Source organism: Lepisosteus platostomus, chromosome 5 (assembly GCF_059453375.1).
Source record: "Lepisosteus platostomus isolate fLepPlt1 chromosome 5, fLepPlt1.hap1, whole genome shotgun sequence".
Taxonomy (NCBI): Eukaryota; Metazoa; Chordata; class Actinopteri; order Semionotiformes; family Lepisosteidae; genus Lepisosteus; species Lepisosteus platostomus.
The window spans coordinates 49,669,880-49,741,489 of record NC_142615.1 but is presented as its reverse complement, the minus strand read 5'-3'; the positions used below and the strand labels follow the sequence as shown (position 1 = coordinate 49,741,489).

The 71,610-nt window shown below is 44.1% G+C and overlaps 1 protein-coding gene and 10 non-coding genes across 11 annotated transcripts; 2 read left to right on the top strand and 9 right to left on the bottom strand.

The window, feature by feature from the left end:
- Nucleotides 1-7,840: 7,840 nt before the first annotated feature.
- Nucleotides 7,841-7,912, bottom strand: trnaw-cca (transfer RNA tryptophan (anticodon CCA)). The gene has a single exon. It is a non-coding gene; the product is annotated as a tRNA-Trp (tRNA).
- Nucleotides 7,913-9,352: 1,440 nt separating this feature from the next.
- trnan-guu (transfer RNA asparagine (anticodon GUU)) lies at nucleotides 9,353-9,426 on the bottom strand. Its single transcript has one exon. It is a non-coding gene; the product is annotated as a tRNA-Asn (tRNA).
- A 1,609-nt stretch (nucleotides 9,427-11,035) lies between these two features.
- On the bottom strand, nucleotides 11,036-11,107 carry trnaw-cca (transfer RNA tryptophan (anticodon CCA)). Its single transcript has one exon. It is a non-coding gene; the product is annotated as a tRNA-Trp (tRNA).
- A 6,761-nt stretch (nucleotides 11,108-17,868) lies between these two features.
- On the top strand, nucleotides 17,869-17,940 carry trnaw-cca (transfer RNA tryptophan (anticodon CCA)). The gene has a single exon. It is a non-coding gene; the product is annotated as a tRNA-Trp (tRNA).
- Nucleotides 17,941-37,773: 19,833 nt separating this feature from the next.
- Nucleotides 37,774-37,847, bottom strand: trnan-guu (transfer RNA asparagine (anticodon GUU)). Its single transcript has one exon. It is a non-coding gene; the product is annotated as a tRNA-Asn (tRNA).
- A 6,067-nt stretch (nucleotides 37,848-43,914) lies between these two features.
- On the top strand, nucleotides 43,915-45,986 carry LOC148668450 (uncharacterized). The gene is made up of 2 exons (XM_088632519.1): nucleotides 43,915-44,019; nucleotides 44,147-45,986. Exon 2 carries the CDS (start codon nucleotides 44,155-44,157, stop codon nucleotides 45,124-45,126), a length of 972 nt encoding a protein of 323 aa, XP_088488645.1. The 5' UTR covers nucleotides 43,915-44,019; nucleotides 44,147-44,154; the 3' UTR covers nucleotides 45,127-45,986.
- Nucleotides 45,987-51,165: 5,179 nt separating this feature from the next.
- Nucleotides 51,166-51,223, bottom strand: LOC148668449 (U7 small nuclear RNA). Its single transcript, XR_015938910.1, has one exon. It is a non-coding gene; the product is annotated as a U7 small nuclear RNA (small nuclear RNA).
- Nucleotides 51,224-58,053: 6,830 nt separating this feature from the next.
- trnaf-gaa (transfer RNA phenylalanine (anticodon GAA)) lies at nucleotides 58,054-58,126 on the bottom strand. The gene has a single exon. It is a non-coding gene; the product is annotated as a tRNA-Phe (tRNA).
- A 1,727-nt stretch (nucleotides 58,127-59,853) lies between these two features.
- Nucleotides 59,854-59,926, bottom strand: trnav-cac (transfer RNA valine (anticodon CAC)). The gene has a single exon. It is a non-coding gene; the product is annotated as a tRNA-Val (tRNA).
- Nucleotides 59,927-60,373: 447 nt separating this feature from the next.
- On the bottom strand, nucleotides 60,374-60,445 carry trnae-uuc (transfer RNA glutamic acid (anticodon UUC)). The gene has a single exon. It is a non-coding gene; the product is annotated as a tRNA-Glu (tRNA).
- Nucleotides 60,446-61,308: 863 nt separating this feature from the next.
- trnaf-gaa (transfer RNA phenylalanine (anticodon GAA)) lies at nucleotides 61,309-61,381 on the bottom strand. The gene has a single exon. It is a non-coding gene; the product is annotated as a tRNA-Phe (tRNA).
- Between the last annotated feature and the right edge of the window lie 10,229 nt (nucleotides 61,382-71,610).

The following is a 71,610-nucleotide window of genomic DNA, read 5'->3' as shown; positions in this document are numbered from 1 at the left end:
TAGCTCAGCAGCTCATTACAAACCGGGTTTTTTTACACAGCAATACAGCTTTGCGTTGTGAATCTGTTTTTCCAAAGAAAGTGGAATACAGTGATACTACCTGCTATACAGATACATATGTTTAGATATTTAGACCCTTAAATTAATATCATTATTAATAATAATGATTATAATGATAATAATGATAATCGGCCAGTGAAAGCTCTCTTGTCCTTCACATCAATGCCTGAAACATTTTTTTCATAATGTCGACATACACAGTCGTGTAACTGACAGTTTGAGGTAGCCTATCGTGTAAATTTCGCTTTGTTGCTGATAGGTTAAGATTTCGAAACTCTGCCCCAAAGTCATGTGACTGATTTTTCGCCCTGTTTCGTTGGTCAAACGCAATGATCACAAGCACCACCATGGTAACTGGGATGTATAGTTTTTAATTCCGTTTGAATTATAACTGTACGTACTGTCTTCATATTTGGCCAGGGCTTTAAAGAGAAGGCGCGCCAAAAAATTTTGGTGCCGTCGTCTCCGCTTTAAAGGTACCCCCTTGCTGGAAGAATTTGACCTCGGAACGTTTGCCCAGCGTAGTTATAGTGGACATAAAAACAAGAGTTTGCTGGCATTATATAATTATGCGAATTACACAAATATAATTATATCTTATTAATTTCTTGAGATACGCGATTCTTTTAATACAGTCTTTGCTGTGCTCTAGAGGATCCTTGTGATAGTCGAGCTCTAGTTGAATGATAAGTGTCGCAGTTTAAATAAATTTTGTAGTTGGCAATTATGAAACACTCTGTTAAAACCAAGGGAGTTTTTATGTCCGTTGCAGTTCTTTTGAAACTGAACTTGTTTGAATTGACTGAGCTCCGTGCTGTACCACACAATGTCTGTTTTTTTTGTGCTGTCCTACTGTACTTCCTACTTTGAAAATACCTGTGAAACCGGTTTAATTCATCACAGCCAGCCCTCCCGCAGAGATGGGGGTTGTACTTGTTAATGTCTTAGCACAAAGCAGAAACTTCTTGGAAAGATTACAGATTTTAATCGTCTTTTTTCTGAACCAGGGAAAATCTGATCATGTTTCTCTATAACAATAATAAAAAACTTTATTTTACATATCACCTTTAAAAGTGGCATCTCAAAATAATACAGTAGATGTAAACCACAGATTACAAAGTAAATACCCAGACAAAAGCAAACACGTTTTTAATAAGATGCTTTTATTTGTTCATAATCCGACGATCTCAGGAAGACTAATGGGGGTCTGGCTTTTTTTCTGGAAAACCATAACTCTGGTCTTGTCCAGATTGACTGTCAGCGCCCAGGTCTGACAGTGCTGCTCCAGCCTCTGTTCTGTGGGCGACAGCAGGACCAGTTCCTCTGCAAAGAGGAGGAACTCGATTTCTGTAATTAATGCCGATCAGTAAATCAGGGGACGACAAAACAGTTATTGCGCCCGGCTCCTCAATGGGCTTTGACGTGCTAATGCGTTGGTTTAACAGTCCGGGTGTGGCAATGTTTTTTTATTATTGTTATAGAGAAACATGATCAGATTTTCCCCGGTTCAGAAAAAAAGATCTGAAGTACTGTACTGTATACTAGTTTGTCACTCTTCTCATCCCCTCTTTGCTAAATGGCTTTTGAATCGAGTCACATGAAGACAGAGGTGAAACAGCCCTGTCGCAGTACACAAATATAATTATATCTTATTAATTTCTTGAGATACGTGATTCTTTTGATACAGTCTTTGCTGTGCTCTAGAGGATCCTTGTGATATTTCGAGCTCTTGGTGAATGATAAGTGTCGCAGTTTAAATCATTTTCGTAATTAGAAATTATGGAACGCTCTGTTAAAAGCAAGGGAGTTTTTATGTCCGCTGCAGTTTTTTTGCAACATGAATATAATTATATCGTTATTAATTTCTTGAGATACGCGATTCCATATTATATTCCCTTTTAATCAAATTCTAAAAGTATGCTTGTTGTCTCCGGTATCACGTTAGTTAAAGTCTTCGATGCTTAAAATGTTTAGGGAGAAATGGAATACTGGTGTGTATGTCTTCTTTAAAGTACCGAGACCAGCCATATACTGTATGTTTAAGTTCCAAAATTAATATCGTTTATGGACTTCACACGCGTTGCAATATGCTCCTATTCTTTTTATGCTCAGGCACTAAGATTTCCCTTCAGAGGTAAAATTCCATATAAATATTAAATACTACAATGGACACAGTAAAGACGTTTACTGTAAATCTTTCTACGACAGACCAACGGACCACGAGTGCCCCTGTCAGTCAACCAATCACATACCGCGGTACCCCGCGTCATCTTGTGTCACGATGCGCGACGCCGTAGCCAATTACCTCCAGTACGTGTCTGTACCGCGCACTTTGAATGGCTGCATCTGTAGATGAATATTTTTGGCACAGCTGTTACAACAAACAGGCAAATAAACTTTTTTTATTATTCCATTCGAGCTGTAGTTTTGAAAATGTTTTTTTCCATTCATTAAATAATACAAAACACAAACCCACCATAAACGTCTGACCATTGTTATTCCTGAATTATAAGCTCGTACCCACGTACTGCGAAATTCGTGCAAGAGTCACAGCTGGTAGGCAGTTCAACGAATATGATGCTTTTCAGGGGCCGAGTATTAGACACGTGTTATCGTGCGGAGCTTAGTCTTCCTCTAACGCAGTCTTTGCCTCGGACCACCCCTCTTGGCACATTAGCCCTTTAATTTTCGATTTTCTGTATAGAACACCGAATATCTTGAGGAAGTCTGTCAAGCAATGACTGCTGGATAATTGAGGTGAAAACATTGGTTCAAAATCAACATCCTCTGCTATTGCCGTTGATTCTTTGAGAGTTTCTTCAAGTTCTTCATTTGACCTTCAATATTGAGGGATATTGAGCATAATACCGTACTATTTGTAGCTTTCTTTTGATCGCCCGTTTTATTAAAATGCCAGCCTCTTTTACAATTATTTAGATGTTTGGCAAGGTGTAATAGCCCCCCTCGCATCCTCAGCTAAAATATTTCAAAAGTACAACAAAATTACATTATATTGAACAGCATTTATGTTAACATTTATATTCAAATTAAAGTAAATATACGAAAATATTAAAATACAACTTCGGCGATCTGTCGTTTTTGCTTGTCAAGTTCTCAAACAATTTTGCGTTGTATTTTAAATTACTTTAGCTGAAGATGCAACGGGAGCATAAGTGAATTCTCCCGCCACCCACTGGAACATATAATTCCATGGGTGAATACTAACTTTCTCGCAAGTTGCCAATATCGGAAATTATTGGAAATTCCCGGTAATGTTGACTCTGGTACTCAATTGTTTACTACTACAAATATCAAAATAGTTCAGGTTTTGCGGAACAATTAAATTTTTGCGGTGATGATGTTTACTATAGGAAGAAGTGCGTCCCTGGGTGGGATCAAAAAACCCACCTTGGGGTTAATAGCTAAACACGCTAACCGATTGCACCACAGAAATGCTTACACCTTGATTTTTTTCATTTACATACTTTTGGTGAACAAAAAAATTCACTCGCATTTCATCTTTCGCAAGCTATATGATTTAAAAAAAACAAGTTGTTCTTCAAAGGAAATGAATAAACGCATTAAACCAAATCAAGACCTCTTTGAGTGTCCCAAATTACATGTTCTGTAAAACAAGACAGGAAAAAAAAGGTACCGCTGGAATTCGGATCCAGGATCTCCTCTTTATGAAATAGGTGTTTTAACCAGCTTTACCACAGCACCGGCAGAACACTATTCTTATACAGGTGGGTACCCACCCTCAAACCTTTGTTCTCCCGCTACTTTACCTTTGAATACTGCCCTGTCTCTCTCACACCTGAAGAAGGCTCCACGGCCGAAACGTTGTGTTCTCTTTCTTCTTTTTTTCAGCATGGAATAAACCTATTACCTATTCTTATACAGCCGCTTGGACACACCGCTCTGAGACATCTGAGGTCGATGTGCTGAGCCTGGTCGCCGAGCAAAATCATGCCCGGGGGGGGCAGCTTTCATGATGTGGTTGCCGAGTGGTTAAGGTGATGGACTGCTAATCCGTTGTGCTTTGTACGCGTGGGTTCGAATCCCATCCTTGTCGGTTTATGTCTTCGACTTGTGATCTGTTTCTAAGTTGTACTTGCTTTCTTTAGCTACTGTAGTAGAGCAGTAATATTTCTAGCATTGGCTGAACATGGCTTACAGCTGTTAGGAATCCCTGGTGGGAAGATACACGGATCCTGTGCAGACGCAGGCACGGGTGATAGATGAGGCAGGCGAACAAACCAAAACGAGAGGCAAGGTCGTAGTCAAAAGGCGAAAGGCAAGTCGTAATCCAGGAAGTTCTCCGGTAGCAGGCAGTCCGAGGCGAGAGGCGAGGTGCAAAGTCGAAAAGGCAGAAGGGGAATCCAAAATCCAGAATAAACGAGGTACGGGGAAAAACGCCAGGTAGAGCTCTCAAGGAGTAGACTCAATACCGAGCAGAGGGAAGCAGGTGAAGATGGTTTAAATAGCAGTGCGCACCGCACAGTGAGTGTGCGCAGGTGGTTTAACTCATACGGCGGTGTTTGTTAATAATCACCCGCTGCTGGGGCTGATTAGCTCGCTTACGCTTTGGTCTTGACTGCCTGGTGGTCGTGATAACAGCAGTAGCTGACAGATATAGTCTCTTAATATTTAGGTTAAATTTATGCTTTGTACTGCTTTCACCTGATATTAATAGTAGTCCTGATGAACGATTTAGGGACATGGCGCATCTTGAAAATGTTCTTGTTAATTTCAGTTTGGAAAAAATGCACTCACCAGAACCAGAAACTGGTCGTATCTGCAAAATGCGCAATGCAATAGCATGTCCTGTCTTGCTATGAGTCCTTATCTGTTACAGGAGGCGTTGTAGGACTTTTTAAGCTCAGAAAAAGCTATCAATTCATCTTACATTTCTACTCCATCAATATTAGCAATGTTATCTTTACTAAGCTCTAAATAAATGCAAATTTTAAAATACATTTTAAAATAAATGCTATTCCATATATTGTAACTTTTTGGTATTTAGAATTTTTATCTGAGGATGCAAGGGAAAGTATTATACAAATGTGAAAGAGGGTTGTATTTTAATACAATTTTCCATCAAAAGAAAACCAAAATCCGTATGATATTACCGTCAATATCCCTCGATACATTATTTTAAACCAGACATAATGAAAGACGTAGTAACTAGACACACCTACAAAACATGAATAGTAGCGGCTCTGAACTCAATGTGGTGCTGGATGGGAATGCAATACAAACGCCAATGGCACAATGGATAATGTGTCTGATTACGGATCAGAAGACTGTAGGTTTGTACTCCTTCCTGGTTCGTGAAAAAGCTTTTAAACCACACTACTCAACACTGACATCGTAGGGTGTGCGGTCCTACACAACCTTACTATCGACTGGATGAGTCTTCTGTTCAATCTCCGATTCTTTCCGCACATTCCTGCTATTTTACCACCGTTATTGTAGGACAACAGCCACAGACACGAGAAGATACACTATTCCGAACAAATGTCTTAAAAAATCACGTTGACAATACGTTTTTTGTTTCTTTAAGGTAACCTAACTTTTGCCTGTAAAGTTCACATTATTTTCTGTAGCCGCAAATCCCCAATATTTCTGCTGTCTCCTGAGAAACACAAGCATGGAGTCAAATCATATTAAATAACACAACACATCTATTAATTTAATACCCAGATGTGACAGAACACATGTAAGACTTACACACAGCCTTTATTTTGCGATAGTGAATTTGCAGGTATCCTGGGGAGGGAAGAGAACTGATATTAAGGAAATACATATTTAAAGGGGATATACGTCTTAAATGTGTTTTGTCACATCTGGGTGTTAACTGAATATTTTTTTAGCATTATTTGTTGTGTTTTGACTCTATACTTGTGTTTCTCAGGAGACAGCAGAAATATTGATGTTTACATTTATATTCACATTCCCGTTGATATTGACTTAGGTACTCAACTATTTACTTGTAGTTTGACTCGTGTCAAAAGTTGAAAATCTCTGCAAACATCAAGATGGCTAAGGACGTGCAAAGAAACTCAATCACATTTAGAGAAGGTAATGTTTAGATCGGATTAATTCGAAGTGTGTCTCTGGGTGCGTTTGATCTACGAACGATGTGTTTAACTGAAGCACACCCTGACTGAGTGTGCCATAGAAACTGACACATGTCGTATTTTTCTACATTCACAGATTTTTGGCTAAAGTAAAAAAAAATCGTTGTCATTTTCTTCCCAGCTGGCAGTAATTCTTTTGCACTGATAACAAAGATAAGCATTTTAGCTTTCGCAATGTGTGGAGTTCTTGAAAAACAAGTTGTGCCAAAAACGAAATAAACACCTCCATTAAACTTAATGCAGAAGCATGTTGTCTATAACAGTAAACGATGCAAGAAGACAGGAAGAAAGGCACCGCTGGGATTTAAACCCAGGATCTCGTGTTTATTAAAGAGGCGCTTTAACCATCTAAGCCACGACACCGGCAGAACTCTCTTCTTTTACTGCCACTTGGACACACCGCTCTGAGACACCTGCGTTTAGTAAGCACTGAGTCCGCCGGCTGAGCAAGCTGCCTCCTTTACACGGAACAGGAGCCCTGACCGTAAGAGAAATGAAGAGAAATGGCTTTTATCGGGCACTTTTCATGTCCAATGCACTTGACATCTCCCAAGGGGGACAGAGTTCATTAACGACACTTTTCCTTTCTTTCTTCTTTCTGTACACTTTGATGAAACAAAACGAGAAATCATGTAAGGGAAAATGTCTTTTTTCATGGAGAAAACATGCACCGGGAAATGTTGTGTTTAGAAGAAGTGAGTTAACATGAAAAGTGACCTAATTTACCAGAGCAAATGCTCACCAAGCAAGATCTGCTTTACTACTAGAGAGAAGTAGAGTGAAAGACGTGATCATTTCACGCCGCTGTGGAACGAAACGCTTTTGTCTTGGAATTCTAAATCAATTAGAAATTCAGAGCGACACATAAAGGCTTTGTCTGCTTAAAAGTGATGATTTTTTAAAACTAAAAAAAATGTAGAAAACACGTTTCTCACTTAGAAATTTAAGATGGGGGTGGGGTATTACTAGTAACGGCACTGAACTCACCATGGTGCAATTAATTTACGTGACGGGCTAGTGGTTTAATGGATAACGCGTCTGATTTCGGTTTATAAGATTGTCGATTCGACTTCTACCGGGGTTGTGTGATTCAAATCAGGCTCCTCAGAAATAGATGTCTGTTATGTAAATGAACCCCACCTGAAAGCAAACGTTGGGTCTGGGTTCCTTTCTTTCCTGCATGAAATAGCAAATCGTTACAAAAACAAAAACACCAACTAATGTCCAATAGTCCAATAGTTAGTCATTTAAGTAAACATGAATATACTGTAAGGTCTTGGTACATGGGAGTGGATTTCAACCACAATTAAAAAAGGGCAAATTATAATTACAGGCTTCAGACACTTTTTCATACAAAAGTGACCAAACACTCCCTAACTTTCAGGTTTGCTTGAACCTGTAACAGAAAAGCGGTTTGAAACTTCCATTCTCTGATGTCACTGTCTCTAAAGTCGGACGTGATGTTTCGCGGATGTGCAGTGTGCCTTTTCTCTTGTCGTGTTCAAGATGAAATGCTGCATAAGCTCCTGACTGGGTGTTCTGTACTGTTCAGATTACCTAGGTGGTGTACAGCTAAAACCCAACTGCATGGTGTGAATTCCAGGTTTGGCACCAGCAGCACCTGCAAACACATCAGCTGACCTCGACATGATTTGAACACGCGACCTTCTGATCTGGAGTCAGACGCGCTACCGTTGCGCCACGAGGTCACTTGCGACACGTGCTTTTAATTCACCCAAAGAGAAATATCAGCGTCCCTGAAAAAGATTGTTTTCATTCTCTCCTGTGAGGAGCGCCGCTCTTCCAACGAGGGTCTCTTCATCCCAGACCACAGATTATTCCTCCCGCCCGGCTCTCTCACGGAGAGCAGACACACTGTCTCCACTAATGTGTTTACTACATCTATAGATCTGACCCCCTACAGCCCCGATATTCCTGGACAGGATATTTACCACCAGCCTGGTGAACTTCTCATCTTGACCTCTCCCAGGAGGAGCACAATTAACACAGAATCCTCTCTCCATTTAGCAAATAACACAAAAAACTGTTTACCTGTCAAGACAGAAAACCAGGCTGCTCCAGGTGAGGCTTAAACTCACAACCTCGGCATGAGTCCACTGAATATGTCATTTTACATGGCCTGAACCAGGAAAGAGATTGGAAGTCAAGAAGTTATGGTTTTGTTTTAATACTTGCCTACTCTTTTAATTTTTCGGTCAAATCTTTTATTTGGGAGTACTTTAAATGGATGTTAATCTTTGTCCCAATGCACGATTCTGGGCCATGGTGTATCTTGAATAATGTTCTTATAGGCTTCAGTTTGGAAAAGTGCGGTCTTCAGAAGCTACTGAAACCGCTAATGGTTTCATAACACTTAATGCAAAAGCAACGTTCGGGTTTGAAAAATAATATTTCTTGCTATGAATACAAACACTGTTACAGGAGGCGTGTTAGGGCTATTTTAGCTTAGATCATCAATTCATCTTACATTTCTTCTCCATCTATATCAACAGCGTCATCGCTACTGAGCGCTAAAGGCAGGTCCTGGCAATACAATCTTCTTTAGAAAACATTTTTAAAACTATTTCCACTACCATACATAAAGTAAAAGATACCGATTGCACACAACTCATAAAATCTCTTTTCCAGGGACGTTGTAGCTAGATGCAAATTCCAATCGAAAATGTATCAGCTTTAAAATTTTCTTTTGGATCCACAGGACGATCAGCATGAGACTCAAAATATACCTGTGTTTGATTGTACAGCATAGATTGTACAGCATTTATGTTTACATTTATGTTACAATTAAGGTAAATATATCAAAATATCAACATCCAACTTCACAGTGCTAAGGTACTGTAACAGTGCTTGTCAAATTCTCAAACAAATCTGCGTTGTATTTCTAAACTCTTTTAGCAGAGGACGCAACAGGAGTATAAATGATATCTCCTGCAAGCCATTCAAAGATACTTTTCCAAGAGTGAATATGGATTTCTGGGGAGTTGCGGTGTTGATCACTATTGGACTTCCCCGGTCTCAAGTGTTGTTGTTGGACACGGGCAAAAGACTCGCATTTTCTGCAAATATAAAGAGGGTTAAGGTTTCAGCTTTAGCGGAGACAGTGTTTACATTGACAATAATAAGAAGATCGTCCCTGGGTGGGTTTAAACCACCAACCTTTCAGTTAACAGCCGAACGCGCTCGCCAATTGCGCCACAGAGACTGATGAGAGAAGCTTTTCTCCATTCGCACCTTTCCGGTCAAAAAATAAACATTGCTTGCATTTTCTTGCCAGTTGGCAATATTCCTACTGCTCTGATAGCAAAGAATTACATTTCATTTTTCACAAGCTGTATGAATTTCTTGAAAAACAAGTTGTTGCAGAAAGGAAATAAATTCATGCTTTAAACTAAATCAAGCCCTATGTGGTTGTCCAAGATGGTAGTTTCTGCACAAAAAGACAGGAAGAAAGGCACAGCTGGGATGTGGAGCTAGGATCTCCAGTCAACGAGACAGGTACTTAAACCAACTCAGCTACGGTGCCGGCAGAATTCTCCTCTTTTATAGCCGCTTGGACACACCGCTCTGAGCCATCTGCATTCAGTAAGCCCTGAGTCTGCTGGCTGAGCAAGCTGCCTCCTTTACACGGAACAGGAGTCCTGACCGTAAGAGAAATGAAGAGAAATGGCTTTTATTGGGCACTTTTCATGTCCAATGCGCTTGACATCTTCCAAGGAGGACAGAGTTCATTAACGACACTTTTCCTTTCTTTCTTCTTTCTGTACACTTTGATGAAACAAAACGAGAAATCATGTAAGGAAAAATGTCTTTTTTCATGGAGAAAACATGCACCGGGAAATGTTGTGTTTAGAAGAAGTGAGTTAACATGAAAAATGACCTAAGTTACTGGAGCAAATGCTCACCTAGCAAGATCTGCTTTACCACTAGAGAGAAGTAGAGTGAAAGACGTGATCATTTCATGCCGTTGTGGAACGAAACGCTTTTGTCTTGGAATTCTAAATCAATTAGAAATTCAGAGCGACACATAAAGGCTTTGTCTGCTTAAAAGTGATGATTTTTTAAAACTAAAAAAAAAATGTAGAAAACACGTTTCTCACTTAGAAATTTAAGATGGGGGTGGGGTATTACTAGTAGCGGAACTGAACTCACCATGGTGCAATTAATTTACGTGATGGGCTAGTGGTTTAATGGATAACGCGTCTGATTTCGGTTTATAAGATTGTCGATTCGACTTCTACCGTGGTTTTGTGATTCAAATCAGGCTCCTCAGAAATAGATGTACGTTATGTAAATGAACCGCACCTGAAAGCAAACGTTGGGTCTGGGTTCCTTTCTTTCCTGCATGAAATAGCAAATCGTTACAAAAAAAAAACACCAACTAATGTCCAATAGTCCAAAAGTTAGTCATTTAAGTAAACATGAATATACTGTAAGGTCTTGGTACATGGGAGTGGATTTCAACCACAATTAAAAAAGGGCAAATTATAATTACAGGCTTCAGACACTTTGTCATACAAAAGTGACCAAACACTCCCTAACTTTCAGGTTTGCTTGAACCTGTAACAAAAAAGCAGTCTGAAACTTCCATTCTCTGATGTTACTGTCTCTAAAGCCAGACGTGATGTTTCACAGATGTGCAGTGTACCTTTTCTCTTGTCGTGTTCAAGATGACCTGCTGCATAAGCTCCTATCTGGGTGTTCTGTACTGCACTGTTATTTCATTCAGATTACCTATGTGGTGTACAGAGAAAACCTGACTGCATGGTATAATTTCCAGGTTCAGCACCAGCAGCACCTGCAAACACACCAGCTGACCTCGATGTGATTTGAACACACAACCTTCTGATCTGGAGTCAGACGCGCTACCGTTGCGCCACGCGGTCACTCGTGACAAGTCCTTTTAATTCCCCCAAAGAGAATAACAGTAATGCTAGAATAACTAGTATTAAAACTAATAATACTACTGTTAATTCTCTAACAGTAACACTATAATTATAAATAATATTTACATGAATATTAACATTAAAACTAAAACTATCAGTAGCGCTATCATCATTAATACTCACATGAACACTAGCATTAAAACAACCAGTTGTACTCTCATTAATATTGATATGAATACACTAGTATTAGTATTTGTTGCTACCCATGACGTTACATCGCTCTTTGTGATGAACGAGATACACCTAGACGCGCACAGTGACGTGGCGCCTGTCCCCGTGGTTACCATACTTATGATTTATAAACACGGGAAAAAATACATGTAAACTGTTACTTACAGTGCCTTGCGAAAGTATTCGGCCCTCTTGAACTTTTTAACCTTTTGCCACATTTCAGGCTTCAAACATAAAGATATAAATTTTTTATTTTATGTGAAGAATCACCAACAAGTGGGACACAATTGTGAAGTGGAACGAAATCTATTGGATTTTTGAAACTTTTTTAACTAATAAAAAAATGAAAAGTGGGGCGTGCAAAATTATTCAGCCCCCTTGCGTTAATACTTTGTAGAGCCACCTTTTGCTGCGATTACAGCTGCAAGTCGCTTGGGGTATGTCTCTATCAGTTTTGCACATCGAGAGACTGAAATTCTTGCCCATTCTTCCTTGCAAAACAGCTCGAGCTCAGTGAGGTTGGATGGAGAGCGTTTGTGAACAGCAGTTTTCAGCTCTTTCCACAGATTCTCGATTGGATTCAGGTCTGGACTTTGACTTGGCCATTCAAACACCTGGATACGTTTATTTGTGAACCATTCCTTTGTAGATTTTGCTGTATGTTTGGGATCATTGTCTTGTTGGAAGATAAATCTCCGTCCCAGTTTCAGGTCTTTTGCAGACTCCAACAGGTTTTCATTCAGAATGGTCCTGTATTTGGCTGCATCCATCTTCCCCTCAATTTTAACCATCTTCCCTGTCCCTGCTGAAGAAAAGCAGGCCCAAACCATGATGCTGCCACCACCATGTTTGACAGTGGGGATGGTGTATTGAGGGTGATGAGCTGTGTTGCTTTTACGCCAAACAAATCGTTTTGCATTGTGGCCAAAAAGTTCGATTTTGGTTTCATCTGACCAGAGCACCTTCTTCCACATGTTTGGGGTGTCTCCCAGGTGGCTTGTGGCAAACTTTAGACGAGACTTTTTATGGATATCTTTGAGAAATGGCTTTCTTCTTGCCACTCTTCCATAAAGGCCAGATTTGTGCAGTGTAAGACTGATTGTTGTCCTATGGACAGACTCTCCCACCTCAGCTGTAGTTCTCTGCAGTTCATCCAGAGTGATCATGGGCCTCTTGGCTGCATCTCTGATCAGTCTTCTCCTTGTCTGAGCTGAAAGTTTAGAGGGACGGCCAGGTCTTGGTAGATTTGCAGTGGTCTGATACTCCTTCCATTTCAAGATGATCGCTTGCACAGTGCTCCTTGGGATGTTTGAAGCTTGGGAAATCTTTTTGTATCCAAATCCGGCATTAAACTTCTCCACAACAGTATTACGGACCTGCCTGGTGTGTTCCTTGGTCTTCATGATGCTCTCTGCGCTTTCAACAGAACCTTGAGACTATCACAGAGCAGGTGCATTTATACAGAGACTTGATTACACACAGGTGGATTCTATTTATCACCATCAGTCATTTAGGAAAACATTGGATCATTCAGAGATCCTCGCTGAACTTCTGGAGTGAGTTTGCTGCACTGAAAGTAAAGGGGCCGAATAATTTTGCACGCCCCACTTTTCATTTTTTTATTAGTTAAAAAAGTTTCAAAAATCCAATAGATTTCGTTCCACTTCACAATTGTGTCCCACTTGTTGGTGATTCTTCACATAAAATAAAAAATTTATATCTTTATGTTTGAAGCTTGAAATGTGGCAAAAGGTTGAAAAGTTCAAGGGGGCCGAATACTTTCGCAAGGCACTGTACATACATTTATCAACTTGGAATATATTTTTTTAGCTCTAGGATACAGTTACCTAAATAATAATAAGAATAATCATTGTTTAATTTCGGTTTGAACATTTTTTACACTAAACGCACTGTGGTAATTGATCGATACAGTCTTTATTGACTGTTTTCTAGATATTTAAAACAGGATCAAAAACAGAAAAAGAACCAGTACTCACCAATCGGTGAAGTTAATCGTTTATTCTACGGTTTTTCAATTGAATTAATTGGTTTTCGATAGATAAATGATCAATAACTCTCCTCCGTGCACACCCTCCCGCGGTCTTGCTCTCTGATCCAGGTGCTCAGGCTGGTGTCTGTGACATTACAGCGCTCTTTCTAACAGAGCAGAGCGCGTCTCCGCTGGAGGAGACTCCTGTCCGGAGCCTGGGGGGCTTTTCTTACAGATATAACATCCCCCCCAAAAAAGAATACACCGGGCTGTGAAGAGAAGCAAATCATAACAGTTGTAAAAGGAGAGTGACAAACCAAGGAATGAAATTCATTAAACAGGAAAAAAAATAGTTTACTTCGCAGATGAATGTGTTACAAGGCGTACCTGTGTGGAGCAGTAGAGAACGAGTACAAGTCCCTGTAATAAGTGCATTTAAATGTTTTAAACGAATCATCAGAGTATAGAAGCCAGGAGGATCAGGAACCTGATCCTGGAGGTTAAAATGTGTATCCTGGTTTTATTTCCAGCCTGCTCTCAGTTCCATAGGTAGTCTGATTATTTAAATTAAATGTATAACTGTTACAATAATTCATCTAATTGTAAATTTATAAGACTGTGAGACACCTGTGAGAGACATATGAGAGCTGGTGATTCCCTGGGCTGGTGTGGAATCACACACAGACAGGTCTTCTTCTGTGTGATCTGAGTCCCACTGCTGAGAGCTACAGACTGGTCAACTGGTCACTACTGTAGACACGGTCATTGGCCCATCGGCTACTAATAATCAATATACAGTGTACTGACCAGAGTGTCACTACTTGTGTTTATTACATTAAAAGATAATTCCACACTCACGTGTGTTAGAAAACATTTATAAAACATGTTTGGAGATTGACATACAGTAAAGAAAGTAATACTGAAGGGCTGGAGGTCCTGGAAAGGGTTAATAGAAGCTTCTTGCTTCTGACCTGGAACAGAGTCCACAGCTGACAGATCAGTGAGTCTTGAGCCCAGTTCACAGAGAGGAGAACCAGGAGCTCTTCTCTGTCTCTAAGTGGCTGTGAGGAAGGAGAAAATGGGGAGATGTGACCTGAGTCCAGGCTGTTCCAGGATTGTCTGAACGTCCTCTGGTTCTGGATTGACGGATAAAAAGAAGTATGGAGCTTCTGTCCGATTGTCTCTGAGCTGTGAATCAGACTGAGAAGAGAATAATGATTTATTATTCTGCCTCTGATAATTTTTCTCTTTGCCAAGTGGTGTTACATCCCCTTCAGAAACTCTGCACAGACTGTCAGAGTGAGAGAAAAGTAGAGAGATGGACAGATAAGAGCACACGCGGTGAGAGATACATATGTCTTGATTTACTTTGAACCAAGTGTTCATTTCCTTTGTGGAACAAGTTGTTTCTGAACTTCAAGAAATTCATACAACTTCTGAAAGATAAAATATAAGTCTTGCTAATCAGGACAGAAGAAATACCGCAAGAAAATATCAGTGATTTTTCTCCTTTTAACGAAAAGTGGAGAAAAACAACGGCAGTGCATCTCCGTCATCTTAATTTAGCTTAATACAAGTATTCACTTCCTTTTCTGTGGATTACAGACTGCGAAAGATGAAATAAAGTTATTGGTTATTCATGGTCAGTGCAGAAGATATACTGCCGGCTGGCAGGAAAATGTCAGTATTTTATAATTCTTTAATTACAAACGTGTGACTGGCAAAAAGCAACGGGAGTGTGTCTCTCTGCAGCTATTAAATGAAGGGCTGGTGGTTCAAACCCACTAAGGGACGAGCTTCAGACTGTTCCGCTGTAACCATAACCTCTGCTAAAACTTGATGGGATTTCTTCGCAAGCCCTCCTGAAATTTGCAGGAAATATGGATTTTACTCGTGTGGAACTACAAGTAAACAATTAAGTACCTGTCAATGTCCAAGAAAACCATTTTCACATGTGGAATTTTATCTTCAACTGGCTGTCAGGAGAATTCATTTATACACCCGTTGTATCCTTAGCAAAAATATTTTAAAATTAGAACACAGATTTGTTGGAGAACTTGACAATCCTTGACAATCATTATTAAATGAGCATTATACAATTGTGTGTTGATATTTTGTATATGTACCTTAATTGTAATAAAATTAAACATAATTGCTTTGATATGGATGTTCATTTGAAGGATTTGAGGAAACTATCAAGGATCTCAGAACAACCAAAGATACATTTGGGCATCTGCTATTGGTAAAGATTAAAGAGTACTGTAAGTGTGAAGCTTGCACACACACGAGAGAAAAATCAGTTTTAATGTACTTCATTAAACTGATGGTGTGCTTATCAATCGTGCATAAAATGTACATAGCTGAGGATGGTTTCAATCAGTCGATTTCTGGATTAAGGGCCCAGCACGGTTCCGCTGCACCACTCTGCTAACAGATGTCTTAGTGTGATTCAACACAACTACTCTATCTTTGCTTTCTAAAAGTGTGCCCGAGATGGAAAAGTCTAAATGGTAAACGCAGACGTCACTTTGAGCACTTGGTCTTTTATAGTACAAATCATCACACGCTGCCTTACATGGCGTGTCTTCAAGATCCTTGTGAACCAAACCTTCTGCCAAACTGAATCTTTCGTCGTTAATTCCCAAATCTTCAATGAGAATCAGTGAAACGAAAACCAAGCCCATGTACACACTCGCGTCCTAGCGTGAAAGAAAAATGATGTAAGCATTTGAGAAATAACGAGAGTAGTCTGAACATCTCCAGCCTGTCAACTGCTCTACAAAGAGATCGCTCCCTCTACACCCACTTTATAACGCTGAAAATGATTCAGGAAGCACAGCAAAGTTCTAGAACCAGCGAATGCATCTGCATACATAAAATGTCAATTTTTCAAAAGTAAAATCTTCAGCTTTGAAAGATTGTCATCTAAATATTTTCGTTTTTCTCTTTTTTACATAACACGCCTTCGAGAAACAAACTGTCTTGTAATGAAGGCTGCATTAGAAAATGTGTATCTAGCTTTGTTAAATTAAAATCGGCACATCCCAGTGGACAAAAGATGTAGAATATATGGCTATTAAACGCATACTTTAGACATATAAATGTGCTCTGTAACTGGTCTAGAATGAAATTCAAATATACATATATCATTATACGTCAATTAGACATCTATGATTATATGTTTATTATACATAAATGGCTGGAGTTATATTATACGGATAAATTTAGAGGACTAATATACATATATAGTTAAAGGCCTATTATACATCAAATAAATATTTTATAGGTGTAGAAACTAGTAAATAAAGCCAATGATTTGTTTTAGAAATGTATTCTTAAAATATACAATTATTCACACCTGAAAAATATGTAGTTCAAATTATACATTATATACAATATTGTAATCAACAAATGGCTAATCATCATAAAAACACAACTAGTAAACTTCAGTTACAAATTCTAGTAACATGGCAATATATATAGTAATGACAAACAAACTAATCACATGATCCCGCTAAAATTTAACTCAAAACCACATTTCGATTCAAATATAAATTTTAACATTTACAACTTCTATATTTCCACGAAAATATAATTAATGCAGCACAAACGCTACTTTCTAAAAAAGACAGAATGAAACTGTTTGTTTTTGTGTTTCATGGTGATCCTCCTCTCGATACTAATGAAATGTTTAATATGATCCCTCGAGAAACAAAAAGGAGTCCATTTCCGCCTGGAATGATTGATGCCCCGTGGTACACTACGAGTTGCGTAAGGCTCTGTAACGCGCAGATGAGAAACTAACCTCTGCTTCTTCATTATATACACAGAGAGCTATATATGCGAGCTTACTGCCTCCTACGGGCTCTGTATTTGTTAGCGGTACAAGACCGGACGTGGAGAAATGAAGTGAGGAGGGTGTGTACATTAAAAGGCTCATATCGTCCCTGGAAGGGCTCAAACCACCACCCTTTTGGTTAACAACCAAACCACAAAGACGCATGTACAGCTTAACACTTCTCGGTCTCAGTGAAAGTGATACTCCGTAAAATTTCCAGAGATTCATTTATTTTTAAAGGAAAATCACCAACAGCGGCCGAGATCTACTGGAGTTTTTTCATTCTATACTGCGATTTATGAAGGGTACCCTGTGAAAATACGAGTTTTGACGAGACGGGATGGACATATAAGGTCAAAAAGCTTGGGGAATTGAACTTTAAGGTGAAGACTGCGGGTTCAGTAGCAGCAGAACCTGATCAGTATCAGTTGACTCCGATATACTTTGAAAATGAACTTGGGGATTTAGAGTCAGACGTGCTACCGTTGCACCTTGGGGTACTTAATTTAAAAAAATAGAAAAAACAATCAGTGTTCCTGGATCTGTAATTGAGAACAACACCTGCACAAGAGCTGCGCAGGAAGAATAAAATGTGGTCTGGGAAGAAGAGACTCTCTTTGGAAGAGCTGCGCTCTTCATAGGAGATTTTTTTTTTTTGTGAAGCTGATTTCCTTTGGGGAATTCAAAGGTATGGACAGCCGTGACTTCGTGGCGCAACGGTAGCGCGTCTGACTCCAGATCAGAAGGCTGCGTGTTCAAATCACGTCGAGGTCAGCTGTTACTTTTTCAGGTTCTGCTGGTCCTGAACACGGAATTCACACAATGCAGTTGAGTTCTATCTGTACACCACATAGATAATCTAAACAAAATAGAGCAGTACAGGACACGCAGTGTGGAGCTCACACAGGCTTACAGTCCCCAGCATTGGAGTGAGGAGGAAAAAAAGAACTTTGTTTTTTTTTTAAGAGAAAAGGCACAGTTCACATCTGCTTAACATCACGTCCAACTTTAGAGACAGCTACATCAGATAATGGAATCACAGAAGTTTCAGATAACTTTTTTTTTTAATACAGGTTCAAGCAAACCTGAAAGTTAATGAGTTTCCGGACACTTTTGTTTTATTAAAAAGTGTCTGAAGCCTGAAAATGTAATTTGAAAAAAAAAAACCGCTGTTGGACATTAGCAGGTGCTTTTTGTAACGATTTGCTATTTCATGCTGGAAAACAAAGGAAACAGACCCAACGTTTGCTTTCAGGTGCGGTTCATTACATAATATACATCTATTACTGAGGCGCTATAATAAAATTTACACGAGCCAGGTAGAAGTCGAACCTATAATCTTATGATCCGAAATCAGACGCGTTGTTTATTAAACCGCTGGCATTTCACATGACTTGAATTTCCCCATAGTGTGCTCAGCGCCTCTACTAGTAATGCACCGCTCCGTCTAAAATTTCAAAGTGAGAAACATGTGTTTTCTGATTTTTTATGAGTTTTAAAATATAATCTCTTTAAATCAGACAAGGGGTTTATGTTTCGCACTGAAATTCCGATTGACTGAGAATTCAAAGAAAGACTGTTTTCTTCCACAACACCGTATAATTATCACATCCACCAGACTCCCCAACCTCTCCAGACCTTGCTGGGTGAGCAATTGCTCTGATAAATTAGGTCACGTATCATGTTAAATCATTTCTTCTCAACACAACATTTCCTGGTGCACGTTTTCTCTATGAAAAAAAAAAGACATTTTTCCCTTGCACGATTTCTCGTTTTTTATCAAAGCGTACAGAAATAAAAAAGAAGAAGAAATAGTGTCGCAAAAGAACTCTGTCGCCCTTGGGAGATGTCAAACGCATTGGACATGAAAATGCCAGATAAAAGCCAGTTCTCTTCGTTTCTCAGTGTCGGGGCTGCTATGTAAAAGAGGCAATTTGCTCTGAGCGCAGGTTCAGCGCTTACTGAACGCAGATGTCTCAGAGCGGTGTGTCCAAGTGGCTGTAAAAGGTGATGGTTGTCCTGTCACCGTAGCCTAGTTGGATAAAGCGCTTCTCTATTAACCAAAAGAACCGAGATTCAAATCCCAGCCGTGTCTTTCTTCCTATCTTGTAGTACAGAACGTATCATTTCGGGCAATCACAAAGGGCTTAATTTCGTTAAATGCAGGTGTTCATTTTCTTTCTGGAAAACTTTTTTTCCGTTTTTGATGAAATTCACACAGCTTGCGAAAAATGAAATTCAATTCTTGGTTATCAGTGCAGAAGAAATATTACCGGCTGGCAAAATAAACGGTAAGATTATTATTTTTTAACCGAAAACTTGTGATTCGATAGAAGAATCCGCCAGTCAGTCTCTGTGGCGCAATCGGTTAGCGCGTTCGGCTGTTAACTGTAAGGTTGGTGGTTCGAGTCCACCCAGCGATGGGATTCTTCTGCAATGTAAATGTTGTCTGAAATCAATTGGATTTCTCGGCGAAACCATAACCATTTTAATATTTGCAGGAAATGCGAGTGTTTAACACGTGTCAGGGTCACCGGGAAATGTCCAATAATGCCCAACATTGCAACTCCCCAGAAAACCATATTCACTCAAAAAAAATTATCGTTGAATCTTCATTTATACTCCAGTTGAATCCTCTGCTGAAATATTTTAAAAATACAATGCAGGTTTGTTTGAGAACTTGACAAGCATTGTTACGATAGCACTGTGCAGTTGGATTTTGATATTTTGACATATTTACCTTAATTTTAAACATAAATACTATACAGTCTATTGTAATTTTAAAATAAGTTAGCCGAGGATGCAAAGGGGTGAAAGGGAAAGGTCAGAAGGTATAGTAAAAACAAGGTTAGGATTGGTGGAGGTGGTAGGGGTGTTGATGGTTTTTCTCTGTAGAGGATGATTGAGTTTTTTATCCTTCTCTGAAGTGAGAAATTGGAAGAGTTGGGAGTTGAGGGATCTGATGAGGTTAGTTATAAAAGGAAGTTGATGTGGAGCTGTTAGCCGTAAAACTTCCTAACGTCTTTAAACTGCAGTAAGCAAAGATAAAGGAAATTATCTTTGCTTACTGCCCTGTCTTTCTCACACCTGAAGAAGGCTCTACGGCCAACACGTTATGTTTCCTTTCTTCTCTTTTCAGCATGGAATAATCCTTTACTTTTTCCTTTGCAGCCTACGCATGCTGACACAGCTACCCACCTGATATATAACATTCCTATAATCACAACTATGAATGTCCAATGTGGGTATTTTTTCCATTATTATTTATTTTGGCATTGAAGCATATTTTATGTAATACAGAAGTGTCATAATCACTGAAAAACATATTTTTTCATTTAGAAAGAATTAAAAAAATATAAATCACTATGAATTACATTTAGCCTGTTCTGATCTAGGTTTTCTATATACTTTAACATGCCATGTTCAGAATGTCACAACGCAGAAATGCAACAGTGAAGTTTTGTCATTACAAATGTTCGTGGTGAGTGATTTTGTCTCTCTTACCTTAGTGTCAGTGTTTTGGTAATGAGGAAGGAGGGAAAAAGTAATTCAGCAGAAGGGGTGCTATTTTGTTGACAATAAATCCTCACATGCCATGTTCAGAGGGTCATATTAAAAAAAGGTACAGTAAATTTTCTTATAGTTCATGATTTTCATAATTTGTTACATTGTGTCTCACACCTTTGTGTCAGAATTCTGAGATGTTTTTTTTTTAAACAGGGGCCATCGCAATACAACAGAAAGAGCAATTAGCTTTTCCCTATGAATTCTCTCATGCCATATTCAGAAGGTCATATCTTAAAAATGGTACAGCAACATTTCCTGAAGTTCAGGATTTTGAGAGTCTGTTACATTGTGTCTCACACCTCATTGGCAGAATTGTGAGACAATTTTATAATCAGGAGGGAGGGTCATAGCAATACGCAGAAAGTGTCATCACCCTTTGCTCATCCTCCGTTAACCATATATTCTCATATGCCATGTTCTAAATGTCCCATTGTAAACTGCTATAATAACATTTCTTGCAAAATGCAAGATTTTAAGACTTTGAGAATTCACGTTTTGCCTTTGTCTTATTTACTTGTTGTCTAACATGCCAGTTTGTGTTATTGTGAGTTTTGAAAATTGGTTTTCGATTTTCTGAAATGTGTTTCATACAAAAATGCAATTTGGATAATCATTACTTACATATTCCCCTTTACTGAGGATATGTGCAGTAATCCACTCGGATTAGTATTTTTAAAAATGACTATAGAGAGCCATCTAAAGGCGAAAGGCGGCATAACATCACAGCAGCAGCACTGGAACGAAAAACGCGAATAAGAAGCTGGCGAATAAGCAGCCAACTTCAGCCTCGTTAATACAATAGGATTGGGTGAGGTAGAAAAATATTTCTTCCTCTGAATCCTAACATTTTTGTAGGTGTTCTAGGACTTCTCGTTTCAGATAAAGCTGCCAATACATCACTTATTTCTACTCCATCAATATCAGCAGTGTTATCAGTACTGAGCCCTAAGTGTGGGTCCTGTCATCATAGAAAAACTTGAACGTATCAACTGCATTCACCTGAAAAAATCTGATAAAATTGAAAAATACATCGGAAACAAATTTACACTGTTTTTTTCAGATCCAGAAGAGACTCATCATGAGACTCAAAACAGACCTGTTTTTAATTCTTTCCAGGAGGAAAGATTATTCAGATGCAAACATGGGTCCAAAATCAATGTACTCACCTATCTGTGTTGCTTCTTCAAATCCTTCAACTGAACGTCGGTATTAAGGGATGATATCATACAAATTTTAGTTTTCTTTTAAAGCACTTTTTAAAAAAAATATGAGCCTCTATTATAGTTGTCTTGGATGTTTCGCAAGGTATAATAGACCCCCTTGTGTCCTCTGCTAAAATATTATAAAATACAACAATCTTTATATATATATAGAACAGCATTTATGGTTACATCTATATTAAAATTAAGATAAATATACAAAAGTATTGAAATACAAATGTACAGTCCTAACATAATCATGCTGTCCAACTGTCTTTTTTGCTTTTCAAGTTCTCCAACAAATCTGTATTGTAATTTTAAATATTTTAACTAAGGGTGCAACGAGAGTATAAATGAATTCTCCCGCCAGCCATTTGAAGGTCAAAGTCCATGGCTGAATATGATTCCCTTGAATGCTGGCCATGACTGGTCATTCCCAGTGATAATGACTAATGTACTCACTTGTTTACTTGTTGTAGTTTGACACACAAAACAACTGCATTTCCTGCAAATATCAAGTGGGTTAAGGTTTTACTAAGGAATCCAATTAAGTAGAATAATGAGAAATGGGCTCGAACCACTAACCTTTCAATTAACAGCTCCCAGAGACTCACGTGCAACCCTTTTCTCCATTTGCAAGCTTTTGGTAAAAAAAAAAGACTTTATTCTTGCCGGCCTGTAATATTTGTTTTGCACTGATAAGCAAGATCTGTGTTTCATTTTTCGCAAGCTGTATGAATTTCATGAAAAGCAAGTTGTTCTAGAAAGAAAATGAAAACTTGCATTTAACAAAATCAAGCCGCACGTGATCATCCATAGTGATACATTCTATAAGACAAGACAGGAAGAGAGGCACCACTGGGATTTGAACTCAAGATCTCCTGTTTAATAGGAAAACGCATTAACTAAATCAGCCAAAGTGCTGTCAGAGTATTAACATCATGTCTGATGTCAGTGATTGCAGCTGACGAGGAGGATCGCTGGAGGACAGTTCACTGTGAACAAGTCAGCCTGCATAATGAGGGGAAGAGACCAGCCTCTGTGATGCACTATAGAGTTACACTAACCTTCTGCCCTACTGTTCTCTGCTGCATTCTACCCTAGCAGATAAATATTGGTTTCCATGCGTGTAAGGTTTCTTTTTTTTGTCAAATATTTTCAAGCATATTTTTGCTGTTGAAAATAAGATGTTTGTGGTTTTGAGTGTTGTGTTCCTCTTCCTTTAGTGTCACCCAAAGTGATACATTGTGCTTCGGCAATTCTTCGGGCTATAGTGTTTAGAGGAGTTCAGTTGAATTAGTTTGCATAGATAAAGTATTTATTTTCCTTTTAATCCTTTAAAGCATATTACATTGTCAATACATTGTATCTTTCTTCCTACTAATTGTCATCATTTTTTTTCTGGCTTGATCTCGTAATCAGATATTTCAGAATCTTCCTTAAAAACTAGTAAAAGAAGTGGGACACATTCATGCACACTAAAAAATATGAAAGGGTAGCAGGACACAGTAACCACAAAACATCTTGTAGATTATGAATGTGCCTAAAATATTTCAGTACTTTAGAGGGTTCTGCCATTTTAGATGTTGTACTGTGCCTGTCTGATTTATCAAACGTGTCATTTAAATCTCACATCATTTCTATATCAGTCTCAGGGCCTTGCAGTAAAGATTGCAATTCATCCCAAAATGCCAAGTTTCCCACTGTTGATACGTACAAAGAAATTAATGTACATTTTCCCCCAAAATCAACCAATTTAAAAATCAAATGCATCCCTCCTCATCTGCAGTTGGAGAGAATAATGTCAGAATAAATACAGGTTTAAAAGTCAGGAGCATTGATAGTCCTATTTAAAAATTTTGCTAAAATGCTCACAATATATTAAAAAGTTCTATAAAATGCAAAAATAATTAAAACATATTAAAACAAGGTAAAAAGAAATGATACAGTTATAAAGATCAGGAATTATCAATTTGAAGTTACAAACCACTTACAATATGCCAAAAATGGCAAGAATATGTAAAACAGGTGTATATTTTTTAAAAAAACAAGTTAAAATAAATACTAAATACTTTTAAAATTCAGGAATGTGATTGGTCAGATGCTTACGATGAGTGTTGTTGGTGTTTCGTGTGATTTAGCGAATTGAAAAAATATTCCATTTAAAAACGGCAGTAGCTCGTATGAAAAAAATAGTTCGTAAGTATCTTTGTTGTAACAGCTGCGCCAGAACTAGTGTATTCATATTCAGCAGAAAAATACCTGAACTTGACTGGTTTATATTCAGTTATGTGCGTTGGGAACAAAAGGGAGACTTACTGTACGTGGATTTTATTAGGTTTTAGGAATCAGAAAATGTATTTTTACACGTTTATGCCTACGAGCAAAAATAACTTCCTGCTTTCAGCACTTTTATTGTTTCTGCTTGTAACCTCGAACAGAGAAACCCAGTACTGACTCTGGGATTTAAGAGGCATGTATGAAGACAGTAAAGGTGAGTTTGTTGTTTTTTTTCCCCTGCTGAAGAGTATGAAGGCGGTGTGACGAGTCTGGAGGGAGGAGACGCGCATTCCGCACGGGGAGCGCAGAGCAATGAGTTTCACCTGCAGCTCGCCGAGTCCTGTCCTATATAACCGCTGAGCCCGGACACACAGAGTCTCCAGCCAGTGTTGGAGACGCACTATGTTAATAGTTTTTTTTAAGAAGAAGTCGGTGTTCTTTCGCTATTATTAGTATTATAATTGTTATTATTATTATTGAATTATTTGAGTTAGTGGTTACTGTGCTAGACCGGCGCGAATACCGCTTCTGTTTCTTTTCTCTGCTCAAACACTGTTGGGCAAAGCTTAAATTAAAACCCTTTTTCTGAAACATTGAGTGTGAGGGGTAACAGGTGGAGGTAGTCCGTATCGAGGTCACCGGGGGAGGTACTCCTGTCTCCCCAGGTGACACTTTTTATATTTGAGATAACGTTTGTTTGAAACCGCTCTACAAATTTTCTCACATGCACGTATTCTCCAATATCACCACAACAAAACCATAAAGTTTGTTTCCACAGACATGACACTACTATGCAATAAACCAATAAATTAATGAACTAGCAGAATCCCAATAAAAACACCTGGCCAGCCCAGCGTGTCAGTATCAGTTTCTTATCAGTGCTCCTTTTTTTCCACACCAGAAGTTAACTGAGGTTTTGTTTTCATTGCATAACAGCAGATAAAGGCTCTCTAGCAGTGTCTAAAGGTTTTTATAGCAATTGCAATGGTTTTTATTCTTATTTTCATGATTTTGTATTAATTTATTAATGTCATTCCAGGTCCAGTCTTCACAAAACATGATGTAGAATTTTTTCTAATTGATCAATTTGTCCCAGATTTTTATCCAATCTAGTAGTTACCTAGAACAAGGTTTTCAAATCATTCCCAGGCCCTTGACATGCATATAGTTGAAAAATATGACCTCTGAAGACCAAAAAAACATGTTCACCAGCTGTTTTTTTTTCATATGTTTGTCTGCTGAGTGGGCACATTAAGAAATTTGACTATTCACACTCAAAGCCAAGGGGGCTAGCTTCAATTTAAGACCTGAACCAGGCTCCTGCTATGTTCTGCTGCAGAGATATAACAAATGTTTAAGGGGGAGGAAATTCCAGGCAGACATTGTCTAAATATGTCAATGTTGTTAAGTGTTTGAAGCCCAAATAAAGGGCTGTTTTGGATGAAAGCAGTAGATTGGGTCTGATCAAGCTCGTTACTGACCTCACTCACGCAAACTCCATACACGGTATTCGGGACTACGTGCGGTAAAGAGAAGAGTGCCCCCTTCTGATATATCAAGAATACACATAACTATGGAAGCCCGTCTCACCAGGGAGTGAAAAAAACCGTGCTATGGTATCTCATATTTGCAACTTCGAAATTATCCCCATTTAACTGTCTGCCCTTCTCTTATTGTAAGGGATTTGGTTTCTAGGGCTTGTACCCCTGCCACTCCCACCCTAGTTCATGCCTCACTGTATAGGCTCGAACCCAGGTCTTGCCCACTAAGCTAAAGACCTTCGAGTAAAAAAAGAATTGTACCAGAATTGTTTTGGATAGATTTGTGAAATGTTATTGTTAAATACATAACTCACCAGAGCTGTTTTTTAAACAAAATAAATAAAAAAGCAATAGGGCTGGAGTTTATAGACTGTGATTCAAATACGAGAGTAGGAGAGGAGGGGACTAGTTCAGGAGCACAACCGGCCCTCCCCTGCCCAATTCCACAGCAGGCTCTGTTGTACCCCAATGTGGAGTTCAGCTATTGATCACTCAGCTGAGAGATGAGCCCTGGGAATATGGGGCAAATACAGGAGATACACATGACTCGAGAGAGAGTTTTTATCCCTAAGGGATAACTTGTTTTACAATGGCAGACAATATAATGAAACAAAACCTCTGTTCTGCTGCTCCAGGCTGGTTCCACTGGGAACAAGTGGATCTAGGAGCTCATGAACAGCAATTGGCCCAGAGGGCAAAAGATGTAGAATATAAGTCTATTAAACGAATACCTTAGACGTATAAATGTGGTCCGTAATTTGTCTAGAATGAAATTCTAATATACGTATATTGTTATACGTCAATTATACATCTATGATTATATGTTCATTATATATAAATGGTTGGAGTTCTATTATACAGATAACTTTAGAGGACTATTATACATCAAAGAGATTTTAAATCAAGGCATAAATCAAGCCAATGACTTAGTGTAGGAATTTGTTAATTTTCAGAATAATCAAACACCTGAAAAATATGTAGTTCAAATTATACATGATATACAATATTGTAATCAACAAAGGCTAATTATAAAAAGACACAACTAGTGAACTTTAGCTACAAATTCTTGTAACATGGCAATATAAATAGTAAAGACAAACACAAACTAATTACCTGAACATGCTAATATTTAAGTCAAAAACACATTTCAATTCAGATGTAAATTTTGAAACGTATAACTTCTATATTTCCAAGAAAATATGATTACAATGTGAAGTTAAGACCAATTTTTACTGTTCACCATTTGCAAAGCCCTCTCTTATTGTCCTAACAGTTAGAACCAGCAACTTATCATTTTCAGTGTCCATACTTCCAGGCCCCCTGCCTTGCGTACGCAATCTTCAAACAAAGCATTTTGTGCTCCTTTATTTCATTTTCTGTTGTTGTTGGGTGGGACTTCAGCACTGCAGCTAGGAGAAAATTTTATAATATTAGTACTCAAATAAATTGATTAATCTCAAGAAAGAACCATTAAGGTTTACTAAGCTCAAAGCTTAATCAGTGTATTAAGTTTAGCTTGCATCATAATAATGGACCAATAGTCTGTCCTAATTAAAGAGTACCCAAAGTTTGAAAGTACAACATAAAATAAGAGTACCTTTAATTACTCTATAAAGATTTGTCTCTCCCAGGCCCCTCTTTTGTCGTTGATCTTTCCAGTTTATGCCAGCGAAGTTGAATTCCATCATCAGTTCATTTGTCATTTGTCTGAAAAACAAATTCTCACTGAGCTTAGATGTTTTTCAAGTGAGTTTCCAGTCAATGTTTTTTTACTCAAATATTTAGGATCAAATGTACTACTGTAATCCTTATACTTTAAAAGACAGTTTTGCAGCTTTACACCTTGCAAATTCAGTGCTTAGCACATAGGTATCTATAAACTAAATTTTGTGCATATTTTAACTTGATCAAAGTAAAAATGTAATGTAAAAACATCTTAAAAATCAATAAGCAATACCTTGACAACACTGTGAACACACTCCCTCTGACATCACTGCCACCTACTCTCCAAAGTTGGTTTATTTGGAAATAATATATTTGAAATAATATTAGAAGTTTTTTTACTACTGGATCTTCATCAATCAACTAATCAGACATACACATTACCCATGACTACTCAATGGAACTAACACATTTTTACATATTAACTGCACTTTTCTGCAGTATTTGCTCAGTCTTAGAATACAAAGTCACCATATTTCAAAGTTAAATTGTAGTAACGTTTTAGAACATAGAACATTATGTAAAACACTTTATTTTGGCATTAAAAGATAAGTAATATTATACATTATAAACTAAAAATAAGAAAGTATGCCAGAGATGGATCCTATTAATCAAATGTAGGCTGTCAAATTATGACCCATCTGTAACCTAGAATACTAGTGAATATTTTCTACACCAGAGAGAATATACAGTAATATCATACCAGCAGCAAGGACTCACTCGTGTGTACAGAACTCATCCATTGTGCTCAGCCTCTTGATGTGGAACTGGGAGTCTAACGGTTCTGTACACCTTCCCACACATCTCAGTTCATCTCTGATCTCCATCAGGAGACCCAATACCCACTTCTGAAGTCATTCACATTTTGTATCAACATTTGAAAGGAATTGGATCAGGATTTTCTTATACTATTGTTATATTAGCATTACTGTAGTGTTGCTAATGTGCTACATGCAATTTATAATCTTACAAGTTCCCACATTTGTAGTTGATTTTATGTGGTCTTCTCTTTCAAACTATTTTATGTGCCATTTATTGCTTATTAAAATACTATTTTTAATCAAAATAATATTAAGTAAGACCTGTAAGTAGTATAAAGCGATGCCTTTCGTCAAACTTTTTGACAGATACCATGCCCCCTTTTTCAGCCAATGGGAGGCTGTGGTGGGCGGATGTCCAGCCCCCTTTTCAACCAATGGTGTGTTGTTATGGTCAGCTGTCCCTCCCTCCACCCGAGCCAATGGTGTGTCATTGTGGAGCGGATGTCCCGCCTTCCCCCACTGAGCAGTCCTGAGCCTCAAGGTCCAAATACCCGCCACCGCATTCCCCTCGAAAAAGCACATATTAGTGACGAGGGTTGGAAGGCGATCATGTCTGCCACGGGGTTGAGCGCGCTCTATTATAACCCTAAGGAAGCGGGGAGTTACGGCAGCGTGGGGAGTCTGTTGAGGGCCATGACTTCCACAGGTGTGAGCGCCACGTGTGGCGGCGTGTGAGCTTTAAGAGAAACAGGACGCTGGTACCTGAAATGGACTGGCAGTGGCAGGCCGACTTGGTGAACATGAGAGACTACAGTGAGTTCAACGATGGTTTGGCGACGTGTATATATACGTATAGACGTAATTTCGCCGTAAATATACGTATATTCGACGAATCAATGCCCACTGGGAAGACCCTTTTGACAGTCTTTAAAAGCTTATGCTTTCTCTTCAGGGTCCCAAACTGCTAAGCAGATAACGGTATGTTCCCTTTCAAGGTGTTCAAGGTGATTTTAGCTATTGCCTGTACAAGATCACCTGAAGCCCCACAGAGAATAGGTTTCCGCTGACTGGGGCTGGCTTTCACCAGAAAATGTAAGAGTCAGGTTTCACTGAACTCGTGAAGACATGTCGACGGACCGAATGTGTTTTTTTTTTACTGAGTCTATGGTTGCAAGATCACTGACTTTAATTTTTTTTTTTAAATACATAAGACGTGGGTACATCTGGGGGGGAAAGACTTGTTCGCAAGCGATAGTCTTCTGGGGTGTCGGCATTTAAATCCACCAACAAGTAACCGAAAGGTTTTTTAGTAGCGTCATTGAACGCTTCCAAATAAAATTTGGCTTTACCAGGGTACATCTGCCGGGACAGGGTTATAATCTGTAGTTTATCTCTAGGGTTTTTAAACAGCACCATGGAATTTGTATCTAACGCTACGGTTCTACTTTTCCGGCTTTGACAAAACACATTTTGGATGATATACATGATCATATACATGATGCTGAGGTTTCGGTGGTGTACGTATTTGGTTAAAGCTTTTTCTATCTCATTATTTTCACACGCAGACTCCATCAAATCATCAACTATAATCAAATTTACTCTACCCGGTGGCAGTAGCTGGTCGTCGGAAAACGACGTCGGTAGTCCTTCTATAAACTGAATGTATGGAAATTTCACAAGCAACTCAGCGGATAGAGGTTGCCAGCAGCTGTAACACCAGACTATGTTTTCGGGTTTACGAGTCATAACGGTATCACCGTTCTCCAAGAGCTGTTTTATAAAATAACTTTTACCGCAATTCGAGGGTCTGGACAAAATGCTTGAAAAAGGGTGTTTTAACCTGACATCCATCGTGTTAATATCCGTAGGGCAATGATGTCAAATTTTCTTGCAGCACCCGCTTGTCGTACACCACCTTTTGGGTTTTCTTTAAGGTCCGGCTCTCAATGTGCCAATCCTTTTTAACACGCACGATCATCGGCTGTTGAATAGAAATGTTTAAATTCCCGGCACTCAGCATAAGGGTTAACGCCATAGTCAAAAACCAAGTCCCGCAGACTCTCAAAGTTAACATTTTCACCATTATTACGCTCAATGTGAACAGGCTTTCCCACCAGACAGCTTGTACCCATACGACTTGGGCCCTGTTGATACAAACTTGATGTGTTGTCCAGCATCGATTTCGCTGGTCAGCTCATGATATGGCGTAAATAAGTACCTGAACAATTAATCGGGGTTTCTCACAATGGTGGTCTGTGGTAAATTGTCTCTTTGTCTGTACTTCCCCCCACAAACTGTTCAAGGCAATTTTTGAAAGCTGTCTTTTGGCCGGATTCTTTTTAATGTTGCCGGGGTCCAGCCGGACACCCTCTTTTTCATAATATTCGCTGATATATCTTTGTTGTTTCGCAACATCCGTACACCACTCTGGAAACCCCGAAGCTCCCTGTTTCCCTTTCAGATGCAGTTTGATATAGTCGGTAAAAAGATCGTGTGAGGCCTTTTCGAAATGCCTAATTTCGTACATTTTACACACTCTATACCCCAGATCTAAGGCCATCTGTAATTCCGGGGTGCACCAGACACCAGTCAAGGCGCGATCTTCATCACTGTGCTCACAGGGGGTGGTCTGTTTTGTTTCACCACATGTACGACAGTGTTGACAGTTTTTTGTCAATTTTGGTTGGAAGAACTGGAAAGTACAAACGTCTGGGTGGGTAAACTTTCACCTTCACTAAACCGAAATACCGTTTTAAATCTCCAAAGTTGTTATATATTATTCGGGGGTGCCCCAGTGGGTATTTTTTTATTTTTTAGTTTTGTTCACAAACGGATACAGACTGGTGAAATCATAGTAATGAATTTTTTCACCGGGCTGCGCTGTGTAATACAAACAAATCGCATTTGTTCTCCCCCCAAAAAGCGACTCATGCGGTTGCAGAGGCTCTGGTAACTGCGCAGCTGTTAGAAATTTACCCAAGTCTCCATTTTCAACAAGCATGTCTCTGAACTCTTGCTCCCACGAAACACGCACGTTAAAACCTCATTTTGAGAAAATTAATTTTAACCATCGTCTTTCTGTACAACCAACCAAAAGTAGTGTTTGTCAGCGGATTAAAATCGTTTTCACAATAACAAACGCTACAACCGTGAAAAAAACAACCGTTGAACTCAAAGGCTGTCGGCACTCCGTCAATTACAGCATAACCATCCACAAAATATGGGCCAACCTTGAACTCACCGGCCGTGGTTAACGCGTGTTGGATTTTAACGGGCTCTGTGTGTTCGATGTACATAAGCCATTGAATGCTGGGTGTAGAAAATCATTTTTGCTGCCGGTGGTAATTTTCATGGGGTAGCAACGCAATCGTCTCTTCCTGTAAAAACATAAGTCTGAACATAGCCATGCAGACACTAGCGATGGTCACAAACTGAAAGGGGTCGATGCACACAACGCAGGCGGCCCCTGACTCAGTCACGCGTGTCTGTCTGGTCATATTCATGACCTCGTCCCGAAACCTGATACAGCCTTCTCTTAGAATTGCCACATCCAACTGGCAGTAACGTTTCAACTCTCTGTAAGTTAAACACACTTCCCCTGCATTGTTCTTACCAAACCAAAAACTCGGCTTTCTCGCTCGGCAGCATGTAGTTAATGCCGTAAAGTTCTGGCATAATTTTGGTTTTCTGAAGTGTTCATCAAGTGTGGAAAATTCCCCTTAGCCCCAGGGAACCCCATGGCGGCCGGCAGTTTGCTTAATTTCATAGGTAGAACGTTTAAAGAATCGACAAATCTGATGTTCAGAGCTTTTTACAGTCATACACATTATCTTGCCACCCTGATTAATTAGTTCAACATCCATCTTTTCAGCTAACAACTGTCTGATTACTAGGTAATTGTCATATCCCTTGCCATTGTGCGATATGAACGTATGGTTTTCAAAACGTCTATCAATAAATTTACACACAAAATCCTTTAGACAAGTTTCACCATAAAATTCCCAGCTTCGTTTATTGTCAATATGAAGGGCGTGGACGTAATTTGGTATGTGTGTCCCCGTTTCTTGCTTGCATTCAAAGTTGAAAAAAATGTACTTGTTTGAAATTTAGGGGTTGTCCAAAGGCGGTATGTAGCACAAATGTGTGTCTAGGGTGTCGATCACGTTGTTACAACGCGAGCAGTTTCTCTTTACATTTGGGACTTGCGAGGTTATAAACCCCACATTTCTCACAAAAGACCCTGCGCTCACACTTACTCACACCCGTCGCCGCATTCCGCAAGTGTCTCGCCAAACACTGAGAGCTACGACAAAAGACCTTACAGGCCGGGCAATTCTGAATTTTGGCATCAATTTTGCAACAGTGGGGATCTAAACAGGTTTTACAAGCTTTAACACAGGCATGTGCGTTCTTGTGGCTATACGCCGCATGGCAGTTAGTGCAAAAATACGCCGCCCCCACAAAAGCTTTAATATTTAAAACCCCATAAAAATGCTCTTCATGCAGTAGAACAAAAAGTATTTTAGAAATTTGGTGGTGTGGGCCCCGTTGTAAAATATTTCCAATCACCCTGGTCGTGGTACAAAATTTTAATGACCACCTTTAAATGTTTTTCAAAAGCGGTAATGTCTGACAAACTAATTTTCCGATTCTCTGGAAAACCCAACTCTTTGTGCATTCGTTTAGCGCCCTGTAACATTTCCCCATCGGTACAACCCTCATTCAACAAACCGTACACACACCCGGCGAAACACAGATTACCGTCCGTGTAATGTAAGTCGATAAGGTGCGCTTTTTTCTGAGCAATTACCCGGCTGTACAGAACGGATTTAAATCTTCGGCGGGCACCCCCCTGCATATTCCTAACTATCGTCACCACTAAGCGGTGGCTGTCATCGGTGAGAACCTCTGTGTGGCTCTGTAAGAGGTCCGATGTGGCTTAAAAAATCGGCAGCATTTAATTCTCCGGGATGTCTCCTGCGTGAGAACAAGGGCTTGTTAAAACCACCCGCAGTCAAACGCAGCTATACAAAATCATTTGCCCCGATGTTTGGAGAAAGTTCATCCAATATTCTCTGGACTGCACCATGCACAGCGTCTATAGCCTGTACATACGAGGTTATTCTGTCGAGATGAACAAAACGAAATTCTTCATGGTGCTCTGTTGCTCTAAAATTATTATAAGACCTGTTATAACTATGTATACGCTCCAGGAAAACTAAGGGGTCTCTATTCGCCCCTGCACCGCCACTAACCTGATTCAGATCGTTCAGTACAACCGGTTCTCGGTTACCGACATCCTGTTCTGCTACAACAACCTCGGGCCTTAAGTTATTTTCTACCACGGCATTCTCATTGTGTGGTTCGGGCGGCCCTTGGGAAATCTGATGCCTCTCTCTGAATCTTTGACGACGCAACAAACATGCTTTTGCCAGTTTAATTCTTTTATTTATGTACAAACGCTTGCTGTTGGCAAGTGCTCGGTCTTTTAAACACTTTTTAGACCGCATGTTTAGTCATTTATCACCGGGGTTTTGCACCAATGAAGCATGAAATATCATCATCATGGTCTGAAATCCTGAGCTTAGAGCGACATCTTCTGTAGAAATTATATCTAAGAGGTTAGCGATGAAAACCTGGATCTGTTTTGGAAACAAGGTCTGTACACCGGCTAAAACCGCTCTTAGATGCTCTAAAGCTCGTTTTTTGGCCACCTCATTACTGATCGCCGTTGATAGTGACTGTGTAATACCGCGCACTGAATCTAGCACATCACCCAACACCAAGTCTTTAGGCGCGTTATGATTTTTCTCCGCAGGTTTGACACGTCTGGCTTTGGTCAGGGTCTTAACAGCCGTCTCCGATGCAGTCACCACCTTAGGGTCCAACGTTTCCGCCACATTTGTTTCGCCGCTCGTCGATACAGCGGCTGTGTGAAAAAATAAAAGATTTTTTATTACCACGCCAATAATCCACATCTCAAAATCAGAAAACTACACGGTGTTAAAAATAAAAGACTTTTCAACACAACAATCAATGAAATCTAAACTGTTAAAATCAGAAAACTACGATAACTATGATAAAAACGCCACACATGTGGTGCATCCTTACACACAGGGCTGCAGGTGAATGGAACAAGTTACACGGACATGTTGTTACACCGGTTTCCTTTACGGCTGTGGTGGCGCTACTGGGTCAAGCGGCGTGGTTAACGGCCTATAGACCCGCGCACAGACCAGTCGCTTTTAACTTTAAAAGCTAAGCAGTTTTAAAATAAGGTTTTTTAACACTCCCAAACAGAAAACAACACTGGGGGGTTCTACAGTGTGTATTCCAAAATACAGCGTCTTTTGCACAGAACCTGTGGTAACACCATCCCGCTGATTACGCAGGCAAATTTTTTTGCCCTGCTAGATCAGATCGCCCAGTGTGGTTCGCATGGCTTTAGACACGGGGAGCGGAAGGGGTTTATGAATGCTTTTTCAGATGCCGCAAAGTTTCTCAGCAATGTTGGGGTGGTGGTTACGTGTACCGAACTAATTTTCCGCACCAACATTTAATTGTTGAATGCAAACAGGAGCCAGTAACGCGTGTGTGCTGCGTTGTTTCAGTGTTTGAAAACCCCCACTTGAAATAAAGCGGTTCACATTTCACATACTTGCAAACTGGAGTCTGTAACTTGTGTAAAAAGTGCTGCTGCGCTGTTTCGGTGTTTGAAAACCCCTGTTGAAATAAAGCGGTTCACATTTCACATGGTGTTTGTCCTGCGAATTCTTTCCGTGAGACTTTACGCAGTCAGTGTGTGTGTGTGTGCTTGCACCCCTGCTGCTTTTGAGACTCAGCTTGTGCAGCGTATAAGCAGCCTGGCCGGACAACCACTCGGCCACCCGGCCACGGCTAGCTAGCGCCGCTCACACCCCGGGATCTCGCGGCCCGCACCAGACTCCCTGCGCCGCCGTAACTACCCGATTTCCTAGGGTTATAATAGAGCGCACTCAACCCCACGGCAGACATGGTCCCCTTACAAACCAATACACACTTTCACACACCTAAAGCGAGGGATGCACTGCCTTGGGGCTTTGGGACCCTGAGGCTCCGGACCGACCGGCTGGGGGGGAGGCGGGAGTTCCAACAACGACACACCATTGGCTCCTGAGGGGGTGGGACATGCACAAATAACAACACGCCATTGGCTGGCAAGGGGGCGGGACAGCCAACCACCGCAGACTACCATTGGCTGGAAAAGGGGGCGTGGTACCTGTCAAAAGTTTGACGAAAGGTGTCGCTTTATACTACTAACAGGTCTGTTTTGAGTCTCATGATGATTCTCTTCTGGATCTGAAAAAAAACAAGCAAATTTGTTTCCGATGTATTTTTCAATTTTATCAGATTTTTTCAGGTGAATGCAGTCGATACATTCAAGTTTTTATATGATGACAGGACCTACACTTAGGGCTCAGTACTGATAACACTGCTGATATTGATAGAGTCAAAATAAGTGATGTATTGGCAGCTTTATCTGAGGCGAGAAGTCCTAGAACACCTACAAAAATGTTTGGATTCAGAGGAAGAAATATTTTTCTACCTCACCCAATCCTATTGCATTACCGAGGCTGAAGTTGGCTGCTTATTCGCCAGTTTCTTATTCGCGTTTTTTGTTCCACCTTAAATGCTGCTGCTGTGATGTTATGCCGCCTTTCGCCTGTAGATGGCTCTCTATAGTAATTTTTAAAAATACTAATCCGAGTGGATTACTGCACATATCCTCAGTAAAGGGGAATATGTAAGTAATGATTATCCAAATTGCATTTTTATATGAAACACATTTCAGAAAATCGAAAACCAATTTTCAAAACTCACAATAACACAAACTGGCATGTTAGACAACAAGTAAATAAGACAAAGGCAAAACGTGAAGTCTCAAAATCTTGCATTTTGCAAGAAATGTTATTATAGCAGTTTACAATGGGACATTTAGAACATGGCATATGAGAATATATGGTTAACGGAGGATGAGCAAAGGGTGATGACACTTTCTGCTTATTGCTATGACCCTCCCTCCTGATTATAAAATCGTCTCACAATTCTGCCACTGAGGTGTGAGACACAATGTAACAGACTCTCAAAATCCTGAACTTCAGGAAATGTTGCTGTACCATTTTTAAGATATGACCCTCTGAATATGGTATGAGAGAATTCATAGGGAAAAGCTAATTGCTCTTTCTGTTGTATTGCGATGGCCCCCGTTTAGAAAAAAACATCTCAGAATTCTGACACAAAGGTGTGAGACACAATGTAACAAATTATGAAAATCATGAAGTATAAGAAAATTTACTGTACCTTTTTTTAATATGACCCTCTGAACATGGCATGTGAGGATTTATAGTCAACAAAATAGCACCCCTTCTGCTGAATTACTTTTTCCCTCCTTACTCGTTACCAAAACATCTTAGTATTCTGACACTAAGGTAAGAGAAGATTTGTAATTACAAAACTTCTGTTGCATTTCTGCGTTGTGACATTCTGAACATGGCATGGTAAAGTATATAGAAAACCTAGATCAGAACAGGTTAAATGTAATTCATAGTGATTTATATTTTTTTAATTCTTTCTAAATGAAAAAATGTTTTTCAGTGATTATGACACTTCGGTATTACATAAAATATGCTTCAATGCCAAAATAAATAATGGAAAAAATACCCACAGTGGACATTCATAGTTGCGATTATAGGAATGTTATATATCAGGTGAGTAGCTGTGTCAGCATGCGTAGGCTGCAAATGAACAAGTAAAAGGTTATTCCATGCTGAAAAGAGAAGAAAGGAAACATAACATGTTGGCCGTGGAGCCTTCTTCAGGTGTGAGAAAGACAGGTCAGTAAACAAAGATAATTTTCTTTATCTTTGCTTACTGCAGTTTATCTTTGATGACAACATCAAAGATGTTAGGAAGTTTTACAGCTAACAGCTCCACATCAACTTCCTTTTATAACTAACCTCATCAGATCCTTCAACTCCCAACTCTTCCAATTTCTCACTTCAGAGAAGGATAAAAAACTCAATCATCCTCTACAGAGAAAAACCATCAACACCCCTACCACCTCCACCAATCCTAACCTCGTTTTTACTATACCCTCTGACCTTTCCCTTTCACCCTTTTGCATCCTCGGCTCACATATTTTAAAATTACAATAGACTGTATAGTATTTGTTTTAAATTAAGGTAAATATGTCAAAATATCAAAATCCAACTGCACAGTGCTATCTTAACAATGCTTGTCAAGTCTCAAACAAACCTGCATTGTATTTTTAAAATATTTCAGCAGAGGATTCAACTGGAGTATAAATGAAGATTCGACGATAATTTGTTTTGGGTGAATATGGTTTTCTGGGGAGTTGCAATGTTGGGCATTATTGGACATTTCTCGGTGACCCTGACACGTGTTAAACACTCGCATTTCCTGCAAATATTAAAATGGTTATGGTTTCGCTGAAAAATCCAATCGACTAAAGACAACGTTTACATCGCAAAAGAACCCCGTCCCTGGGTGGACTCGAACCACCAACCTTTCGGTTAACAGCCGAACGCGCTAACCGATTGCACCACAGAGACTGACTGGTGTGGTCTTTTCTCGAATCAGAAGTTTTCGGTTACAAAAAATCTCTTACCTTTTATTTTTCCAGATGGTAATATTTCTTCTGCACTGTTAACCAAGAATTGAATTTCATTTATCGCAAGCTGTGTGAATTTAAAAAAAAACAAGTTTTCCAGAAAGGAAATGAACACATGCATTTAACGAAATCAAGCCCTTTGTGATTGCCCGAAATGGTACGTTCTGTACTGCAAGATAGGAAGAAAGACACGGCTGGGATTTGAATCTCGGTTCTTTTGTTTAATAGAGAAGCGCTTTAACCAACTAGGCTACGGTGACAGGACACCCATCACCTTTTACAGCCACTTGGACACACCGCTCTGAGACATCTGCGTTCAGTAAGCGCTGAGCCTGCTCTCAGACCAAATTGCCTCTTTTACATAGCAGCCCCGACACTGAGAAACGAAGAGAACTGGCTTTTATCCGGCATTTTTCATGTCCAATGCGTTTGACATCTCCCAAGGGCGACAGAGTTCTTTTGCGACACTATTTCTTCTTCTTTTTTATTTCTGTACGCTTTGATAAAAAACGAGAAATCGTGCAAGGGAAAAATGTCTTTTTTTTCATGGAGAAAACGTGCACCAGGAAATGTTCTGTTGAGAAGAAATGATTTAACATGATACGTGACCTAATTTATCGGAGCAATTGCTCAACCAGCAAGGTCTGGAGAGTTTGGAGAGTTTGGTGGATGTGATAATTATACGGTGTTGTGGAAGAAAACAGTCTTTCTTTGAATTCTCAGTCAATTGGAAAAATCAGAAAACACATGTTTCTCACTTTGAAATTTTAGACGGAGCGGTGCATAACTAGTAGCGACGCTGAGCACCCTATGGGGGAATTCAGGTCATGTGTAATGCCAGCGGTTTAATAAACAACGCGTCTGGTTTCGGATCATAAGATTGTAGGTTCGACTTCTACCTGGCTCGTGTAAATTTTATTCAAGCTCCTCAGTAATAATGTATATTATGTAATGAACCGCACCTGAAAGCAAACGTTGGGTCTGTTTCCTTTGTTTTCCAGCATGAAATAGCAAATCGTTACTAAAAGCAGCTGCTAATGTCCAATAGCGGTTTTTTTTTTCAAATTACATTTTCAGGCTTCAGACACTTTTTAATAAAACAAAGGTGTCCGGAAACACATTAACTTTCAGGTTTGCTTGAACCTGTATTAAAAAAAGTTATCTGAAACTTCCGGGATTCCATTATCTGATGTAGCTGTCTCTAAAGTTGGACGTGATGTTAAGCAGATGTGAACTGTGCCTTTTCACTTAAAAAAAAAAACAAACAAAGTTCTTTTTTTCCCCCTTCACTCCAATGCTGGAGACTGTAAGCCTGTGTGAGCTCCACACTGCGTGTCCTGTACTGCTCTATTTTGTTTAGATTATCTATGTGGTGTACAGATAGAACTCAACTGCATGGTGTGAATTCCGTGTTCAGGACCAGCAGAACCTGAAAAAGTAACAGCTGACCTCGACATGATTTGAACACACAGCCTCCTGATCTGGCGTCAGACACGCTACCATTGGGCCATGAAGTCACGGCTGTCTGTGCCTTTGAATTCCCCAAAGGAGACAAATCAGCTTCACAAAGAAAAATCTGTGAAGAGCGCAGCTCTTCCAAAGAGTCTTTTCTTCCCAGACCACATTTTATTCTTCATGCGCAGCTCTTGTGTAGGTGTTGTTCTCAATTACAGATCCAGGAACACTGATTGTTTTTTCTATTTTTTTAAATTAAGTACCCCATGGTGCAACGGTAGCACGTCTGACTCTAAATCCCCAAGTTCATTTTCAAAGTATATCGGAGTCAATTGATACTGATCAGGTTCTGCTGCTACTGAACCCGCAGTCTTCACCTTAAAGTTCAATTCCCCAAGCCTTTTGACCTTATATGTCCATCCCTTCTCGTCAAAACTCGTATTTTCACAGGGTACCCTTCAGAAATCGCAGTATAGAATGAAAAAAACTCCAGTAGATCTCGGCCGCTGTTAGTGATTTTCCTTTTAAAATAAATGAATCTCTGGAAATTTTACGGAGTGTATCACTTTCACTGAGACCGGGAAGTGTTAAGCTGTACATGCGTCTTTGTGGCTCAGTTGTTAACAAAAAGGGTGGTGGTTTGAGCCCTTCCAGGGACGCTATGAGCCTTTTAATGTACACACCCTCCTCACTTCATTTCTCCACGGCCGGTCTTGTATCGCTAACAAATACAGAGCCCGTAGGAGGCAGTAAGCTCGCATATTTTTTTTCTTATAAAATATACTTTATTCTGAAAAAAACACATCTCAAAAAGAAAACATCTCACACATCATCACTTCACATAATTAAAACAACGGCGGAACGGCGGTGATTGTCCGTTATCAATCTTTGCAAGGGTGGGCGGATTTGCGCTATTATGAGAGTCCCTCCAAACCCTACCGTTTGCTGTAAACCATTAATCCCTGTACAGGGTCCATAGGCCTTTCCAGCGCTCCTTTGCCGTGGGGAAACCCCATTTAGCAACGTCGCGCTTCATCCTTCTCCTGAGGTCCGCCAGGATCCTCTCCTCCAGCTCTCTCGCTCCCCACTCGATGTTGTGCCGGATGAGATTGTTCCTTGCGTCCCACAGGCCTTTTTTTGTGAGGGTCAGCAGAAGCCATATCAGGAACTGCGTCCCTCTGTCCAGTCCGGTAGGTGCCAGCCCCAGCAGAATATACTGGTAACTGAGCACCGCAACCCGTCCCCAGGAGTTGCATGGTGCTGTCCATTCTGCCCCACACCGCCTTGGCGAAGGGGCAGCTCCAGAACACGTGCTCCTGAGTCTCCTCGACGAAACACGTGTCCCGGGGGCAATGCGGGTTCCTGGTAAGCAAGTGTCTGTAGAGGACCTCTCTGGTAGCCAGTCTCTTGTGTACGGCCATCCAGTTGAGGTCCTTCAGTTCGTTGTCCAGTTCTTTAGGCTGCATCCTTTCCCAGACTTGTCTGGGAACTTGCAGCCTTTCGTCAGTGACCAGATGCCCCCTCACCTCTTTGTACAGAGCTCCACTTGACAGCGTGGGTGTAGAACTTTGGTAGCCTCTCTGCCTTGGGCCCAGTGTTTGACCACTGGACCAAGTGCCTCATCGGGATGGAGAGCCACAGCCTGACAAAGTACTGGTACTTGTGGCCGATGGGCTCCCGCAGCGCCCGGCAGAGGTTGCAGTAAAAGATGCAGTCGAGTTTCAGGGGGAAATGTGGGACATCTCGACCCCCTTCCTCGACCGGCTGACACATCCGGTTTCTCGTGATGAACTCGTACCTGCCGCCCCAGACGAAGCCACCCTGGCGATCCTCTCGGTCCAGTTGTTGGTCTCGTTGTCCCGGCTCTGGAAGGAAACCCCCAGTATTCTGAGGGGCTCCATGCAGAGCTCGAGACCGTCCGGTGCCGTCGTCCTGTGCTTCCAGGGCCCGAAGAACTTCAGTTTGCTCTTTCGGCGGTTGAGCTTCGACCCCGAGGCTCTGGAGTATTGCTCCATGACCTGCAGGGCCCTCCTCAACCCCCTGTCCGACCTCAGGAACAGCGTCGTGTCGTCGGCGTACTGGTAGATCTTCAGGGTTTCCCCCGTGCCTCCCGGTATCTCCAGGCCGTCGATGACGGGGTCCCGTTTCACCGCCTCTGCTAAGGGCTCTGTGAAGAGAACATAGAGAAGGGGTGAAAGGGGGCAGCCCTGTCGTACTCTGGATTCCTGGGGAATGAAATCCCCCAGGTTTCCGTTCACGTTCACTCTGCTGCCCACGTCAGAGTACAGAATCTGAATCCGGCGGCTGAAACTCTCTCTGAAACCGAAGCGTTCCAGCACCCTGAACAGATAGCTGTGGTTCACTCTGTCGAAGGCTTTCTCCTGGTCCAGGCTGACCACCATCATGGGCACGTTCCGGTCCTCGGCCCAGGCGATGGCGTCTCTGGTCAGCTGGAGGTTCCAGCTGACGGATCGCCCCTCCACCCCACACGTCTGGTCGCTGTGGATGATGTGGGGGAGGGCGGTTCTCAGTCTGCCGGTCAGGAGCTTGGACAGGATCTTTACGTCCACGCAGAGCATCGTGATCGGCCTCCAGTTTTTGAGGTCGGCGGCGTCTCCTCCCTTGAAGAGCAGGGAGATGACGCCCTCCCTCATGGTGTCTCCGAGTTTCCCCCGGCGGAAGATCTCCTGCGCCACTTCCACCAGATCTGCCGCCAGGGTGTCCCAGAAGCAGGTGTAGAATTCCTTGGGGAGTCCGTCCGGCCCCGGCACCTTGCACCTTGCCATTCTCCATGGACAAGAACGCCTGACAGAATTGCTGTTTTTTATGCATGCTAAGTTTCTGATTCCTCACTCTGTTTCATGTGTAGAGATGGATAAGACTTTATTGATCCCAAAGGGAAATGGACGTACATTTTCATGAACATGTTTGCATGTTCTTTTGTAATATACACTTTTTGTGATTTTTTTGTATATCTAAGCAAGTGTTCCTGCATCCCTCTTCTGCACTATGTATAGTCATGGCTTTTTTCTGTTTGCTTATTTCAAAGTAACACCTGCTCCATTTCTAAAACTTTTTGCTCTTGTGCATTTTTGTATTTTTTACACCTCTAGCACTTTAACGTCCTGAATTTATATTTGCCTTAATTTGTAGGACGAATTTTAGTTTTAGCCTTAAAAAGCTTCAGTTTTCACTATCTTTTGTTTCTTGTCCTTCAACTGTTATTATTGATCACCGAAGTATTGTACTTGACATGACTTCATTCACCCTTTCCTGAACGTCTGTGAGTGGCAGAGATAGTGCTGTCTCTGGTGCGATCTTTTGCAGCTGACATTTCACTGTTTTAAACGAATAAGAAATTAGATTGCTCATAAATCACTTATTCTAAATAAACATAGCGTAATTGCTCTCTGAAAATGTTTTCTTGTTCATTTTGGAGACCTTGATCGAAACTGATTTTAGATGTCAGAAAGGATTTATTTTCTCTGTGTGTTTCTGTGTGCGTATTTCCTACATTGCTTTGTCGAGATTTTAACTTAATATTTAGGCTCAGATTTCAACTATAAATCTCACACTAATTACTAGCGGTAAATACTGATGTTTTGCTCCCTCTTACCACAAAAATCTATATGTATTGTATCTGGGATGACCTAATTTTTGTACGTGTACCTACTGTGATTCGGAAACGGAACGGTTAAAGATGGCGACAAGTCAGGCACTCAGAGGGAGGGGGAGGGGGGGTGCGTCTTCCTGTCTCCATAACTAAAATGCCAAATAGGAGTGGCTTAAGCGATGTACACAGTCATGTAACTGACAGTTTGAGGTAGCCTATCGTATAGATTTCGCTTTGTTGCTGATAGATTAAGCTTTCGAAACTCAGCCCCAAAGTCATGTGACTGATTTTTCACCCTTCATTGGTTAAACGCAATGATCACATGCACCACCATGGTAACTGGGATGTGTAGTTTTTAATTCAGTTTGAATTATAACTGTACGTACTGTCTTCATATTTGGCAAGGGCTTTAAAGAGAGGGCGCTCCAAAAATTTTCGATGCCGTCGTCCTGGAAGAATTTGACCTCAGAACGTTTGACTAGCCTACTGTATGCTCCTAAATTAATATCATTTATGACCTTCTATCTATCTATATACCTTCTTCTGCTCCTCTTCTTTTTATGCTCAGCTACTAAAATTTCCCTTTAGCGGTAAAATTTCCTATAAATATTCAATACTAAGCGGATTAAAATGTGCACAGTAAAGAGATTAAATTATTAAATCTTTTCACTACCGACTAATGCACCATGAGTGCCCGTCGGTACCGTGCATTTTGAATGGCTGCATCTGTATAATAAAGTTTATTATTATTATTATTATTATTATTATTATTATTATTATAATAAAGGGCTTGTCTTCTTGTCCTGTGTTTTCAGGCTCAGAGGCCAGTGTTCTCCCTGATGCTGGGGAAAGGGCACCTCTTGAACAGCAGCACAGTGAGGAGGAGGAGTGGAGCTCCAGTCTGATGCAGGAGACAGAGATCACTGCTGCAGAAGGGAAAGAGACACTCAGTGAGCAGCACACAGAGACCAGACAGAGTGTGGAGGATCTGGACTCTGTGCCCATGATGAAGACGGAGCCTGAGAGTGGGACACCTGGACTCTTAGTATGTGATGCTTTTACAGAGAAGATTAATAATCAGGACACGAACAATATGTCACAAGGTTGTAATGAACTTTACTGTGTCTCTGTACAAGAGCTCAAAGAAGAACTGAGTGAGTTTAATCTTACAGATAAGGACATGGAGCCCCAGTTGATTGACCCCGCAGAGCTGAAGAAGGAGCCCCAGGTGATTCAGACTGCTGAGCTGCACACTGAAGGACACGATGGAGAAAACAAATCTCAGTTTCAGAACAGAGAGCAAAATCATTCCATGAAGGATTTGCAGAATAAGAAACCCCAGCATGATCAGACAATGAGGAAGAATCACTCAAAACCTTGCTCAGATGGAGTGGACAAACTGCCATTACAACACAGGGATGAGCAGCGTTTTTGTCAGTCTAGCATTTCAAAAAACCTTCGCACAGGAGAGAAATCTTTCACTTGCCGTCAGTGTGGGAAGAGTTTTAGTCAGTCACACAACTTAAAAAGACACCAGGGTATTCACACAGGAGAGAGACCATTCAGCTGCAATCAGTGTGGGAAGAGTTTTAGAGACTCAAGTGCCTTAATAGTCCACCAGCGCATTCACACAGGAGAGAGACCATTCAGCTGCAGTCAGTGTGGGAAGAGTTTTAGTCAGTCAAGAACCTTAATAGTCCACCAGGGCATTCACACAGGAGAGAAATTATTCAGCTGCTGTCAGTGTGGGAAGCATTTTAGTCAGTCACACTACTTAAAAAGACACCAGCGTATTCACACAGGAGAGAGACCATTCAGTTGCAGTCAGTGTGGGAAGAGTTTTAGAGTCTCAACTGCCTTATTAGCCCACAATCGCACTCACACTGGAGAGAGACTGTTCAGCTGCAGTCAGTGTGGGAATAGTTTTAGTAAATCAAGTAACTTAAGAGCCCACCAGAGCACTCACACAGGAGAGAAACCATTCAGCTGCAGTCAGTGTGGGAAGAGTTTTAGTCAATCACATGACTTAAAAAGGCACCAGCTTGTTCACACAGGAGAGAGACCGTTCAGCTGCAGTCAGTGTGGGAAATGTTTTAGTCTTTCAAGTAACTTAAGAGCCCATCAGCGCATTCACACAGGAGAGAGACAATAGAAAACACTAGGGAGGAGATCACACACCTATCTACATCAGTGGAACTGCAGTGGAGAGGGTCAGCAGTTTCAAGATCCTGGGAGTTAACATCTCAGAGGACTTAACCTGGACCCACCACACTAAAACCATGGTCAAAACAGCACGGCAGCGCCTATTCTTTCTCCGTAGGCTAAAGAGGTTTGGCATGCCATCACATATCCAGGCCAACGTCTACAGGTGCACTGTTGAGAGCATCCTGACTGGTTGCATCACTGCCTGGTATGGGAACTGCTCTGCCCGGGATCGCAAAGTACTGCAGAGGGTGGTGAAGTCAGCACAGCTCATCACCGGCTGTGAGCTACAAAACATCCAGGATATCTACTCAGCTAGATGTCTGAAGAAGGCCAGGTCCGTTCTCAAGGACCGCAGTCATCGCAGTCACAAACTATTTTCCCTCCTACCATCTGGTTAACGGTACCAAAGTATTCGGTCCAAGTCCAACAGACTACGGAACAGCTTCTACCTCCAGGCAATCAGACTGCTAAATAGCCAACCTCCAGCTCCTTTAGCAAATCACCTGTAATGGCTACATGGACACACAGTTTTCACTGTATTCGGCATAACCGCACTACTTGTATATATTGCATATACCATGGACACATAGCAGCTCTACTCATATTGAGTTTTATTCAATTTCTATTACATCTGTTATTATGTAACCTTATTTTCATAATCTCAATTTTGTGATTTTTGTGTTTTTGTGATTTCTGTGATTCTTGTGATTTTTGTGAGCTTGCAGAAAAGACATTTCATTGCCAGCAACTACTGCTGCATGCCTTGTTGTTGTGCATTTGATAAATAAACTTTGAAAATAAATTGTTGCAGTCAGCGTGGGAAGAGTTTTAGTGACTGAATCACCTTAAGACACCACCAGCGCATAAGATAAGATCACTTTCTCACATTAGGATTTTGTCTTCTCACAACACTCTCACTATGAGGCCCACAGATAGGAAGAGAAGCTAGGGGTCAGCATCTCTGGTGTAGTTGTGGTTAAGGGCCTTGCTCAGGGGCCCACCAGCATAGGATTTCTCTGCCAGCTGTGGGATTTGAACCAGCAACTTTCCACCCACAGGTATACATCCTTAGCTATAGAGCCACTGCACCTAATCACACCAGAGAGGGACCTTCCAGCTGCAGTCAGTGTGGAAATGGTTTTATCCAGTCAGGTGACTTAAAAATACACCGCTTTAGTCACCACTTTAGTTTTTGATTTAATCATAGTCTTAGTCAAGTCAATTGAAATGTCTATTAGTTGAAGTAGGTAACTGCGTCAGCATGTGACATCTGTTAAAGGTTCCTCAGCTGACACTTTGCGTTTTCTTCTCTTTTCAGCATGGAACAAACCTGTACTTGTTCCTAAAATGTCTATTAGTTACTTTGTAGTCACCCACTTTTGATTTAGTCTAGTCAACTAAATGTTGACTATAATTACTCTTACTTATGGTTGATTAGAACAGAATTGGTTCTAGTCATGCAGTTTACTTTATGTGTATAATAACATGTATAAAGATTTACATGTTAGGATGAGCGATTATATGAGCGATTACATTAGGATGAGCGATCCCTCCTCAGCAAAGGGCTCAGTTTTGTACCAGTTCCAAGGAAGCTGGACATCCCCCAGACCAATGTCGACCTTAACCACTTTTACCGCAGGATCCGTCTCAGAGCACATTTTGCCGACAATTCCTCTTCACAGGCAGCTGATAACAACCCGGTTATTGATGTCATTAACAACATTAATCCCAAACAGAGCTGTTGGACTCCCTCCTCTGGCCGTTTTCCACCAGTTGATTATTTCATCAACCAATGCACTAATCAAGCTCCCAAGGCACTCTCTATACCCAGTAAACATAGGTCTAACCTCACCCAAGGAGAAAATCAGGCGCTCCAGTCTCTCCGCAACAGGGATGATATCGTCATCAAACCAGCGGACAAAGGAGGTGCTGTTGTGGTGTGGCATAAGGATCTATATGTCTTTGAAGCCTCTAGACAACTAACTGACACTTCTGCCTACCTCCGTCTCCAACAGGACCCTACCACTGACTACCAAAAGGAAGTGGTATCCACCATTTCCCTTCTTATCAGCGGTAACGAGCTCCCCCAGGAGGCGAACCGGCTCATCATGGAACATCCACAGGTATCTCAATTTTACCTCCTCCCCAAAATCCACAAACCGGACACCCCTGGACGGCCCATCGTATCAGCATGTAACTGTCCAACTACTTACATCTCAGCCTTTCTCGACAGCCTCATGAGACCGCTGGTTGAAGATCTTCCCTCATACATCAAAGACACCAACCACGCGCTCCAACTTTTCAATGGTTTCCAATTTCAGGGTACCGAATGCCACATTTTTACCATGGATATCACATCTCTGTACACCGTCATTCCCCATAATGACGGCCTTACAGCCCTCAAGCACACGCTGGACAAACGCACAGTGCTTGATCCACCCACCCACACCATGGTACGCCTTGCAGAATTGGTCCTCACACTGAACGCATTCTCTTTCAATAATCTTTTTTACCAAAAGGTCAGTGGAGTTGCCATGGGCACCAGAATGGGACCCAGCTATGCCAACATTTTTGTCGGCTGGGTAGAAGAACGCTTCTTCGCTTCCTACACTGGCTATGTCCCTGACTTCTACAAACAATATATTGATGACTGCGTTGGTGCCGCCACATGCTCCAACGATCAGCTTGAGTTCTTCCTGCACCATTTCACCAACTTCCACCCGTCCCTCAAATATACGGTTAACATATCTTCCACCACTCTTCCGTTTCTAGACATCCACTTGTCTATCAACTACCCCTGTAGACATCCACTTGTCTACCAACTGTCCACTCAAAGCCCTCGAAATGTACTCATTTTTTATCAACAGAGGATACCCCAGCAGTGTGATTGACAGGGCCCTTGCCCGAGCCAAAAACACCCCCAGACCATCAACCTGATCAGGAACTCTCGCCGTAACAACCGCATTCCTCTGGTGCTTCCTTACCACCCTAACACACTTCCTATCCCCAGGACCATTAACCACAACTTTTCCATCCTACAGGATGATCCCTCCATTGGGGCCCTCTTTTCTGATCGCCCTATCATCTCATATCCGCTGACCACCTAATCTGCGTAACCTCCTTGTTCACAGCTCCCTTGACCGCCCTCAACAACCATCCACACCAGGCACTTTCCGTTGCAACAGAGCTCGCTGTATTAGTTGCAGGTACACAGCCACCACCACACTCATTCAAGGCCCTTCAGGACAATTCCGGATCACCCAGACAGCATCTTGTATCTCCAGCAACCTTATTTACTGTATCTCTTGCAGTAAATGCCCAGCCATCTACATTGGAGAAACAGGAAGGAGACTCGGAGACCGCTTCAGAGAACACGTCAGGGCTGTGAAGATTAAAGATCTCTCCAAGCCCATTGTTTCTCATTTCACCTCTGACGGCCACGACCACTCTAATCTCTCCGTCTGTGTTCTCAAAGACAGTTTTCCGAACTCATACATCAGAAAGACCACAGAAACTAAAATTATTCTGCAGCTAGGATCACACATTCTCCCTTCCCTTAACGACAGACTACTGTTCTTTTAAATTTTCTCCATTCATTGGAAGTTTCATTTCACACCTCTCTGCACCCATTCTGACTTCACACCTCTTGATTGGCCTCTCTTTCTGTCCCCTGCTCCCGCCTCTCACTCCTCCTCCCTCCCAACCTTTGTTCTCCCGCTACTTTACCTTTGCCTACTGCCCTGTCTCTCTCACACCTGAAGAAGGCTCCACGGCCGAAACATTGTGTTCTCTTTCTTCTTTTTTTCAGCATGGAATAAACCTATAACTTGTTCCTATTTTAATCAAAATAATATTAAGACCTGTATGTATTCAAATAGTATTATCATTATTTATACTTACGCATCAAAAGACGATTGCTGAGAAAAACATGACAGTATTTAACCTAAATGGCAAACAACAAATATCAGCAATGCATTGTGGTATATAACCAGAAAAGATGCTGTGTTAGATGTGTTTTCAATTTCAATTATATATGCATTTATTAATGTTGTCAATATTATTACGGTTGCAATTTAACCATGGTGAGAATCCCTGCCTGTCATACAGGAGAGTGGGGTTTGATTCCCGACAGGGAGCTAAGGAGCTTTTTCTATGACCTGTTTACAATTTAAACTGTAGTGTGAGACACCTTTCTTCTACAGAAATCTATTTTTTTTAAAGGAGATGAATTAGTTATAACAACACAAAACATCAAAGTGAAGTTGCTTTTCAGCAACTCCTTGGCTACATGGGAATTTTGATTTTTTGACAGTAGGGTAATTTGCAAAATTAAACAAGGAATTGATTCACTCCTGTGGAATACTGTATAAAATGGAAGACAGGTTTTATATGGAAACAACTACACACATTTTAGTTTTTTTTCCAATTGTACTCCTATCAAAGTGACATAAGAAAAGTCATTGTCAGAAGTGGGATATGAAAACAAGCCACCAGGGGAGACGGCTGTAATAACGTCACCAGAAATATATTGAAAACAAATGGGCTGTCACTAAGGAAATTCATAGAGAAATACAGGTCCCACCATAAAACACCATAAGGAGTGCAAAACATGTTAAGTTATTTCTGTACTTCATCACTTTTCGGTAAAAGAGGGACTCAAGGACACAAAGACTCTAGTTTGGGATTCAGGCTGAGAAAGGGAAGTGTGACTTTGGACACAGGGTATTGCAGAGAGGAGCAAATGGCGCAACGAAACAAAATGCCAAAACCCCAGATTGAACCAGGGACCTTTAGAGCATCAGTCTAAGGCTTTCTCAGCTGAGCTATTTCAACCTCTGTGTACGATCCAACCTCTGCTGTCTGCAGTAGCCTCCCAAAGTTCCAGCATGAGTGCACGAAGAGGAGTGGTAGAGTGTTACTGCAATGTCATTCAGAAGGGTAGTGATCCAGCTCAGCTCTCTGAGGTTTGGTAGATACATCTTCTTCATGAGTAATGTAGGATCAACGTCTTCAGGCTGGAGGAAGGGCTTGCATTTTGGCAGTAGTAACTGACTGGGTAGTGACTTCTAGGACCTGGTCTTATCAGGTTGCTTTGCCACGTTTGTCAGTTCTGCTGAAAAGACCTGTCTCTAGGAAATTTAGGAAGCAGAAGAATGACTATCTGAAAGGTGACATGATCTGCTGGCTGTTTGATGTGATCATGAATGACACAGGAAATTCGAATTCTTGCAATAAAACAAAACAAGATCCATAAAACACTGGCGGGAGTGCAAAATGTGAGAAGATAAAAAGACACCTGTTTCTGTCCAATTTCAAACAGGGGATCTTGCGCATGTGTGATGAACGTGATAATCACAATATTACAGAAATGACAGCAGCATTGAACATGGCGAGACGTAAAAGATTGTTAATTCCCTTCAAATACTCACAGTGTGTTTATTCTGCTGTATTAATTTACTGTGCTCATCCGGCAGTAACACACTGCTCCCAGAGCTGGATAGGTGACTCCACATTCTACAGCTCTCTAGCAAAAGAGGAAGTCAGACTACAGAAATGGAGAAAATCTCCTCTTCAGAATGTGGTAATATATTCCTGAGGGAAGTCGTTTCTTGAAGTTCAACACTCTCTGCAAGTCACCCATTCCCACCTTGCGCAGTGCAGTGGTTATCACATTCTCTTAACACACCAAAGGGTTTCAGTTTGAAAGCGGGCGAAAACAAGTGATCACTTTTTGCACATTTGTCACTGCTGAGGTTACTTTATGGGTCTATTTTCTATACTGTGCTGATCAATTGGAAATCAAATGGCAAAAAAGACCCATTCCCACACCTAAGGTCAAATATTAGGAATCAAAACTGCTCGATTGTATGGAAGCACACAGCTTTATTAAGATGTCCAAGTGCAAGATCTTTTTATTCATAGAAGACCCTATTTATGTTATATGAGAAATATTAATATTAATACAGAATCTTTTTTCACCAAATAAATGGGCTTCCTGACTTCAGAAAGCCTTCTAGACAAATACTAAAAGAGCAAAAATTCCATTTGGTCAAAGAAATGAAAACACATACCCTACCAAACCGTGAGTACAGGCCATTCAGGGTGATAATACAGAAACATTTATAATTCAACAAATAAAACCTGTCAACTGGTAATCACCACTTATCATAAAAAATAAGTAGCAATACACAGTAGGGGACTCTTGAGTGCAAGTTAAATCCATGCAAGAAGGGGGTTTAGTGTTGTATTTCCAAATCAGATATGCAAATGAGAGATCTGGCCCAGCCAATCTCAAAGCTCCCTTGGTCTGGAATGGAGCTGCTCCCCTCTTCTAGTTATTCACACTGGAGTTAGGTTACATATTAGCACATTTCATCTAACAGTTGCTCCAGAAACAAAAACGTAAACAAATGACCTGGAATGTGACCACACCTATTAGAATGTAGTTCAACAGATAACTTGTAAACCTTGGCATAAGATTTTTTTTGTTCTACAAAATATACTTTATTCCGCAAAAAAAACATCTCAAAAGGAACATCTCACACATATTAACACTCCATGTAATAAAAAACAATGGCGGAACGGAGATTGATTGTCCGTTATCAATCTTTGCAAGTGGGGGCGAATTTGCGCAATTAACAGAGTCCCTCCAAACCTAGCACTTGCTATTGTCCTTTAATCCCTGTATAGGGCCCAAAGTCCTTTCCAGCGCTCCCTCGCCGTGGGGAAACCCCATTTGGCGACTAGGCGCTTCGTCCTCCTCCTGAGGTCTGATAGGCTCCCGCAGCGCCCGACAGAGGTTGCAGTAGAAGATGCAGTCGAGTTTCATGGGGAAATGTGGGACATCTCGACCCCCTTCCTCGACCGGCTGACACATCCGTGATGTACTCATACTTGCCATCCCAGACGAAGCCGAAGATCATCCCTTGCAGCGCTCGTCTGAGTCTGGCCGGCAGCGTGTACACCACCGCCAGGTAAACCAAAGCCGGCAGGATGTCTGCTTTTAACACCATCACTTTCCCTGTGTAGGACAGCGACCGCGTTTTCCACAGACCCAGCTTCGCGTTCACCTTGGCGATCCTCTTGGTCTAGTTGTTGGTCTCGTTGTCCTGGCTCTGGAAGGAAACCCCCAGTATTTTGAGGGGCTCCGTGCAGAGCACGAGACCCTCCGGCGCCGTCGTCCTGTACTTCCAGGGCCCGAAGAACTTCAGTTTGCTCTTTTGGCGGTTGAGTTTCGACCCCGAGGCTCTGGAGTATTGCTCCATGACCTGCAGGGCCCTCCTCAACCCCCTGTCCGACCTCAGGAACAGCGTCGTGTCGTCGGCGTACTGGGAGATCTTCTGGGTTTCCCCCGCGCCTCCCGGTATCTCCAGGGTCCCGTCACACCGTCTCTGCTAAGGGCTCTTGAAGAGCAGGGAGATGATGCCCTCCCTCATGGTGTCTCCGAGTTTCACCCAGCGGAAAATCTCCTGCGCCACTTCCACCAGATCTGCCGCCAGGGTGTCCCAGAAGCAGGTGTAGAATTCCTTGGGGATTCCGTCCGGCCCTGGCACCTTGCCATTCTCCATGGACAAGAGCGCCGCCTTCAGCTCCTCGGCCGCGATCGGACCCTCCAAGTCCTCCCTCACCTCCTCAGGTACTCGTGCCTTCAGCTCCTCCAGAAAAGCATCGCCTGCCTCCACCTCCGTCTGCTTTTCTGAAAAGAGCTCCGTGTAGAAAGCGGTGGCCGCTTCTACCTTGTCGCTCTCGTCCAGCACTTCCTCTCCATCTCCCCGTCTCAGGCCGTGGATCACCCTCTTTTTCTGGGCTCCTCGGACCTGATTGAGTTTGCGGAGCCTCTCCTTCAGGTCCTGTGCCCGGGCTGAATTGAAGGCTCCTCCCCCGTTAGCCGAGCTGTACTCCTCCTCTAGTTGTCTCTGGAGTCGTGCAGCTTCCTTCCTCTCCCTGGCCACCTTCCGTCTGCAGTACGTCTGCGCCAGGGTTCGGGTCCTGTCTTTCACTGACTCCCACCATTCCACCACGGAGCTGTAGCCGTCTCTCAGATCGCCCCAGCTCGCGTAGTCTTTCCGGAACAGTGCCCTGAAGTCGTCTTCCTCCAGTATCTCCCGGTTCAGCTTCCAGTACCCACGACCAAATGCCGGCAGGCTGGTGTTAGCCACCACCGTCAAGCGCTCGTGGTCGGAATACCACGCCGGGGACACCGTCGCCGACTCCAGGGAGCAGGTCGTGTGCAGGAAGATGTAGTCCAGGCGGCTGCACACTCCCCGGGAGTTTTTCCAGGTTGTTCCGGCGTCGTTAGGGCGACACCGTCTGAAGCCGTCTACTAGGGAGAACTGCTTAAGTAGCGATTCCAGCTCTGCCGAGCTAGCGTCGCTCCCCTTCTCCCGGTCGACGTTGAAGTCCCCGCCAAGCACCACCTGTCTGTTGGTGGTGCAGCAGCTGGCCAGGTCAGCAAACACTTCCTTCAGGATAGAGGGTTCTGTTGGAGCATAGACGTTAATTGCTCTCAACTTCTGCCCCCTCCAGTCGATGTGTGCGACCAGGATCCGGCCCTGCACCACCGGGAAGGAGGAAACCAGCGTCATCTCTGGGTTTCCGAGGAGGATTCCCACTCCGGAAGAGTGGACCCCTCCTACACTCCAGCATGATTCTCCCTTCATCCATTCCCTGGTGAATGTCAGCTTGTCGCTTTCATCCTTCAGGTGGACCTCCTGTAAGAAACAAACTGAGAGGCCAGATCATGAAAAACTCCCCGTCTTTTCAACGGGTCTATTAGCCCTCTCACCTTAGTTGTTAGAAAGGTAAGTTTCACAATCATGATTAAACAAGTGAAAGTTGAACCTCCTCTCTTTGTGCTTACAGTGGAAAACTTGGGAGTCTACATCTGGGCACTGTTTAGCCTAGATGTAGCTCCTCTTGTCTGGGTCCTGGGGGGAATATGCTGGGCTCCCTCCAGGTCTCGCTGGGGACTGAAAGGTAAACATGCTGGACAGGTCCAGCCCTACCATCAGTCCCGGCTCCAGGGCGGCTTCAAAGTAATCCTCGTCTTCCTCGAGGATACTCTCCGCCACCACTTTGGGAAGGGTTTTTTCTTCCCTTTCTCCAGGAGTTTCGGGGACCTCCAGTTGCTCCTGGGCCTCGGGGGAAGGGGGCTCCACTTCCTGGGCTGCCTCTTCCTGTTGTTCCTGGGCCTCGGGGGAGGGGGTTACCTCTTCCTGGGCTGCCTCCTCCTGTTGTCCGTGGGACTCGGGGGAGGGGGGTTCTGTTTCCTGGGCTGTCACTTCCTGTCGTCTTTGGGCCTTGGGGGGGAGGGTTTCCATTTCCTGGGCTGCCTCCTCCGGTTGTTACTGGGCCTCGGGGGAAGAAAGTTCCGTTTCCTCTAGGACGAGGAAACGGTTCTCCCTTACCACTCTTTTCTTTTGTCCTTCCGAAGGTGGATCCGCCCTGCATCTCTTCTCCCGCTTTCTCTTTCCCTTCTTGCTGGGAGTTATTAGGGCCCTTTCTCCGGTCGGCCATTTTGTCCGTCGTCCTGGCAGCCATCTTGTGGCACTGGTGCAGCTGGGGGTGTGGCCTCGGCAGTTTCGGTTCTCTGCGGGGGAGGTGCGGGTTCTTTGTTCTCACCTCTCTCCCTTTGTCTTGAGACCGGTTTCTGCCCGCCGGCTTCCACCACCTGCGCAAATGAAGGTTTGCTTACCTTGCATTGGTGAAGGAGGTGCCCCTCTTTGTTACAGTTGTGACATCTGACGATGTCACACGTGTTCTCCTTGTGGCATCCTGGGGTAGTAAAGGTACCCCCTGTCGGCTCCGATGTTGAAGCGGGCCGGGGGGTGCTGGAAACCGTCGACGCCCTCTGGGTCCTCTTTCAGGAGGACTCGGTACTGGCGTTTGCCATACCAGACGCCGCAACTGTCCCTGATCTCCGTCGGTTTGCCCACCACAGTTACATACCTCCCTAGGTACGCTGTTACCAGTTCCATTGGTTCATAGGGGTTGTATGTGAGGACTGTGATGGTCCTCTGGTTTGTCTTCCTCATAGGCTCCGGCCTGAAATCAGAGAAACCGGGGTGCTTACCTTTTTCTCTGATCATTTTCGTTGCCTTTTCATATGAGGCGTCCGTGGCCATGTAGGCCTCCATGTATCTCTCTGCCTTGTTGTCTTGCAGGCAGTAGAGATCTCCGGCCACCAACTGCAGGATCCCTCTCAGGAAGGTAATGAAAAAGGATTTCACAGTTGGCATCGTCTCTGTTTTCTTGGTCCAGTGGAACCGGATCAGTGTCTTCTTGTCTGCCATCTGGAAAGGAGAAAAAAGAAAAAAGGAGAGAAAGAGAGAGAGCAAGGTCCTGTGGAGAGGAGGGTTTAGCTGCTAAAGGAGCAGCGAGGGAGCCCTGGCCTTTGTCCTTGTGGGCAAAGCCCAGCTAGGTGCAGGCGCAGGAGGAGAGAGAGAGAGGGAGCGGATAATGCTTCCGAGTCTCCAGGAAGAAACTAAGAACTGCGGGCAGGCCACGAGTACCTACTCCCCGCCAAGAGGCCAAGGAGGCAGAGAGAGAGAGAAGAAGCGGATAGCGCTTCCGAGTCTCGAGGAAGAAAGCAAGCACTGCGGGCAGGCCACGAGTACCTACTCCCAGCCAAGAGGCCAAGGAGGCGGAGCAAGAGAAAGGGGGAGGGGAGAGGAGAGAGCAGAGAGAGAGAACGTTGCTGCCGGATCCCACCCAGCTCAGCTGCTGCTTGGCCTTAACCCCCTAGGCTCAACCTAGGGCGATACCAGCTCAAGCACTCTTCAGGATCTTCGATCGCCTTCTAGAACTTTGGAAAGACAGGAACTGCGGGCATGCCACTTGAACTTGATCTTAGCCAAAAGGCCGATAAAATTGGATTCCAGCTCACTGGCCCTGCAAAACTTAGTTCAAGACTTAAAACTCTCAGACACATATAGATGTATATATCCCACAACAGCAGGATATACATGGTCAGGGAGGAATAGCAGCTCCAGAACTGACCATTGCTTTGCCTCAGAGAGAGTGAAAGTTGTTGGGGTCACTCTTCAGCCTGTCTTCTTCTCAGATCATCAAGCTTTAGGGTGTAGAGTGGAACTCCAGGGCGGGACTTTCTTTGGCCCAGGCCTCTGGAAACTCAACACAAAGCTGCTAGAGAATGACGGGGTAGTATCCTGCTACAAGGAGAAACTATCACAGTGGCTGTCCTTGCAGTGTCTGTATGGGTCAGTAGGAGGATGGTGGGAGGAGGTGAAGGTGAGGACGAGGGTCTTTTTCATGGCTGAGGGAAGGAAGGCTGCCAGACGGAGAGGAGTGTTAGCCAGGAAACAGAGGCAGCTGCAGCGTCTCTACACGATGCTGCACAGTGGCTTCGATGTGCTCGAGGATATCACCCTTTTAAAAAAGGATGTCTGGAGCATAGCGGAAGAAAGTAGTCGAGGAGTGCTGTTAAGAAGCTGAGTGCAGTTCTTGGAAGAAAATGAGAAGTGTACTCGCTTCTTTTTCAGGAAAGTGGTAGGCTCCAAGTCTGTCATGGAAAGTGTAGTTGATGAGGAGGGAAGAGAGAGTACAGAGCTGAGTGCTATCCTCTCCTGCATTGAGGCCTTCTTGTCACGGACGTCCAAGGGGCCTAACCGTAGGTAGCAGGAGGGCGGAAAAAGACCCATATGCGTAGCGGCGAGACGGGAAAAAGGCCCGGGCTCATTAGTGCAAATAGTTCAGGAATGCCGTATAGAAACCTGTGCCCTCAGGGAGCGGATGTGGGGCGCCCTGGTGCTAGGCAGGTCTCAGGACATCCAAACGTCAGTGCTGAGCGAGGACAGAGTGCAAGACCCGGAAATATTTAGCCAAAGGGAAAGAGAGGGACAGGAAAGACAGCAGACCAGAAACAAGAGACAGGACAGGGAAGGACCGCCCTCTGGCTGCATAGGGCGTGACACTTCTACACAAGACTGTACAGCTCTACAGAGGTAAAGGATGAAGAAATTCATTTTTTTACCTCAAAGCTAGAAAACATTTTGAGTGAAGAAGATAGGGAAGTACTTGAGGAGGATTTGACAGTAGAAGAGCTGAGAGGCTATTTGGAGCTTACAGAAGGGGAAAACTCCGGGTACTGACAGGCTCCCTAGAGGGGCGTCTGCTTTTACTACTTGCATGAATGAAGGCAAAAAAAAGCCAATCGATGTGAACGAACGGCGCTTTACAGAGGAGTACTGCCTGACTGGATCGTTGATGAACGACAGAGGCCACTCCGACCTCTTCTCGGTTTTCTTCAGTGACTTACTAAGGATCTTCTTCACATTCGCCCATGCAGGGGAAGCCAGTTACACCAAAGCAAACGAAGGAAAGTGCATTTCAAGCAGAGACCAGGAGGGACTTGTTTACACTGAGAGTGGTCGGAGAATGGAACAATGCGCCCAGCCCTGTTGCTGGAGCCGATTCTTGATGAGATCTTGGGCTCACTAAGAGGCCCCCGCTGGATGCTAATCTTTCTGTTGTTCTTGCAGGTCCTGCGCTGCTTTTGAGCCGACAGAGCTCGTCCTGGTCTGTCGGCACAGCCCAATTGCAAATGATCGGCTCCGCGTACAGAAGGAACGTGCGTTTGGTACAAGAGTGCATGAAGGCACCGGAAACACATTGGGAACAAATGACCGGTCGCTCAAGACCTCTGTGAAGTACAGGAGCGTGCAAAACAAGGCTGTTTCCACCCGGTCTCGAACCAGGGACTTTGCGCACGTTAGGCGAACGTGATAGCTGCTACACTACGGAAACCTGCAGGGACCGCTGCTGGTGTCTCGCTTGCGTTTCGGGCTGAGAAAGGGACGCGTCACTTTAGGCAGGGGGCGCTGGAGAGAGGAACAAAGGGCGTGATGAAACAAAATGCCGAAACCCGGGATCGAACCAGGGACCTTTAGATCTTCAGTCTAACGCTCTCCCAACTGAGCTATTTCGGCGGTGCGCGGAGCCCACAGCCACCTGCTCCAGCCTTCCTGTGTTGCGGCATGAGCGCACCAAGAGGAGCGGGAGAGTGTTGCAGGAACGTCACTCAGAAGGAAAGCCACCCAGGTGCGCCCTCTGAGCTCTGTCCAGCGCATCTTCCTCGCATGGACTCCTGCCTGTGACGGGCAGGAAACAATTAGCAAGAAAGGAACGACACCCCATGGGTGTCTCATGACCACACCTTAGGTTGTGACACGTGCAGGTGTGAGGGGTTGCCGGGCTACTTTGGAGCAGAGCTCGGGCGGAGGGGGGGCGGGAAAGCAGACAAAGAGGTGACACCTCAAGGTCTGCACAATCACAGCTCTCCGCCGCCCCAGGCTTCCGCTCGATAAGCTACTGGACACACCCGCCCCTCCTCACACAGACCATGGAAAAGCCCCCGAGTGGGAGGGCTCTCTCTTCCTCCCAGGAGCTCTTGGACACGACGCACAGACATAGCGCGGGGAGCTGCCGCCTGCAAACACGGCTCCAGGCTGGACTCCACTCCGCAGGAGCCGCAGAGCAGGGGAGATGGGGGCAGCTTAGCTCCTGTGCAGAGACCTGAGCTGTTGTTGCTGCGGACGCTGTCTTTTCTGCACTCGGGGTAGGAGTGAATGTTGAGTTGCCCTTAGAAATGAAGCAGAGCACTTCAACGGCACGGGTGTGTGTGTGTGCGTGCGCCCTGGTGATTCTGGGAGACAGATCGAACCTGGGCTAAAAGAGAGGGGGCTTAGCCCTCTTCCATTTGCTAGTTCAAAGTTGTACAACCCATTTGTATCTGCTAGGCGGTGCAGTCGTCGTCCACAAAGAAGACTTTGAAAAGCCTCGAAGGCAAGTCATTCCGAGTTGGTCGTTTGTGTTTTCCGTTCAGACGCGAAATGCTGAAATGTTCTCTCGGCTCCTCGGTTGTCATTTCTGCTCCGTAGAGGAATCACAGCACGCGTCGCCTTCCAGCACGCTGGGTCGGGACACGATGCCGGGGGTCGGGGCGTGCGACGTCTTCCTCGTTAGTATAGTGGCAAGTATCCCCGCCTGTCACACGGGAGACCGGGGTTTGATTCCCCGACGGGGAGTAGCTTTTCTTTCACCTCCTTAGAGAAAGGACTGCCTTTCACTTCTCTGTTTTCTTTCACAGCGTCGTGCACCTTTTCATTGCTCTCGCTTTCAGAGCCTCCGCACGGCACACGACTCGACATCAGGAAGCACATTGAAGTGAAAGCAGGAAGCGCTGCGACATGCACTGTGCAGATCCCGCCACACTAAGAGGTGAGTGGGTCTGTTCGATGCACAAAGAACGCTTTGATAAGCGTCAAAGGCAAGTCATTCCGAGTTGGTCGTTTGTGTTTTCCGTTCAGACGCGAAATGCTGAAATGATCTCTCGGCTCCTCGGTTGTCATTTCTGCTCCGTAAAGGAATCACAGCACACGTCGCCTTCCAGCACGGTGGGTCGGGACACGATACCGGGGTTTGGAGAGAGCGATGTCTTCCTCGTTAGTATAGGACCTGTCACGCGGACCTGTCACCTGTCCCCACCTGTCACGCGGAAGACCGGGGTACATCAGGACGCGCATTGAAGTGAAAGCAGGATGCGCTGTGACATGCACTGTGCAGATCCCGCCACACTAAGAGGTGAGTGGGTCTGTACGATCACAGTGCTAGGCGAATCCCCAATCCCCTTTTGTGCGTGGCGACAAAAGAAGTCTGTTTCCGCCCGGTTTCGAACCAGGGACCTTTCGCGTGTGAGGCGAACGTGATAACCACTACACTACGGAAACGGTGGTAAGAAGTGCCCAGCGGCCCAGCACTGAGCTTCGTCAATGCGATTCAGCTGCTTCCAGTGCCTTTATTGGAGTGCGCTGATGGACCGTGCTCTCTCTCCAGAGACCAGCACGCCTGTCATGGACGGAGCAGGAAAGGAGGCGCCACATTCTACAGCCCTCTCCACGCAATCGACGAAATCGGGCTACTGAAGTGGAGAAAATCGCCTCTCCAGAAAGTGCAAATATCATCTTGTATAAAACTTATTGCCGAAGGTCAGCCCTGTCTACCAGAGTAACCTTCCCACCTCCTGCAGCGATGATCAGCTCGTCTCACACGCGAGAAGTTTCGGCTGGAAACAAGCGCCCCCTCTTCTCGCACGTTTTGCACGTTCGAGTAGTTTTAATGCGGCTCCTTCGTACACGGTGGTGATCTTTTGGAAAGCAGGATTCAAAACTGACACGTTCCCATACCGGGAGTTGAACCCAGGCCACCTGGGTGAAAACCAGGAATCCTAACCGCTAGACCATATGGGAGCGCACAACCCCGCTGTTCCGGGCATCATGCAAGCAAACTACATAAATATGAGAAAACGCAAGAGGTGTCACTCAGAGTGTCGAAGGGTCGATGTATACGAGTTGGTAGAATAGGGGCGTCTGCTTTTACTACATGCACAAATGAAGGCAAAAAAAAGCCAATCGATGTGAACGAACGGCGCTTTACAGAGGAGTACTGCCTGACTGGATTGTTGATGAACGACAGAGGCCACTCGACCTCTTCTCGGTTTTCTTCAATGACTTACTAAGGATCTTCTTCACATTCGCCCATGCAGGGGAAGCCAGTTACACCAAAGCAAATGCAGGAAAGTGCAATTCAAGCAGAGACCAGGAGGGACTTGTTTACAACGAGAGTTGTTGGAGAATGGAACAATGTGCCCAGCCCTGTTGCTGGAGCCGATTCTTGATGAGATCTTGGGCTCACTAAGAGGCCCCCGCTGGATGCTAATCTTTCTGTTGTTCTTGCAGGTCCTGCGCTGCTTTTGAGCCGACAGAGCTCGTCCTGGTCTGTCGGCACAGCCCAATTGCAAATGATCGGCTCCGCGTACAGAAGGAACGTGCGTTTGGTACAAGAGTGCATGAAGGCACCGGAAACACATTGGGAACAAATGACCGGTCGCTCAAGACCTCTGTGAAGTACAGGAGCGTGCAAAACAAGGCTGTTTCCACCCGGTCTCGAACCGGGGACCTTGCACGTGTTAGGCGAACGTGATAGCCGCTACACTACGGAAACCTGCAGGGACCGCTGCTGGTGTCTCGCTTGCGTTTCGGGCTGAGAAAGGGACGCGTCACTTTAGGCAGGGGGCGCTGGAGAGAGGAACAAAGGGCGTGATGAAACAAATTGCCGAAACCCGGGATCGAACCAGGGACCTTTAGATCTTCAGTCTAACGCTCTCCCAACTGAGCTATTTCGGCGGTGCGCAGAGCCCACAGCCACCTGCTCCAGCCTTCCTGTGTTGCGGCATGAGCGCTCACTCAAGACCTCTGTGAAGTACAGGAGCGTGCAAAAAGAGGCTGTTCCCGTCCGGGTTCGAACCGGGGATTTTTCCGCGTGTGAGGCAAACGTGATAACCGCTGTACTACGGAAACAGTGAGAAAAGGGATGCCCCGGCAGTGAGTATTCAACCTTATTGCATTACTGCTCCCAACCAGTTGATATCAATTTAATTCCTAAGGGTTATGTACTTGTTTTGAGTATCTCATGTAGAAGTTGTAAACAAGTTCAATTACGAAATGGTCTAATGGTCTAAATGAATGATATACCGAACTTATGTCCTCTTGATATGTGTAACTCTTTGTAACTGAATGAATTTATATCTTTTGTATTCTGATAACCCATACGATAAGATCTGTTAGGTTTGCATGCATATTCTATATATTAACAAATGTATCCTTGTGTATTTGTACCTGTGTGTGCGTTGTTTGAGTTATGTCGCATGGTTGGATTCTAAGACCATTAAAAGAATCAATTTTGTGATTTACTGCCACAAAAATAATTGTCCCAGTTAATGCCCAAACCCCTACAGAACTGGTGCCTCGTGAGAGAACACTTCAACAGTGTGTGATATCCTGTCCCAGCCTGTGGAGTAGACAGCGAGCCTGTCTCTTAATAATACTAATAATACAGTGTGTGATTCCCTGCCCCAGCCAGAGGAACAGACAGTGAGCCTGTCTCTCAATAATAATACAGTGTGTGATCTCCTGTCCCAGCCTGGGAAACAGTGAGTCAGCCTCTCAATAATTATAATACAGTGTGATCTACTGTCCCAGCCTGAGGAACACACAGTGAGCCTGTATCTAAATAATAATAATACAGTGCGTGATCTCCTGTACTAGCCTGAGGAATAGACAGCGAGCCTGTCTCTCAATAATGATAACCTAGTGTGGAATGTCCTGTCCCAGTCTGAAGGACAAACAGTGAGCATGTCCCTCAGTAATAATAGAACAGTGTGTGATCTCCAGTCCCAGCAGGAGGAACAGACAGTGAGTCTGTATCTCAATAATAATAATACAGTGTGTGATCTCCTGTCCAAGCCTGGCAAACACTGAGGCTGTCTCTCAATACTAATAATACAGTGTGTGATATCCTGCCCCAGCCTGAGGAACAGACAGTGAGTCTGTCTCTCAATAATAATAATACAGTGTGTGATTTCCTGTCCCAGCCTGGGGAACAGTGAACCAGATACTCAATAATAATAATACAGTGTTATCTCCTGTCTCAGCCTGGGGAACACTGAGCCTGTCTCTCAATACTAATTATACAGTGTGTCATTTCCTGCCCCAGTCAGAGGAACAGACAGTGAGCCCGTCTCTCAATAATAATAATACAGTGTGTGATCTCCTTTCCCAACCTGAGGAACAGACAAGAATGAGCCAGTCTCTCAATAATAATAAAGCAGATTATGATCTGCTGTCCCAGCCTAAGGAACAGTCAGGAAAGAGCAGGTCTCTCTATAACAATAATACAGTTTGTGATCTCCTGTCCCAGCCTGAGGAACAGACAGTGAGCCTGTCTCTCAATAATAATAATACAGAGTATGACCTCCTGTCCCAGCCTGGGGAACAGTGAGCTTGTCTCTCAATAATAATAATACAGTGTGTCATTTCCTGTCCCAGCCTGAGGAACAGTGAGCTTGTCTCTCAATAATAATAATAATAATACAGTTTGAACTCCTGTCCCAGCCTGGGGAACACTGAGGCTTTCTCTCAATACTAATAATACAGTGTGTGATATCCTACCCTAGCCTGAGGAACAGACAGTGTGCCTGTCTCTCAATAATAATAATAGAGTGTGTGATTTCCTGTCCCAGCCTGAGGAACAGACTGTGAGCCTCTCTCAATAATAATAATCCAGTGTGTGATCTCCTGTTCAAGCCCAAGCGAAGACAGAGTGAGCCTATCTGTCAATAATAGTAATTCAGTGTGTGATCTCCTGTCCCAGCCTGAGAAACAGACAATGAGCCTGTCTCTCAATAATAATAATACAGCGTGTGATCTCCTGTCCCAGCCTGAGGAACAGACAGTGAGCCTGCCTCTCAATAACAAGCCAATGTGTGATCTCCTGTCCCAGCCTGAGGAACAGAGAGTGAGCCTGTCTCTCAATAATAATACAGTGTGTGATCCTCTGTCCCAGCCTGAGGAACAGACAGTGAGCCTGTCTCTCAATAATAATAATACAATGTGTGATCTCCTGTCCCATTCTGAGGAACAGACCTTCAGCCTGTCAATAATAATAATACAGTGTGTGATCTCCTGTCCCAGCCTGGGGAACAGTGAGCCAGACTCTCAGTAATAATAATACAGTGTGATCTACTGTCCCAGCATGAGGAACAGTGAGCCTGTCTCTCAATAATAATAATACAGTATGTGACCAACTGTCCCAGACTGAGGAAATGACAGTGAGTCTGTCTCTCAATAATAATAATAATGTGTGAATTCCTGTCTCAACTTGTGGAACATACAGTGAGCCTGTCTCTCTATAATAATAATATAATGTATGACCTCCTGTCCCAGCCTGGGGAATATACAGTGAGCCTGTCTCACTATAATAATAATACAGTGTCTGATCTCCTGTCCCAGCCTGAGGAACAATAAGCCTGTCAATCAATAATAATACAGTATGTGATGTCCTGTCTCCGCCTGAGGAACAGAGAGTAAGCCTGTCTCTCAATAATAATAATTCAGTGTGGGATCTCCTGTCCCAGTCTGATGAACAGACAGTGAGCCTCTCTCTCAATAATTATAATACAGTGTGTGATCTCCTGTCCCAGCCTGAGGAACAAACAGTGAGCCTGTCTCAAAATAATAATAATACAGTGTGGTATCTCCTGTCCCAGCCTGGGGAACAGTGTGCCAGACTCTCAATAATATTAATAATAATAATACAATGTGATCTACTGTCCCAGATTGAGGAACAGACAGTGAGCCTGTCTCAATAATAATACAGTGTGTGACCATCTGTCCCAGACCGAGGAAAAGACAGTGAGTCTGTCTCTAAATAATTATAATAATACAGTGTGGGATCTCCTGTCCCAGCCTGGGGAACAGACAGTGAGCCTGTCTCTCAATAATAATAATACAGTGTGTGATCTCCTGTCCCAGACTGAGGAACAGACAGTGAGACTGTCTCTCAATAATTATAATAATACTGTGTGAGCTCCTGACCCAGCCTGGGGAACATACAGTGAGCCTGTCTCTCTATAATAATAATTCAGTGTGGGATCTCCTGTCCAACTCTGAGGAACAGACAGTGAGCCTGTCTCTAAATAATAATAATACAGTGTGTGATCCTCTGTCCCAGCCTGAGGAACAGACAGTGAGCTTGTCTCTCAATAATAATAATACAGTGTGTGATCTCCTGTCCCAGCCTGAGGAACAGTGAGCCTGTCAATCAATAATAATACAGTATGTGATGTCCTGTCTCAGCTTGAGGAACAGAGAGTAAGCCTGTCTCTCAATAATAATAATACAGTGTGATCTACTGTCCCAGCCTGAGGTACAGACAGTGAGCCTGTCTCTCAATAATAATATAGTGTGTGACCACCTTCTGTGGTCTGTTTCAAATCCGCCCGCGATGAGACACCGAGGAGAAATGAAGAGCCCCAGTCGCGCTAGAAAATCACCCGGGAAAGAGACTTTCAATGTAGGAAAAAAAAGTCGTTAGTAACAGACATAATATGTTTGTTTTGTTTTTTTAATCGCTGCGATGTGTGACTAAGCTCATACGACTAAGAGTTGCCCCCTTTGTCTAGATCTGGTAACCTGCTCGTCGCTGGTGGGCCAGATCGTGTCCCCCGTCACTACACTGGGGCATTAAGACCCCTCACAGACCGCAGGCCCCCTGCTGGCCCCACTGAGAGGTCGAATCCCACCTCCTCCGCTCTCTGCGAAAAGCAGTATCTTCAGGCCCTGACATCCCACCCCTGCCACTCTCTGCGTAAATAAGTATCGTCAGGCCCTGACATCCCACCCCTGCCACTCCCTGCGTAAAGAAGTGTCGTATGGCCCTGACATCACACCCCCACCAGTCTCTGCGGAAAGCACTGTCGTATAGCCCTGACACCCAACCCTCCACTCTCTGCATTAAGCACTGTCGTATAGCCCTGACACCCACCCCTCCACTCTTTGAATAAAGCAGTGTCGTCAGGCCCTGACATCCCACCCCCGCCACTGTCTACGTAAAGTAGTATCGTCAGGGCCTGACATCCCACTCCCGCCACTCTCTGTGTAAAGTAGTGTCATATGGCCCTGACACCAATCCCTCCACTCTCTGCATAAAGCAGTGTCTTATGGCCCTGAAACCCTCCCCTCCACTCTCTACATAAAGCAGTGTTGTCAAGCCCTGACATCCCTCCCCCGCCACTCTCTGCATAAAGCACTGCCGTATAACCCTGACACCCTCCCCTCCACACTCTGCGTTAAGCTGTGTTGTCAGGCCCTGATATCCCACCCCCGCCACTCTCTGCGGAAAGCACTGTCATATAGCCCTGACACCCACCCCTCCATTTTTTGCATAAAGCAGTGTCGTCAAGCCCTGCCACTCTCTGCGTAAAGAAGTGTCGTATGGCCCTGACATCCCACCCCCACCACTAACTGTGTAAAGTAGTATCGTCAGGCCCTGACATCCCACCCCTGCCACTCCCTGCGTAAAGAAGTGTCGTATGGCCCTGACATCACACCCCCACCACTCTCTGCCGAAAGCACTGTCGTATAGCCCTGACACCCACCCCTCCACTCTCTGCATAAAGCAGTGTCGTCAAGCCCTGACATCCCACCCCCGTCACTCTCTGTGTAAAGCAGTGTCATATGGCCCTGACATCCCACCCCCACCACTCTCTGTGTAAGGCACTGTCGTATGGCCCTGACATCACACCCCCACCACTCTCTGCGGAAAGCACTGTCGTATAGCCTTGACACCCACCTCTCCACTCTCTGTGTAAAGCAGTGTCATCTAGCCCTGACATCCCACCCCCTCCACTCTCTGAATAAAGAAGTGTCGTATGGCCCTGACACCCACCCCTCCATTCTCTGCATAAAGCAGTGTCGTCAGGCCCTGACATCCCACCCCTCCACTCTCTGCGTAATGCGGTATCGTCAGGCCTTGACATCCAACCCCCGCCACTCTCTGCGTAAAGCAGACATGTTACAGACATTTACAACAAAGACATATTATAAAATATTGACATATACTGTAGGCGGCTGGAGCATTATTGGGAGACAGACTCACTGTTCCTCAGGCTGTGACAGGAGATCACATACTGGGCTGCCAGATCAACTGAGTTCCCTCCTCCCTCTCCCAGTAGGATTGGGACCTGTTGTGATTCTGGCAGGTGTGGGAACTCTGGGATTAGATTCCTGAATTTCGGGAAGAATGTTTCTCTAATCCCAGAGTATCTGTCACAGTGCAGTAGGAAGTGCACCTCTGTCTCTATTTCTCCCCGCTGGCAGTGGGAGCACAGCCTGTCCTCTCTGGGCAGCCAGGTCTGCCTGTGTCGCCCAGTTTCTATGGCCAGGTTGTGGTCACTGAGCCTGTACTTCGTCAGGGTCTGTTTCTGTTTGTTATTTTTTATTTTGGTCAAATATTCAGCTAGTGTGTATTGTCTGTTTAAGGTTCTGTAGCATTCCAGTTTATGTTGTGTTTGTGTGTGTGTGTCCCAGTGTGTGAGATATTGCTGTTTGATCTGTGCTGTGATGTGCTTGAGTCTGGGTTGTGGTGCTCTAGCAGTGCTGTCCTGAGGCTGGTTAGTGTCGGTGTCACTCACTGCGAGTGTGATTTCAGCAGAGTCTCTGTACTCTTGGGACACTTGACTCACCTGTCTCTCTCTTTCTCTCCCTGTGCTGTCCCTCTCCTGCCCCCTCTCTCCCTCCTCGGACTCCAGCTGGAGGAGGTCCAATCACCACCTCCTGTGAGACAGAAGAAAAATAAGGTGGGTAAATCTCTGATCCTCTCTTTACTGCTGTCCAGTGTCCAGTCAGTGTCCAGTCAGTGTGTCTGTATGAACCCCTCTCTCTCTCAGTGCAGTGTTCATGTACGGGAGTGTCCAGTCCGACTCTTAACGTGACTCTCCTGTCTCTGCTTCAGAAGCGCTGGTGCGTCTTTTTAAACTCCCTGAGCTGCGTGTCAGTGGAGACAGAAGATCAGGACGAGCCGATGGAGGCGGGGGAGACCGTGGGTCAGGAGAGGAAGAGCGAGGGAGAGGAGGAGCAGGCTGCCGGGAAGGACAAGAAGAGGAAGAGGAGGTGCAGGTGAGCAGACAGGGGGGCGCCGCCCGGTCGTGTCTGTGATTCAAGGAGGAGTCTCCTCTTGCTGTTTGATGTCATGGTGACGTCTGTGTCTGTGTCCCTCACACCTGCAATAACAATATTCTTTCCAGGTTCCTTTCCTGGTTCTGTGCCAGCTAAGATCTGGACTGGACTAGACTGGACTGGACTGGAGCTGAGGGACGCCAGACTGGACTGCACTGAAGCTGAGGGGCCCCAGACTGGACTGGACAGGAGCTGAGGGACACCAGACTGGACTGGACTGGAGCCTAGGGACACCAGACTGGACTGGACCGGAGCTGAGAGACACCAGACTGGACTGCACCGGAGCTGAGAAACACCAGACTGGACTGGACTGGAGCTGAGGGGCCCCAGACTGGACTGGACTGGAGCTGAGAGACACCAGACTGGACTGGACTGGAGCTGAGGGACCCCAGACTGTGCTGGACCGAAGCTGAGGGACCCCAGTCTGGACTGAAGCTGAGGGACCCCAGACTGTGCTGGACCGAAGCTGAGGGACCCCAGTCTGTGCTGGGCCGAAGCTGAGGGACACCAGACGGTGCTGGACCGAAGCTGAGGGACCCCAGTCTGGACTGCACTGGAGCTGAGGGACACCAGGTTGGACTGGAGCTGAGGGGCCCCAGACTGGACTGGACTGAAGCTGAGGGGCCCCATTCTGGACTGGACTGAAGCTGAGGGACCCCAGACCCCGGTCTGGACTGAAGCTTGTAATTTTTGTTCTTTTGTTAAGCATCAATAAAAAATTTAAAAAAAAATCTGTTTAGCTTTTGGTTTTTTCCCTCCCCCCCCCCCCAAAGTTGCTGCTGGGAGAGGTGTGAGTGGGGCCAGCAGGGGGCGCTCTCACTCTGCGGTCTGTGTGGGTCCTGATGCCCCAGTATAGGGACGGGGGACACTGGACTGTAAACAGGCGCCGTCCTTCGGATGAGACGTCAAACCAAGGTCCTGACTCTCTGTGCTCGTTAACAATCCCGGGGTGTTTCTGGAGAAGAGTAGGGGTGTTACCCCAGTATCCTGGCCTGATTCCCCCCCTGGTCTTGACCCATCATGGCCTCCTAATCACCCCCCTCTCTGAACTGGCTCCATCCCTCTGCTCTCCTCCCCACTGAGAGCTGCTGTGTGCTGAGCAGACTGGAGCATCATCCAGGTAGGGGCTGCACACTGGGGGGGCTGGAGGGGATCCCCCTGACCTGGGAGGAGCTCTGAGTGGAGAGTCCAGACTTATTAATTATTATTATTATTCGTGCTGCACTGGGCTTCAGTTCTGGCAATGAGAGGGGGACTCTGTGATCAGTACAGATACTTATGACTGTATAATAATACACGATAGAAATGGAAAACAGGGTAGCGCTGTAGTCCCTTCGAAACGTTTTGAACTGCCAGAAGAAGTTTTCACAACCCGGACTCGTGAAGGTACAGGTCTTCTCCCATCGTCCGGAGCAAGGTGTATTGTGTCCTGGTGATTTCTCCCGTTTTGAACGGAGTTTAATATCTTGTTTCTACTTTATTAGAGAGAGGCACTGAACATCCTGTGATGGACTGGTGTCCTGTCCAGGGTGTGTGAGTGTGTGTGTCCTGTGATGGACTGCTGTCCTGTCCAGGGTGTGTGAGTGTGTGTGTGTCCTGTGATGGACTGCTGTCCTGTCCAGGGTTTGTGAGTGTGTGTGTGTCCTGTGATGGACTGGTGTCCTGTCCAGGGTGTGTGTGTGTACTGTGATGGACTTGTATCCTGTGAAGGACTGGTGTCCTGTCCAGGGTGTGTGTGCGTCCTGTGATGGACTGGTGGATCACAATATTAATTCTCCTCCTTGATTCCCTCCTTCATCGCCAGAGTGAAAGCGGGACACGGCAGTAAAAGCTCAGCCCTGCGGGTGGTGGTCCTCTCGGCCACACGGGGGCGCTGTGGCTCCACGGGGGGGGGGTTATGTTCAAGTCCCGCTGGGAATCGCACCGACGCGGCGGAGTTCGTGAACGTCCCAGACACCAAGAAAACGAGAGAGAGAAAAAAGGTCGTTTTCGGGGTTCAAGAAGCAACCCCGAGATTCAGGGGTTCTGAAACAGAAACGGCCGGGTGGTGTTGTAGAGAGGTCGACATGCCTGGTTTTCCTCGTCTCCGAAGCCCGTTTTTTTGGGGGGGGTCGTGAGGTCCCACGCAGCGCTCGGAAAAGAAAATGCCGTCTCTTTTCCCCGCAGGACGGGGAGGTGGGAACCCGTGTTTTTTGGACGTGGCGTGGCCCGAAATTTCCGCCCTTGGCCGCTAAAGGGGGGTGGAGAAATAACAAAATAAGTTGAGAAATAAGTTGGTTTTTTTTTCCCGTTACTCCACTCTTATGGGTGTGATCGTGCTGTAAAAAGATATTGAGAGGAGGTGCACCTCTACACAGAGAGTGGTGGGGGTGGGGAACAAGCTGCCCAGCCCTGTGGTTGAAGCCGATACCCTGGCTTCTCTCCAGACACAGCTGGGTGAGCTCCTCCAGTCAGGACAGGAGGCTCTACTATACACAGAGGGGGGCGGGGGTGGGGAACAAGCCGCCCAGCTGTGTGGCTCCGCCCCCTCCCCTCCCCTCTGTGACTCTGCTTGTCTCGGCAGGGCGATGGACCGACAGAGATGCAGCACGGCCGTGCGCGGTCGCAGCAGGACCCGGGCCCGGCGAGGCGTCGTAAGTCCACCCCTCCCGCCCGCCGTCCAGCGTCCAGCATCCAGCCCTCCTCCGACTGGCCTCTCCGCCCCCAGCAGCGCTCGCTGTATTATAATAATAATAATAAACTTCACTGATAGAGCACCTTTCACACACATAGCAGCGCAAAGCGCTTGACAGACCAGGTCTCAAGGTAACACCTCCAGACGAGGAGAGACACTTCCAGTGGTGATCTTGACTGAGGACACGCCTCGGCTCAAGAGACAGGGTCGCGGGTCCGAGGAAAACCAAGCTGCAGGTCCATTATGGCCTTCTGAGAGCACAGATTGCCTCTGGACGTCCTACACTCTTCCTGGACACACTGTAGAGACTCACCTGTCCAGACTCTTACTGGACACACTGTACACACTCACCTGTCCAGACTCTCACTGGACACACTATAGAGACTCACCTGTCCAGACTCTTACTGGACACGCTGTACACACTCACCTGTCCAGACTCTTCCTGGACACACTGTAGAGACTCACCTTTACGGACTCTCACTGGACACACTGTACACACTCACCTGTCCACACTCTCACTGGACACACTGTAGAGACTCACCTGTCCGGACTCTCACTGGACACACTGTAGAGACTCACCTGTCCAGACTCTCACTGGACACACTGTACACACTCACCTGTCCAGACTCTTACTGGACACACTGGTCAGACTCACCTGTCCAGACTCTCACTGGACACATTGTAGAGACTCACCTGTCCAGACTCTTACTGGACACACTGGTAAGACTCACCTGTCCACACTCTCACTGGACACACTGTAGAGACTCACCTGTCCACACTCTCACTGGACACACTGTAGAGACTGCCCAAGGCCCCTAGTCTCGACACGACTGGGCTGGGCTATTTGGTCAGAGCTGTCTCGGAGATGGGCTGTTTGGCGTCTTCACAGGTCACACCGGTCAGGCCGAACCCGGACTGGCAGCGGGAGAGGTCCCGGCCCAAGTCCCGGTGCTTTTCCGTAAGTCTGACCCGGTCGCCTTCCGCGAGACTGGACCGGCCGCCCTGTGGTGGGCCCGGTGCCCCACATCTACCCTACAGCTCCCCCCACTGACCCCTAAACTCCCGATACCCTACAGCTCCCACCACTGACCCCTAAACTCCCGATACCCTACAGCTCCCCACACTGACCCCTAAACTCCCGATACCCTACAGCTCCCCCCACTGA

What these genes read in the sequence shown, in the direction of transcription:
- LOC148668450 (XM_088632519.1), top strand. Translation starts at nt 44,155, where the DNA reads ATGGAGCCCCAGTTGATTGACCCCGCAGAGCTGAAGAAGGAGCCCCAG.